This window comes from Hyalella azteca, unplaced genomic scaffold (assembly GCF_000764305.2).
Source record: "Hyalella azteca isolate HAZT.00-mixed unplaced genomic scaffold, Hazt_2.0.2 contig10333, whole genome shotgun sequence".
NCBI lineage: Eukaryota > Metazoa > Arthropoda > Malacostraca > Amphipoda > Hyalellidae > Hyalella > Hyalella azteca.
In genome coordinates, this window is record NW_025940377.1 from 249,909 (window position 1) to 311,860 (window position 61,952).

At 38.5% G+C, this 61,952-nt stretch overlaps 5 protein-coding genes across 6 annotated transcripts in view; 2 read left to right on the forward strand and 3 right to left on the reverse strand.

Annotated features, from left to right (window-relative positions):
• The window catches only part of LOC108677797 (putative gamma-glutamylcyclotransferase CG2811), a gene marked incomplete in the record, with an annotated part of 3,447 nt that extends 2,806 nt beyond the window's left edge, over positions 1-641 (reverse strand). The window contains 1 exon segment of the mRNA XM_018166076.2: positions 474-641.
• Positions 642-4,819: 4,178 nt separating this feature from the next.
• Positions 4,820-12,960, reverse strand: LOC108677796 (peptide methionine sulfoxide reductase MsrB). Of its 2 annotated transcripts, none has more exons than XM_018166075.2 (5): positions 12,191-12,960; positions 9,483-9,652; positions 7,638-7,714; positions 6,961-7,159; positions 4,820-5,809 (listed from the first exon to the last, which is right to left on the reverse strand). In XM_018166075.2, exons 1-5 carry the CDS (start codon positions 12,441-12,443, stop codon positions 5,708-5,710), a joined length of 801 nt encoding a protein of 266 aa, XP_018021564.1. In that variant the 5' UTR covers positions 12,444-12,960; the 3' UTR covers positions 4,820-5,707. The 2 variants fall into 2 exon arrangements, with proteins under 2 accessions (XP_018021564.1, XP_047738350.1); XM_047882394.1 differs by lacking the exon at positions 12,191-12,960 and adding an exon at positions 11,188-11,221.
• A 16,908-nt stretch (positions 12,961-29,868) lies between these two features.
• On the forward strand, positions 29,869-35,735 carry LOC108677798. Its single transcript, XM_018166077.2, has 4 exons — positions 29,869-30,116; positions 30,917-31,069; positions 31,963-32,038; positions 34,403-35,735. The coding sequence occupies exons 1-4, from the start codon at positions 29,931-29,933 to the stop codon at positions 34,612-34,614; spliced, it is 627 nt and encodes a 208-aa protein (XP_018021566.1). The 5' UTR covers positions 29,869-29,930; the 3' UTR covers positions 34,615-35,735.
• A 6,012-nt stretch (positions 35,736-41,747) lies between these two features.
• Positions 41,748-47,250, forward strand: LOC108677795. The gene is made up of 4 exons (XM_018166073.2): positions 41,748-41,906; positions 43,152-43,304; positions 44,820-44,847; positions 45,545-47,250. Exons 1-4 carry the CDS (start codon positions 41,748-41,750, stop codon positions 45,748-45,750), a joined length of 546 nt encoding a protein of 181 aa, XP_018021562.1. The 3' UTR covers positions 45,751-47,250.
• Positions 47,251-58,590: 11,340 nt separating this feature from the next.
• Positions 58,591-61,942, reverse strand: LOC108677799. The gene is made up of 4 exons (XM_047882396.1): positions 61,806-61,942; positions 60,867-61,019; positions 59,427-59,478; positions 58,591-58,802 (listed from the first exon to the last, which is right to left on the reverse strand). Exons 1-4 carry the CDS (start codon positions 61,938-61,940, stop codon positions 58,591-58,593), a joined length of 552 nt encoding a protein of 183 aa, XP_047738352.1. The 5' UTR covers positions 61,941-61,942.
• Between the last annotated feature and the right edge of the window lie 10 nt (positions 61,943-61,952).

Here is a 61,952-nt window from a genome sequence, read left to right on the forward strand (position 1 = left end):
AGTATTGTCAGCATTACCATGCGGTATTGCTGGCATTACCATCGATACTGTAGTATTTTCAGCATTACCATGCGGTATTGCTGGCATTAACATCGATACTGTAGTATTTTCAGCATTACCGTCGATACTGTGGTATTGTCAGCATTACCGTCGATACTGCAGTATTGTCAGCATTAACGTCGATACTGTGGTATTGTTGGCATTTACTGCAGTAGCGTGTTGTCGGTGTATGTACTATACTGTCATCTTATGTTAGTGTAGGGGCATACACGATAATGTCGTGTTGTGTTAGCGTCGGGGCATGCACGGTGATTATGTCAGAGAAATGAAGCATTTAATATATAACATAATTTTCCAATATACATAATTTTCCAATTTAAAAATAATTTTCCAAGACTCGTATACGAGAGATTTAGCATGACTGAAAGACTAACCGTGCAGGAATCCTGCAAGAGGCCGTGGGTGCAGCTCACCTTCACTCTCCACCAGACAACACAGGTTCATCGATTAGCGAACAAAAATAAATTTCTCGCCGCTGAATTACTTAAGAAGGAATCTTCAACTGCAGTAGGCGCCTATTTCAGTAGCTTCTTGCAGGCAAAACAAAATGCTTTACTGTTTCTAAGGCCTCTCTAGCTATCACTGAAACAGAAGGTAAAACGAGGGATTTGAAACTTGTCACTGGTTAGAACTTGAGAACAGATTTACGCAAGAATGAGAACTAAAACACAAGTTTAAATGCCAAAGTTTTAATATCGAGACAAGCAGTGGTGGGCACAGTCCACTAACCCGCCAATTAGCGAAGCTTACGTTTTCCTTAGCTGGTGTGCCACACTGATGGCCGACTACGTCAGCAACCTATGTATATGTCAAGCAATCACGTCTTGTGTAACCTATCACGTCTTTTGTTACACAAGATGTTATTGGTTGACGTACATATGTTGACGTAGTCAGCCATGAGTGTAGGACATCAGCTAAGGCAAACGTCAGCTTCGCTAATTAGCGGTTAGCGGACTGCGCCCACCACTGACCACACGTTACGAATACGATTCACGTGTCATGTGACCACGGGACCAAGGGAAGTCACAAAGCCCTTATTACAGACTGCAACAAATGATGATTACGATGTTGTTGTTATAACTGCGAGTTTGTGAGCAAATTGTGCACTTGGCGCGCCTCGTCTACGACCGCGCGGAGGTTATTGAATTTTAATGAGAAAATCTCGATTTCCTCGATTGCCTTCTCACCTTTACTTTCAGGAATGGTTTGAAAAAAAATTGTTGGCAAGTTCAATGCTTGTTGAATGGTAGGGGCAATGCAATATTAAACAACGCCAATATGTGGGACATGAATTACAATATTGCAGTCTGTAACCCGTAAGTTAACATTTATTTCAGTTGATAAACTAACAAATTCTATACCACTTGGCAAATTTGATCTACGATCTTCATTTTGAATTTTTTCTGCCTTCAATGGGAGAGAAGACGATTAAACGAATATTTAACAAAGAGGACCATTTAATTACGATTTCTAGAATATATCCTAGTACCCTGAACTGTATAAGAATCTAATATATTTGAAAACTATGTACGTACATAACCAGCAGTAATACAAATACACGAATAATCCATTGTGATGTGATGACCAAAAACTATCATAGATGACTAATATTTTAGTTGTAAGCATCTTGCCATATTTCTTTCCCTTATAAGATTTTTGCAAGAAGTACTGTACGCAGGTTTCCTCTTGACATTCATCGTTTTCATTGTTTCATCTTAAATATGCTTCGAAAATATCTATTAATAATCTAAGATAAGCAATCGTCTTGCTCCATCAGTTGCAACTAATTAGGTTTTATAGTATCATTATTCTACGAAGCCGTTGGTTCAAACGAAGCAGTTAGTTGATTGTGTCTGGTTCATAGAAGCTTAATAGCAAGCGAAAATTAGGTTTACAAGAGAAAGGACGAGAACGAATAAAAATGACCAAGCACTGGATTCATAGGCTCTATGAAACAGTTCCGTATAGGCGTCGACGAAACACCTGCAACGAAGGGCAGCCAATGTTTCGGAAGCCAGTAGACTGTTCCAGGTTCTGGCGGCGGCGAACGGGAACGCTCTGTTGCCGACGGTAGATAGACGTGTAGATGGAACGACGAGGTCCACTGTTGATGACGAACGCAATTATCCTCTAGAAAGCAGATCCGACACGCGCTGCAGACATTCCGTGAGATAAGGAGGCGTCAGAACGTGAACATCAAATCAGCGCCCTTCAACAGCGTGCGCTGCTTCATGCGCAGCCAGTGAAGATCGCGCAATGTCGGATTCACGTGGTCGAATTTTCAGTTATTGCACACGATTCGGGCAGCAGTATTCATTACGGATTGCAGTTTATCAAGTGCCATGGTCAAAAGTCCATTGAGTGTAGAATTACCATAGTCCAATAGGGTCAGAACGAGCGCCACTACGAGGGCAGCTCGTGGTGAAAACAAGCGGTGTTGACTTTGGCTACGTGATTGTTCACAGAAAGTTCATAGTCCTGCAAAATGTCGCGGTTTCGAACAGGAGACCCAGGCATGACAAACTCGTTGCGCACGCGAACAGGGTTGACCGGAAGCTGATGCCGGCGCCAAGCAGTCGCAAACCAACTAGAGTCGGTTTTTGATGCATTGAGCTGGAGCCGGTTGGAGCGCATTCAGTCTGAGACGGGGTCCATGCAGACAGACATCCGGTCATGAAACGCTGCAGCGTCAGCCAGTGTACAGTAGCCATAAATTTGGGTGTCGTCGGCGAGCATATGCGGATTCAAACTATGTGAATCAATTATATGTAATAAGTCGACAGTATATTGTATAACAGGAAGAGGATTGGACCGAGAACTGATCCCTGTTGTACGCTGCAAGTGACCAGCGATGGCGTAGGCCGTAGAAGATGAGTTCCCGCCCGAACTCATTGGAATTTATTGACTCGAACCAGCGCAGCACTGTGCCGCGCAGGCCGAATGATACGTCAAGTCGACGCAATAAAGTAGCGTGGTCGACCGTGTCAAACACGGCCGACAGGTCGAGTAAAGCCAGTGCTGCAATGTCGCCGCGGTCTACGGCTCGCAGAATATCTGAAAGCACCTTCAACCACAGCGGTATCCGTCGAGTGGAGATGACGGTATGCAAACTGGAGGCGAGACATGAGACCAGCCTGCTGAAGATGGCTGTTCAGTTGTCGGACTACAACGCGTTCCTGGAGCTTTGGAAAAGCGACAGGTTGGAGATGGGTCAATATGATTTGGGATCAGAAACGTAACGGGCCAGGTTTTTCCGATACAGGCGTAATTTAAGCTGATTCAAAGTTCAACGGTAATAAAGCTGATTTAAAAAAAAATAAAATTTAACTAAATTTAATTTTAAAAAAGTAAATTTAAGCTGATTTAAAGTTCAACGGCAATCCAGCTGCCCGCTGGAGCTAGGCAGCGGTTTAAAAGTTCGATCAGAAAAGGTAATAGGGTTACGACATAACCTTTAGGTAACGACGTCGGCAGCCGATCGCTGAGTAATTCTTGGAGCACGCAGTCGAACGGAGCCTTGGCCGAAGACGCTCTCGCACAGCAGAAATTCAATTTTCAAAAACCGCATGAAATTCCTCCACACTACGTCACCCGAATCATCTGTATGACCTCTTCCCATGAGTTTATCCAGGGAACGCAACAGCGCTTGAGGGTCACTGCATTCCGCGTCGACTCTCTGGCGCCAAAATGACTCTCCTTAACACGTTGACTCCGAAGTGGTACATATGCGTACCACGAAATGTATTTCTCCATGACGTAGTGGTGCATAATTCAGGTTGCCTAAAATCGGCTAAATCCGAGAATAAAAAAGGCCAAAAAAGGCCGATAACTCATTATATACTAGTTTATTAGTAGGTTCCGCTATGAAAATTCCATTTATTTTCTTTTTGCAGTATTTAAAATTTAATTAGGAAGTACCCCTATCATAAATTTTAGCCAGCCAACGCAATTGAGAAAAACTAAATCACGGAATTTGTCTGGAAAAAATAACTGTCTGGCAACCCTGTTTAAAAACAGTAAAAAAAATGAAATAATAGTACAAGATGAAGCAATCGGTGTCAAAGTGTTAAATCGAAGAAGGTCGACATAATTGCGCCACACATTTCGCCATGTAGAGGCTGCAGCAGCAGGATTGCCGCGTCTGTTCGCCCGGTAGACAGCCCGCTGGAGCTGTCTAACCCCCCGTTTCGAGACCCGACTTTAATCGTCGAACCATGGGTCGGAGACTCGTTGGGGTACCCGAACTGTGCGTGCACGAATAAGGTCATCAAGTGCACATGTCAGCTTAGCATTGTAGAGTTTTACTAGTCGCTGACTGATAGTGCCGACCGTGAGCAAGGCTGACTGCAGTTTTTCGCATAAGACATCTCCGTCAAGACAACGCCGCGGACGACAGGGTTATTGAATTTTAATCAGCAAATTTTGAGTAGTAAGAAAATACAGGGACGGTATTTCTGGCAACACGCCCGCTCCAGCCACCTTTAGATTCAAACCAAGATGACCGATCAGGCCAAGATGGCCGAGCTTACTCATTCCCATAACTTTATATCTCGAAAAGAGTGTAAAAGTCGCAGACTTGATGAACAATAATATTCAAAGTGTCTTTAAATTTTCTTTCATTATAACTCTTTAAATACAAATTTTATATATTTTTTGTTCCTGGTCACATTTATAAATAAATAGCTGGATAAACATGGAAAAATCCATATCGCAATCTCATTTACGAGAAGAGTAAAGTCTATCCTAATTTGTGAAGAAACTCATAGGGAAGAGCCGAGCCTATTCGCAGCCTCGCGGTTCTCAATCAGAGTCTTAAAGGCACAGCATTCAACGTCAGAAGATGGTCAAAATGTAGTCCTCTACGTCAGAAAATGTTGCTTATAAAGATTCGAGAAGTAGTTTTAAACACCAGGGCCGATCAAGCCCAGATGAACAAACTAACCAAGAAGAACTTCGAAATCGTTTTCTAATACGAGGTTATCTAATTTTTATACTACCGTAAGTTGTAAAGGAAGCACAGCAGCACACGTAAACCTGTAGTCACTGTCGGCGCAAGTGCCAATAAGCTTCACAAGTCACAAAATTCTCGGTCAGCATGAAGAGAGACGCAGCCTGCTGAGTATTGTGATTCTAATGCTAATCTTGTTCATTTGCTGTACTGCATGAACATGCTGCTTGGGTAACCCATTCTGTTGCTGCCGTTCGGAAAGTCATCATTTCATATTTTATATTGCCTCCGATAAGATGCAACTGTCCTTGACTGTACGAAGTAGTTCAAACTAGGTTTACGACGTAGTTCAAACTAGGTTTGCGATGTAATTCAAACTAGGTTTGCGACGTAGTTCAAACTACTTATGCAACGTAGTTCAAACTAGGTTTACGACGTACTTCAAACTAGGTTTGCGACGTAGTTCAAACTAGGTTTGCGATGTAGTTCAAACTAGGTTTGCGATGTAGTTTAAACTAGGTTTGCGATGTAGTTCAAACTAGGTTTGCGACGTAGTTCAAACTAGGTTTGCGATGTAGTTCAAACTAGGTTTGCGACGTAGTTCAAACTAGGTTTACGACGTGCTTCAAACTAGGTTTGCGACGTAGTTCAAACTACTTATGCGACGTAGTTCAAACTAGGTTCACGACGTAGTTCAAACTAGGTTTGTTTGTTGAACATCAAGGCGGCGGAGTTAATGCAGTAGCGCAAGCCGGTAGGAGGCGGACCATCCTCAAACACGTGGCCCAGGTGACTGCCACACTGAAATAGAAGTAGAAAGTTATTCTAATATATGGACACGATTTGATAAATTAGTATTTATTATTTATGTATAAATTAAAAATTAATGATTTATACACCAATGGAAAGAGAAAGATTCAACGTTTTACATATTTATAAATGTTTAATATGTCCCTTGTGCTGCACGTCAAACATCTAAACGGTAGCCAAACTCGTCCCACACGCGAGAAAGCATATCTTCTGTTACTGAGTGCACCGTAAAGTTGCTGGTAGAGGCGGGGCGTAAACACAGTTGCTGGTAGAGGCGGGACGTAAACACAGTTGCTGATAGAGGCGGGACGTAAACAGAGTTGCTGGTAGAGGCGGGACGTAAACAGAGTTGCTGGTAGAGGCGGGACGTATATACAGCTTCCTTGACGTAACCCCAGACGTCTCGCCTCTCTCAGCAACTCTGGTTGATCTGAAGAACCGTATCACTGCTACGGTGCACTCGGTAACAGAAATTATGCTCTCTGCTGTGTGGCGTGTGTGGCTACCGAGTAGCTGTTTGCCGTGCAGCACAAGGGGGGCATATTGAACATTTATAAATATGTAAAACGTTGAATATTTCTCTTTCCATTGGTTTATAAATTATTAATTTTGAATTTATACCTAAATAAATACGAATTCATTAAATCGGGTCCATCATCTAGAATAATCCTGTGATTCACACACAGTATTATCAAAACTAATCTTGTTCATGCTATAGAAAGACCTACTCATTCCCATATCTTCAGAGGTTGATAAATAATGCAAGACAAACTGACGTTACTATTCACCTGAATAAACTTAAAGTGCAAAATTTCATTAAATTTTCACCGTTACTCTTCACCTAAACTCGAATCAAGAGTTAATACTGTCAAATAACTGTCACGCAGAAGAATTGAAGAAAGTACAAGTCTAAAGAATTTTCTACTCAACAATAATGAGTTTACTATTCCAATTTCTCGTACAAGCCAGTATCTCAGATCAAAATGAAGTCAAGACAAGTTTAATTCATGAGACAACTCACTCAGTCATGAGTCCAATGTGTCACTTCGAAAATGAAGCACAGTACCGGAATTGGAGCTTTTCCTAATAGCTTTACCATGCATATACAAGAACTTGCTTGGGAAGTCAACAAATGAACTTACTTGACTGCATAGCACCTCCTTGCGCCGCATGCCGTGAGATGTGTCCTGCCGAGTTATGACATTGCCCTCATGCTCCTCTACTTGAGCCTGCATATGTTCAGCAGAACTTTGCACGGTATTAAGGCTGCTTTTTGCTTTAGTCTTGAAAGTGGAATGAAAAGATGGCCAGCCGCTCCCAGAGTCATATTTTGCTTCTGACCTGCAATGCACGGTTGGTATAAAGTTTTCTTCGTGAAGACACAGGTAAAGAAAATATTTATCCATGCTCTATACTTTACTACAATACCATATTACGATAAAATGAAACAATAGCAAAAAAGGGCAGATAAAATGTATAGATATATACATACATATTGTAATTACAATCTTATTCTGTTCTCATGCCAAGCATTTGACCAAGTCAGCTGCTTGCAAGAGATTATAAAGATATGTAGATTTATAAAGATGTATTATTATACAACAGTCAGATAGATGAAAATTTACAGTCTTTTGGTTACATAACTTGTGTACACTCAAGGCTACCTGAATATCATAACTTTTATCGGCTACCTTGCAGAAACAAAATAATTCAAGAATAGATTGAGAATCATTCTTGTAGCTTGCCACCATGAATCCAACTACATGCATGTAAACAAAAACAAAGAACAACAAATGAGCAGCAAACAATGTTGACTCACCCAAAGAGAGAAGCTCCACAGACGATGCAGGAATAAATGCCGGGCTCAAAATGGGCGTAATATTCACCAGTGAAAGCCTGAATAAATAAAATCAAGACTGCAATTAGTGGTAGAATAATTTGACAGACTGTCAGTGCTCCATAATGTAGTAGATATAAAGGGATGCAGCAACCTATGTTTCATTAGAAAGCATAGGTTTGAAAATCTTTACACAAGCAATTGTCAAATATCCATCAATATTCAAATTGATGTTTCATTGACATGTGATTCATCATATACATTATAAATTAGTTGTACCATTAATACAAATGTTATACAAATACACCAATAAGTACTGGATTTTATGAATATTTCTTTACAGTCCAGCAATTATGCGACCTTGCAGTAAATTATTAAAATGTATTCCAGATTTCTTAACAACTTGAAAATTAGACAACTGAAAATTTTTGAACATCACAGAAGTTCATACGGTAGATGCACTGTGGCCAAACATTCACTTTGCACAGCCCTCGTAAGGCTCTACTTCTGGTTAGTTCATTTATTATTTTTCTACTGTTCAGAACAGCCATGAACAGGGAAATGCCAATTAAGAAGAGCAAATGCAAAGTAGAGAATTTGCGTCCTTCTTAGATGGCCAGAATTGTAAAATTTAATTCACCATCATTAAACAGATAAATACGTATACGTAACAATAAAAATTTGATCATTATTATTGTATAGCTTCATTTATTATTACAAACCCAATTATTACCATTAAATACACTTTTGTAATAGTATACAGCAATGGGCAACAGAGTATGGCTCTTTATGAATTAATAGGTTTTCAATGTGCATCATCCCATATATCAATGCATTATTACCAAATCAATCATTATAATCACATAGACACATACACCAATTCACTAATAGCAATCTAATAACTATAACTACATATTAATTCGATCATTATCATTACATATGGTACAACAATTCATTAATACAAATTCAACCAATATCATTATAAAGATCAATTAATTAATACCTACTGTACCAATCCAATAATCATGACTACCAACATTAGCTCATTAAAAACAATCATTATCTCTATAGTCTATATACTGTATAGGTACATTACAGCATTATTAAGATCACTTGATTGCTTACATTGTTAATTCAGTAAGAATTCAAAAGCAAAGAAACTAGCCAAAAAATTAACCATTTCTTTATATGAGAAGACATTTTGGAGTCCTGCTCCATCATCAGTTTAGAACCCCACAACACAAGCACAAACAATTAGCAAACTAAAATTCACCTTCAATAAGAATTTTAGTTCACAAACTGCTTGTACTTTGCTTAAAAATTCATATTAACATTAAATCAAATCTTTGACATTACAGACATGAATTCATTAACACAAAACCATTCTTCATCATTGCAAACACCAATACAATAAAAAATTCAATGATTGTAATTACATGCATAAATGAAATAATACAAATTAAATCTGTATCATTAAATAATGGTACATTGAAGCAATAATAAAATAATACAAATTCAGCTTTTATCATTACAAGCATCAATGCATAAAGAAAAATTTGCTTGTAACCATTAAATGTATTTCTGCAATAATACAAGTTGAATCATTCATTATCTGTACATATATCAATCCATTAACGTGAATTGAATCATCACTATCATTGCATACAGTTGTCTATTGGCTTCAACTCTTTTTCTGAAATCCCAATAAACTAGGCAATAAACAGTAGTTTTACATCAATATATACACATTTATATATTTAATTACCCAATCAATACAAATTCTATATGTACTTAAATGACACTATGGACACAAAGTTGCCAACCTACCTTTTCAGTACCAGCTTCTTGGGTGACATGAAACTGCAGCGGTGACAGCCTTTTCCTCAGCAGTTCCAAAGATCCATCAGTGGCCGACTCTGCAGGGCTTGTCCATTTTGAATCATCTTTTCCTGCCCCACAATGACCCGAGTTACTGAACGCAGCATTGCATTGCCCAACTGCAACATGAAATTCCCAGGGAAAAATATTAATGAAAATAACAGCAGCAAAAAGCCACAAAATAATTTTATAACTTCATTAGAAGCCGCTCTTAAAATAAAGCAATAGGGAAACTCATTAGAGGTAGGTAAGGTACTTACTTGAATTTATTTTATTGGATTGTTCCTAGTGTTCAGTTTACTAAGCCTTTTGTTTTCCATATGTTTTACTCAACAAGTTGTAAAGTATACAACACTTAACAAGTGAACAAAGAGATTAAAGGTATGATGAAAAAAAAGATGAATGCCCATACAAGTTGAACAGCTTTGAGGGCAATAATAAGACAGGCAAGATAAGAGACAGTAAATGTATGATTTCTTAATTTGCGTTATGCTACATACCTAGATAGTAAGAATGTTTAACTTTGTATCACTATTTTTACTATTTTTAGTTTGGCAATATTTTACCTAGTTTTGCTGCTACAACACTTCTACGAAATGTGGGACGCCTGTCCCGATTCACACCGCCAGTCCCTTATTACCCCGTTTGATGGTATATTTCATAAGATCCTAGGAGCTAGGATCCAAATTTAAAAAAGGCATATTTATTTAAATATCAAAGTAAATATGTTTTTTATGGTTAGCCTTCAAATAATAATTTAGAACATTTCCATTGAAAATCATTGAGACTAATTTATCAACCTTCTACTCCCCCTTTCATCCTCCACATGCTCTTCAAATACCTTTTAGCTATCTCAAACACAGCTACAATTGCTCTCACTGACCAATTCACAATTGCGGCAATCAATCACATATTTGCTCTGATCCCACTCTTTTCAAATTAACTTCATCTTGTCATGCCGTTTTGGTCATACCGTCACAGAGGGTAATTAGGGAAGATTTTTCATTGATAACTTCTTACCATGAAACATTTCATAAACCAGAATGAAATCATTTTAAAGGTCTTTGCTAGGGCTATTGTATAGAATCTCTGAAAAAATTCCAAATGCTATTTGTAAGGTGCCAGAAGGAAAAATAAAACATCCCTAATTACCCATGGGAACAGGGTAATCCAGAACACCTAAAATAAAACTTAATTTTAATATGTTTGAAGCATGCTAAGTGCACTCATTCATTACTAACAGTACCCCAAAGTCATTCTCTTCATATGTAGATGATGGAGATAAAGAGCATAAATGATCTTTTCTGTGATTTGTACTCGTTCTACCTTTATTGTTGATATTGCCGCATCCATTTTTTCATTAATAGAAACTATTTTTTCTGTTCTATACCTAACACTTGCAAAACTGCCCAAAAAACTTCCATGCAATTGACAATGACCTTGTCCAGTGCAAGTTAATATCAGTCTCAGATCAAAGCTAAGCCACATAAATAGAGTAATTAACACCATCTGCAACATTAGCCCAAGCTTCATATCAGCAGCTGAATAGTATTTCCTTTCTAGGCTAATGGGACTGGGCTTGTAATTTCCACCATTTTAATTGGGTCAAGTGAATCAATTCACTATGAAAAATAAAGATTGTATAAAATCATACCTGAAACAGAAAGGAATATTTTATTGGCAACCATCATATTTTGAAGAAATGAATCATAGTTTAGGTTAATTACTTTTCATTCTATGTGGCCTGGTGCACAATTCTATCTATTAAATTCTATGCACAATTTAGTTATGATTTGTGATGCATAAATTTTATGTTAAATGAAACTTTTTTGCTGAGACAAATTCTATTTCTTGGTCATTAACCAAATTCTTTGTTTTCCGTGGCCGGAGCCTTTGCAAACCAAGGTTGTACTGCAAATGCGCTTATTTGAGTGTCCCAGATTACCACCAGGGGAGGGGAGGGGGGTTGGTGTCCCTTAATACCCTGTCTTGTGTAAATGGCTGCCATGTTGTTTTACCTTGAGGTACACAGATTCCCTTGATAAAGTTTTAAAGCCAACACCTGTCAGCAAGTTCTTTTTGGAGCAAAATTTTTAAACACAACAACAATTTCTTTAGTGTATTGACCTTAACAGAAGCAATTTTTCAAAATATCATTTTCTAACATTTCTTTAGGGATTTTTTACAGCTACTAAATCTATGATTTCTTACTTTTTTTTTATGCTACATAGATATGAAAAATGTTGAAGTTTATGCTGCTATTTTTAGTTTTGCAATAGTTTAATTAGTTTTGCTGCAATAACAGTTTTACGTCATGCTGGAGTACTGTCCCAATTTACTTTGCCCATCCCTTATTACCCCATTTGATGGAGCATCATACTTTGCAGCATCAGGAGCTCCAGGTACTTTCAAGTTGGGAAGAAGATATTTCCATAACTGTGAAAACGACTTGGCAGTTGCCAGTCGATACAATGGTCATAGTGGCAACATTGGAAATAAACTTGCCTTATGACAACAGTAATTTCCTGGATAGAAAAATGTAAAATAGTTTGCATTCTTAATGTAGTTAATTCAAACCAATCACAACTGACATGTTGTGATTAGTTTGAACCAATCAACCAAGTAAAGAAAATATAAATAAATATTATTGGACTTACCTGTTTCAGGAGAAGCCATTATCAAAGGGAATTTAATAGTCAACAATTTAACCATCAAAGACAGGGTTAAATTGGGGTAGGACATTTTTGAATTTACTCTATTTTTGCATAGATTTAAACAAAAATATGTTTGATATTGTATATTCATAACATTTACTTTACATGAAAATAATGAACTGAGGCTATATTTCCACATTTTGATCTCTATTTTTTCTTCAATTATTAAAGTATTAGATTTTAGAGATACATCCATGTAGCTCCAAGAATTCAGGGGGATTTAATTGCTGTACCAGTCCTAGCAGCTTGGTGCACACAAATTGTTAGTATTTAGTCCAGTTGCGGATGCTCTAATTCAAATCGTGGCAAGTTAGGCTAGGCTGAAGTTCTGAACTATGAGTAAATTTTAGGTGACAGCATTTAGAGGTCAGCCTGGTCAGGCAGAGTGGTGGTCTTGTAAGTGGGTAAAGGGGAGTAGATCAGTGGTGAAAGAATTTAAGAACTAATTGTGTAATGGATTTCATTTGGGTAAAGGAAAATGGAGCAGTAGTGTGGGGCAGGTAAGACAGTGCATAAGAAAATAAAGAAGGAAAGAAGGAAAGAATGAGAACTTGAGAAGGGAAGGCTAAAAGAATATATTGCCGTTCTGTTTGTTTCTTGAGGATTTGGATTTTGGACTATTTCAAAATCCATGCACCTCACAGCTCAGTCTAGGTGGCATTACAGGCATGACCATCATAACCTTAAAGTTTAAATGCCCTACACTAGTCTACAGGTTAGTAACCCTTACCTAAACCTAGATTAGAATTTACCAACTTATGAATGAAATTTTGCAGCTCCAAATTGACAAATTTTGATATAGAAATGGTTCAACAGGTACTGGTGCAGTCTAGAGCATTATTTTTTTTTTGTTGAGGCATAATAATATGGAGCCCACTACATTAACTCTACCACTACCAACTCCATTATGAGGGCAATCTGATACACTTCCAGTGCAAAGACTTGTGTGAGATTTCACTAGTTAGTATTTCTGAAGTTTGCAAGGTTTCTTATAATTTATATAAGAAAGTTTATTAGTACAATAATTTCTTGGTGAGCTCTAAAATTCTGTGTCCAATGCATTTTGTAGCAAGTATACCATCAGCAGTTCCTCTTGCAATTCAAACAGATCCTCACATTGGCTAAATAGAAAAACAATGGAAAAATTTATATCAAAGATGTGGTGGTGGCAGGTTGAAGGTGAAGAAGTCACACATTGACTGCTTGTAACACCTGGGCTCAGCGATAGTTATTTAGTTTGTCTTCAGGAATATTGTCTCTGCCAAGAAGCAGACACAGAGATAGGAGAGGGACTCCCTAGTCACATATACTGATATCACCTGTCTGACCAGTGTGGAATTCTAGAGGGATAATAAATTAACCAGTACACATAGCATATTGGAAAGCAGGACCTGAAAGCTTGGAAAGGCCAGGAACTTTACACTTTCAGTCCATTATTTACATATCCTATCCCTTTCCAGAATTCCAGCTGTGATTGGTTGATAGGATTGTGATTTTGGCCCCTTTCAGCTTTCCATCTGTAGTTGGATATTGGAATTGTAATGTTATCTGCTTTCTGTCTGTGATTGGTTGATAGGGATGCTTTCAAGCTGTGATTGGTTGTGCCCATAAGCCCCGCCCCCAAGTATGGTATATGTACTACAGTACAGTTAACTAAATACTTGACTGAAACTTGATCATTACAAACAAAAGGCCTGGAAAATTTAAAAAATCCATTGAATAAAAGACAAACAAAAAATGTCTATCAAACAAGTGACATCTAAATAATTCTTTTACAAATTTAATGTACTAGTATAAAATTAAAACATTTAGTCCACAGTCCACTTTTGATCCTTCTTTTCATTTCTAGTCACTTTAGTCATTGACCTGGAATAGCACTGTGGGAATGGGAAAGCTTTTTAGCTTGGGTGGAAAGCTTTTTAATAAGTGAACTTCCATTCTTAGAATTCCAGCCTGCCTGTCTCACTATTATAATTATAGTGTACACAAAAAAGAAGAAAGTATATAGATATAGTGTATAGTTATACACTATAGAAAGTATAGTGTAAAGATAAAAACAAACCCCAATGTGACCAAGACAAAGGTGGGTTAAAACCACTGTAGTAAGGCAAGAATAGCAGCAGTCAATGGAACAGGAGACACCCCAGATCAAATGGAAGCAAGATGATAGTCATTTTCATCCATAGCCACAACAGTAACCCAATCCAATCAACAAAAACAAAGACAGCATGGATGAAGCATTGAAGCACAACAATAGCATCCAAACAAGGTAGAGGAAACAAGGCAGAATGGACAAGGCAATGTCCCAGTTTGGCAACTGCATCAGCATGCTCATTACCAATGATGCCAATGTGATCCTTGAGACACTACACTACACTGACTACAGATGGTTGTCTTTCAATCATTCAACCCTATGAGTAGCTTGCATAAACCAAAGACCAGATCAGAACATGTTCTGGTGGCCGGTGGGAGATATCAAAAGTTGCAAAGCTACAAGAGTCAGCATCAATGAGCCTCAAGGCCAGCAAAATTGCAGTTAATCTAGCAGACAATACAGTACACTGTGACTGTGCGTGTGATGGGCATCAACCTCCATGCCACAGTGGCCATATGACCAAGGGCTGGTTCAATGCAGGGCCTAGATATGGACGGATTGGTGGCGGAGATCACATTTGCTGCAAGGCTCCAGCATGCTACATCCAAGTGGTGCAGAATTTTTGTGCCGCACACTAGACGATGCTATTGCTAGGCCATTTGATTGCCGGCTGTTTTTCCTAAGGGCTGATTGGTCTAATTCAATTGATTTGTTCTGTCTGGTGGCTTTCAGCTGCCTATATGATTGTCCAGAAGTGTTAAACAGTTGAAGGCTATGTTCTGGATATGGAAGGCATGAATCATGATGGATTGATGGTCCATTACATCCAGCATCATCCAGGGCAGTGGTGGTCTTCAGTCTTCACTCTTTGGCAGGTGACCTCTGTAATGCAATGTTCAGAGGTGGGTGGTAATTTGACCATGTCTGGGGGCGTAGAGACGACAGATGGCTTAATCGGTGGCTGATTGGTGGTCATTCGGAAATATGCTAGGTGTTCCTTTCAAGGCTGATTGGTACACAAATTTGGTGGTGCACGTGCAACGGTGCAGGACTAGGTACCCCATATATAATAATTGGTATTTGTCACTATTTGACACACTTCTATCTGTCCAATGGATCTGAAATTTTGCACACTTACATTAAGTCAGAGGCAATGCCTAAATCGATCAACATTTCACAGAATGAATAATTTTGAAAATTAAAAATGTATACCTATATTAAAAAATAGGAATTCTGTGCTACAAATCTTATAATCAATATTTAACGTACTTCTAGTGCAGACTAGTTCTACCTGTCAGACTGTCCAATCAACCTGAAATTGTGCGCACTTGCATTAAGTTGGAGAAAAAAGTGCATGAATATATTGACAGATTGAAAATTTAACTATTTTTCTAAATATTAAAAAAAATAGAAAGTAGTTTTTTGAATATTTAGAAAATAAAATTAGAAATTCATTGTGCATGTGTAACATTAGAGACACTGAATTCTTTGGGTGTTGTCTTTCATTTTTAAAAGTAATTTTTTTATTTTTAAACACATATTATTTGGGTCTAAAGGGTTAAGGGTACTGCACTAGTCACTACTCACTACCAGGTACCTACCTACTTTTTAATTTACTTAGAGCATAGTGACAAACCAGAGATTTTTTAGAATCAGTTCATTTTTAATTTCCTCATTTACTCAAGATTTAAGCCTAATTCTTTTGCATGATAATGCTGGACTGCTGGTATCCATGATACTTTGCTGGTCTACTTATAGGACTCAAAAATGAACTTGAGGGAGATTCTAAAAAACTCTCTGCTAACTGCTTTGCCACCATGTGACAGTGACGGTGAGTGAGTGAGTGAGGCTGAGTACCTACCTACCTACAATACAAGGCTACAATCTACTTGTTCAAGTTGTTGCAAAAACATGCCTTGTACAGTGTACACTCTAATGCTACATAATAATCATATTACTCTCAATTAAGTTGCTGTCTTTTGATGAAATGTCCCAAAGTGTACACTGATTGATTCAAATTCTTATTCACGAAAAGGTCCATGTCTGACTCAGCCTGACTGCAGTGCAATGAGTGCATCAGATATTGTCTGGTGTGGTCTGCGTTACTCCTAGTACATACTGCAGCTCCGGCCTCCGGCAACTTTCTTCTACCACCCGAGCAACTGCAGCAAGTAGGTACTTGCTGCAGTTGCTCGGGTTAGAATTCACCGTACAGGCGGTACCAACCCAGTAGAAATGCCATGCAGCCATGCCGTTGAGACTTGAGCGGTTGAGGCGTTGACAGACCTGGCACCTACAGGGGGAGCGCTGCCGTAGCCCAAAAATTTGACGCTTACATCAGCTCAAGAGCCAATGCCAACCCTCTACAGACTACATGCAATAGAAACCTAGTCAGTCACTCAGTCTGACACCTATGCAGCTGTTTTTTCTTGCCTCATCTCGCCACACCAGCTTGAAAGTGAAACAAGCAATGCCATAGCCCACAAGATGAGACTCCAATTTCCAAACCGATGGAAGCGCAGCCGTGCACCATCAATTTAAATTTTGTGCACCAATAAGCCCTAAATCAAACGCCTTGGAGCTTGGATCTCTCCGGATATCCACCAATCAGCCGTGCACCACTCAGCTTTGTCCTCTTCCGGCATTGACCACCACCTGCCGTGCACCACCAGGTTGCGGATCGAATCTGACTTCCGGGCATCGTTAAATTACGTAATGTTACGTTCACCGCATCTGAGGTTAGGTTTCAGATAGCATAGTTCTGTTCGAAAATTTATCGTCCTTCGACAAGCGACAGGCCACATCAGGCCTACACTTCAGAGCCGATGTCACAATGTTAAGTGTCCGTTCGACCGAGGGCTGGTTCGACCCACGGCCTAGATACGGACGGCTTGAAGTGTTGAAGGCTACGTTCCGAAGACAGGAATCATGAATTCATGATGGTCCATTACATCCAGGGCAGTTGTGGTCTTCGGCATCGGCAGGCGACCCCAAACTGATTACGCCCAATCCCCCTACAGGCAGTTGGACATCACCGCCTGTATTATGCCTCAGCCTGAAAAATGTTCTTGTCAGACGTCCTAAAGTTCTAAAGGGACCGGTTGCCGAGTCTGACTAACCCATGGTTCAACCATGTACTAACCGATTCTGATTCACAAACCGGACTCGGAATGGGGGTTATTTACGTTACCCATCTACATATATATCGTATTAAGGGGATCGACCTGGCTAAAATCGATCAATTTTGGCTTTTCCGGTTTTTTCTCATCTTAAAGCTGGAATTCTGCTCTTTCAAATGGTACCACTGCCATCTCTCTACGTGAATATTTACGTTCATGACGGCTCTTTAAACGGAGGCGGGTGGGAGAGTTCTTTAAGAAATTAGATACAAAGTAAATAAATGCTGAAATCTTTGAATATAGTTTCTACCTCAGTTGTGCTGCAGTTACTTGCTTAGTTTCATCCTAAAGCTGACATTCTGAGCTTTAAAATGATACTACTGCGATGTATGTAGGCCAAAATTGACGCACATGGCCGCCCTTTAAGGGGGGGCGGGGGGTGGGGTTCCTTAACATTATAGCCCTGCTAAAATTACGGCGCCATGACTACATAAATAGCAGTATCTGGCAACTGGCTTCAGTCACCCTCCTGACTTCGTACGGAGAGGTGCGATACAAGTTGCTGCTGGCTTCCTTGAGTGGACTAAGCTTCAGAAGCCAGCAGTTCGGAAGCCTTGCTACATTGAGTGCCTATTTCGAGGTGCGCGGGACTTTGTCGCGCTCTCCTCAACATTCACACTTATTGTCACGGAAAACCTATCTCCTCCTAGAGTTTTCAAGCTACAGCAATGAGACATATACCGTTCGATTCGTAAAGACCAGGCCTATCGACTCCATCATTCCTTTTTTTGAATTTCGGTCTGGTTCGTTTTTTATATGGGGAAGAAGGGGGCGGGGAGGGGTGAAAAATGTAAAAATGTGTAAAAATGGGAAAAAAAAAGGATGATATTTGTGGGAGGAGATAGATTTTCTGAAGTACTCTGAAGTACCCCTTTTTAGCCGTTTTCTATGAATTTCACGTTTTCTATCAATTTTTTCGAAAAATTCATAAGAGCAAAATGTTTTTATTTTCACATTTTACGTATTTATGTGAAGTTTCATGACAATCGGATAATAACTGTAGAAGTTTTCAAAATGCCAAGTCGATCCCCTTAAGCTCGTATCAGAGGATTATTTAAGGCCAATACAACTCGCATCATTCACTAAATTCAGATGGAAAGGTTTAGGTACGGCAAGACGAAACTGGTCGGGTAAGTAAACACACAATAAATTGATAAAGTGAATTTATTCGTTTAGCTCACGTGACCTGCTCGATGTGATGATCCTGGAGGAATTGGAAGGCCCGGCCAGCGGTGAAGGTCGACGTGATACACGTGGTTGTGTAGCGAGACGTCGTGGACGTGACGTCGTCTTGGAGACGTTGCACAGGCAGAGATGATAAAGCGATGCCGAGACACGAGAAGACGTTACCCGAAACACGTGGTGATGTGGGCATGTTGAGATGTTCACACGTGGAGATGTGGAGATAACACCGTAAATACGCTTTCGTGTTACTATATACCCGTGGAGAAAAGATTCACTAAATGCACGTGGGAAAAATTCACTAAATGCGCGTGGGGAAAATTCCCTGAATGCTGGAGAAAGACTCACTAAATGCACGTGGGGAAAATTCACTCAACGCACGTGGGGAAAATTCACTAAATACACGTGGGGAAAATTCACTAAATACACGTGGGGAAAATTCACTGAATGCTGGAGAGAGATTCACGAAATGCACGTTGGGAAAAGTCACTAAACGCACGTGAGAAAAATTCACTAAATGCACGTGAAGAAGCGCCGGCACACAGATGAAGATGGCTGGGCGCGCAGAGGAAGATGGCGTCGATGAAGGCACGTAATGTTACCGACATTGTCCTTACGCAGGCACGTAATTATGTTCCGAAGGCACGTTGAGATGTTACCGGAGGCACGTAGAGAAGTTACCGGAGGCACGTAGAGAAGTTACCGGAGGCACTTGGTCTTGAGCTTATGCGTTGCAGGGGCCGAATGTTAGCCGATGTGGGGACACTGCGAAATAGGGCAATGTCAAGGACTACTACACACAGGACATGCATAGCCTATGTCCAGCCTCTGCTAGCAGAGGCGATCGCCTACACTATGAAAATGCTGTTGTTTTAGTGGCATCAACAAATGATATGCCCATAATTGTTTCATACAATAGTATTACAATGTGTGTAGTAGTCCTTGGTCAGAACCATAGACTTTTTGCCAGTTTTGAAGTTCAAAATTTTGTACTAAGCAAAGTAGGTACCATTTTCCTGCCTTCATACACTGATAAAAAAAATATTTAAATGGAGTCAGTATACATTTACTCATAACATTCCGGCAAAAATTCTATTGCTCTGATAAATATAATGCCTTTGGATTCAACTGTTAAACCTGTCTCTTATACACATCTAGATGTGTATAAGAGACAGAATGTATACTGACTCCATTTAAATATTTTTTTTATCAGTGTATGAAGGCAGGAAAATGGTACCTACTTTGCTTAGTACAAAATTTTGAACTTCAAAACTGGCAAAAAGTCTATGGTTCTGACCAAGGACTACTACACACATTGTAATACTATTGTATGAAACAATTATGGGCATATCATTTGTTGATGCCACTAAAACACCAGCATTTTCATAGTGTAGGCGATCGCCTCTGCTAGCAGAGGCTGGACATAGGCTATGCATGTCCTGTGTGTAGTAGTCCTTGGGCAATGTTAATACACTATTTACAACACCATTTCACAAGTGAGCGATGTGTCACGTGAGCTTCTACGTTATAATGAGAATTTGAATACTTAAAACTTGCAATGTCTCTGACATGACTTTACTCTTACACTTAACACACAGTAAATCTATTCTGAGGGAAGAGTTTCTAGGTTTCTAGAACGTTGTCTGAGATGTTGTCTGCTCGATGTCAGGACCCAAATATTATTATTATTATTCGGTGGGTTGACGGAATGCTACGCTTTATACGACCGTGAACTGCTCTTGTTCAAAATTATTGGCCAAAGTGTTGCGCTGATGAGCTGCTCAACTGCTCAGCAGGTCTGAGGCCAGGCAAGTGACTGGCAGTGTCTCCACCCAATAGTGTGTACAGACTGAGGACCTGAACTCCGTGCAATTGTAACTGGCGACGCAGCTGCGATCGTGCTTCGTTGTACTTCTCATGCTGTAAGCTTGCTGTTCATTGTTCTTGCCGAGGCGAAGTACTTTACACTTGTCAGCATTGAAACGCAGCTGCCACGCATCAGCCCAGTCAACTAAACTATCAAGATCATTTTGCAGTTGCATTTTATTTGACGCATCCTTAACTGTATTATAAACTTTTGTGTCATCGGCATACATGGAGCACACGCTTGACACTACTTCTGGTAGATCGTTTATAAAAGCGACGAATAAAACGGGTCCAAGAACGCATCCTTGCGGTACGCCACTGCGCACAGTTACCCAGTCTGATACGGTTCCGTTAATGGTGACACGTTGTCTTCTGCCTACTAGGAAATTCCTGATCCATTGGAGTACATTTCCCTCTATTCCCAAAGAATTCACTTTACGTAACAGTCGCTCATGCGGAAAACTATCAAATGCCTTGGCAAAATCGAGGTACAGTGCATCCACTGGCACCCTTTCGTCCAGCAGGCGAGTCCAATTATTCAAGGTAGACAGGAGATTAATGGTGCATGATCTGCCAGCAATAAAGCCATGCTGACAGTCTGATAGAAGATGGTTAACAGTCAAGTGATCGAAAATCCTGTCCCTCATAACCGATTCCATCACCTTACACACAACACTTGTGAGACTTACAGGACGGTAGTTACCTGGGTTACTCCTGTCACCTTTTTTGAACAGGGGTGTCACTTGGGCTTCTTTCCAGTCGGCCAGCAAAGTCCCTTCGATTAAGGTTTTTCGAAAGAATACTGTTAAAGGGCCGGCCAGGACGGTTGCTAATTCGTTGAGCAATCTAGGGTGGAAACCTTAGCAATCTAGAACACTTTTTGGGAAACGCTATGATAAAAGACACTGTCCGGCGCGCCGTCAGAGAACTCAATTGCTATACGCATTGACATGAATGTGCTCTGATTTGGGTCCTCAACTACGTGGCTGGGATAAAGTTTTCTGATGGCAAGGATTTTGTTGGTGTTATGGCTAGAAGGAAGGGTAAGCTGGGCGTAGAGCTCCTCTGGGGGGCAGGCAAGAAAGGATTTGTCCTCCATGTCAGTTAAGTCAAAGACTACTTCACCAAGATGGAGAGATGGGGCTTTGGGAATGCGAATGACATACTGAATGTCATTGTACTTATACGAGAGATTTGCGTCTGAGAAGCGTTCGATGTCCGCCTGGGCCACTTCACCGGTAATTACTGTGCTTTTGGCATTCCGAAAGAGACTGTCTGGTTTAACCAGCTTTAGCGCTTCCCAGTTTGGGGCTATTTGTGAGTAGGCATTAAAGGGCAAGGCTTTTTTTGTCTTCTCGTAGAAGGAGGCAGGTCAAAGAGGATTTTTGTATAGGTTGCTCGCTGTTCGTTGGTCTGCTAGATGTCATAGAACTAGATTCAGCTGAAAGGGTGGGGTTAGCATGTAGTCGAGGTTTCTTTGTTATCACAGTACGGCCAAGGACGGGAGGGCGAAGGAAAGTCGTCGGTTCCCGAGAGGTCCGCCATTGTTGAGCTGTGGTCTTCGAAGCTTGTTGTGTGGCCGGATGAAGAGGCAGACATGGCTGTCTTCTTACGTTCTTAGCACTTGGAAACACTGAGTTTTACTATAAACCAGTCACAGGAGTTGATCAATAATCAAAATTGATGTTCAAAACGCGGGACTAAGCACTTTAGAGAGATTTAGGTTCGAACTTTGAGCGATAGTAAGGTAGCACCTCTCACAATGAACGTTCAAACAAGACTCGGAGTCAAATAGAACGCTACAGTTCTAGGAGGCTATGAAATTGAAAGGAGCATGGCGTGGCGGAAGTGAGATGTTGCCATCGACTGAACTGAGTTTTCACCGAACTTTTCTTGTGATGATATTATATTTATTTATTATGATAAACTTAATATGGTAAGTATTAATATTAATGTGGTGGACATAAAATTAATTCTAGGTAAGGTAGCGAGATATGATATACATAATATTAGTTTTATGTAGCGAGATCCGCTACATCGGCTATATTTCACATGCATCTTACGTACTTTTCTCCAGTCCAGTTGATTACAGTTCAGAGTACCAAGATTGGCGCAGAGAGGTGCGGGTTCGATCTAGCTCTGTGCGCCAGTTTCTGGTCAGAATCGGCGAGTAAGCCGGGCGGTTAAGCAAAGAAAATTTGAAGCAGTGAGTTGCGAGTTCAAGCCCGCAACAAGCTGTGAATGTTCTGCTATCTTAAGAATCGGTGACAGGCCTACGGCCTAATAAACGCTGAGTAAATAAAGAAATAACGAGTGCCAATGCAAGCTACAAGGTTATGTTATGGTATTATTAAGCTGCCGCAAGACGCTAAATAGTGTTTTTCCATCTATTGGTTTAGGCAAATATGTTACTCAAAGTGGATAATATTATAGAATAGAATAGAAGTGTCGGCACTGAAAAATTAGGCCCATGGCATGTAGCTGATTCTTGTTCTTTTCGTGACTTGATTCACAAGGGATCCGGTTATTGGAACCTGATCTTTCCTTACCTGACGATTGATTGAGATAGATGCTGGACTTATTGCCTGGTCCGTAAGGTGCTAGGCATTTCAAGACTGAACATATGCTCCTGCATAGGAGCATAGCTTCGTCTATTCTGTTCTTGAAGATGTTCATACTCGGAGCGTCAACGATGCTATCAGGGAGGCTGTTCCACATGTCGGTGACTGGAAGCGAGTGAGTCACTCAATATTGTGCGCGTCGGACTTCAGGTCGTTCGTCTCAACAATGCTTTCATATCATGGGTGGCATGAAAGCTGAAGACTAACAAAATTTTGAATTTATAAAAGTATATCGTGGTCCTCCTGTTGTGTGATATGCGATGTTTAGAGATTTTAGTGACCTTTCAAAAAATAGGGAAGCCAAGAGATGCACTGTTTAGGGAAGCCAAAAGATGCACAGTATTACAAAAATATCAGGCTACTAAGACAAAATAAGCACACAGATTTCTTTGAAATTGCCTTTCTATACAGAAATTGTAAAGAAATTTACTCAACGATTAGCTTAATTAATTTTCTTTGAATGTTCTCTTTGTCCTAATTTTCTTCTAGGTCTTGATTCTTTATCAAGATAATTCGCTTCATTTAACAGCCAAACTCATTCTGAAATCGGTAATTTTTTTAAAGAGAAAGGTCCGGGAGTGCAGTTCGAAAATCTATTTAAATGTAGCGTACACTGTTATGCAGCCTAAACATGAATGATTGATTCAATTAAATATCAAACTCAGTCTTAATCTCGTTGCAGCCGGAAACCTGCCTCGGGGCTGAACTGCATTCTTATTAGAACGGTCATCATATTAAATTTATTTCGATTTCTATTGATTGGTGCGCAAAATATATTTCTGCTATCCATTGCATTGTTTCTTAAATAAAGCATAAGTTAAGCACATCGAATGTTGAATTATTTCGCAGGCTGAACTACTGAATAAAAGAAAGCAGCCTTTGTTCAGAAGAACCAAGAATCGCTGACGCAGAGCATGCAATTAAGCCTTTGTTCTATGTTCTTTGTTCTCTCCTAACGTATATATATATGCCTAATGCTCCGCCGTTATAGCTACTGCATGGCTATGGAAAACCAATATAAAAAGTGATTAAAATATTTAGGTGCAATCAATGTCTAGTTGAAAATTTACTATGTGCAGAACAGACTAGATAAAGCTATGGAAAAATATATGTTCAGATTTGAAATGCCTAGCACCATATCGAACCCGGTGGAAGTCTAGTAGCTTCTTCAAACTATCGCCAGTCATGAAAAGATCCGGTCAAATGACACGAGTTTAGATCTTCTATGAACAAGGCTCGAAAAGGAAAAGAATCGGCGACAGGCCACATCAGGCCTACACTTCAACGCCAAGATCACTATATGTTATGTTTAGGTAAAAAATTAGTTTAGTTTGAAAATTTTTCAATGTAACATAATTTATACAACTAGAATCTAGATGGTTCATTGAAACTTCATACTTTAGTAAATTTAAATGTTAAAACTGGCTGCTAATATTATGAACGCACATTTGTTATTTGATGCGCTATTTAATTGAGCTAAATAAACTGAAGAATTTTCAAAGTTTTGAATGCCCCAGCAAACGACCTAGTTTCATTCTATAAATCTATTTATTTTGATTCATTACGAGAATTTTGATCCCATCTGTATTTCATATAACTCGGTTTAAATATCATACTCTCGATTACACAAATATAATTTACCCTCTATTGTATTTTAGGTCATCTGCTGAGTAATTATTATTCCTCGTAATTCTGCTTAGGAGTTCCAAGTCTTCAGAGGCAATATTTGTCTAACTAATTATAGATAAATTCGAGGAAACTATAAAAGCTTTTCCATGAATTGAAATAAGCCTGGAGGCTGCAACAATGGGAGTCATGGGGAAATAATCACTAGTGTTAATTGCGAATAATTTATAAACGTCGTAAGTTATTTCATGCTTTTTATCAATCATAAGAAGATCGAAAGATCACTTTATTGGAGACACTCATTAGTGCTAACATGAATATACCATTGGAGTTGAATTGCGTCTTATTTGGAAATTATTTGCAATTTGAAATCATAGTAATGATCAAGAATTCGCTGTAGAAAAATTAATGTACTTGTTGGTAAGTAAGGATTGAGATTTCATGGAAGCGAGCTCTAAAAATATATGTTTTGTGGTCAAACATACAAAAATATTACTGAATTGTCAGGGTTTTATGTATCTTAATATTGTTCAAAGTCCATCTTCGAGCTTAAATCTGAATACTGCAAGGAAGAAAGCACGATTTCAAACTTATATAGTAACTCTTCAATCAAATTAGAACCTTCTTCAACCAAGTAATTATTCGACTACATTTCTTTGTGTATTTATTCACTCATACTCAGTACGTTTATTCATTCACGCAGTTTAAAATTGGATGCTTATTGATGAAACTAAACAATTTACTTGTCTTTCAGAAGTTAGTGTGAACTTAAAATAAGCTCACACTTTTGATATTACTCCAAGAAAGTTAGAGTATTGAAGTTCTCCTGCTTTAGTGCAGTCATTGTGTTCCATTAGAAATAATTTACTATTTTGGGTGAGTCTGGAAAGTCTTGCTAGTTTCAATAATTGACTTTTTAGACTGAAAGCCTTGTCCGGTGCAGACGATATTTTATTGCTGCCAAACGCATTATTTCACTTAAAAGTGAGTGCATTTCTTTCCAAAAGCTCTCATCATTGATCGATCTATTAGAACGTTAACTTAGAGGGCATCATTAACTTGGAGTGTCGATTGCGGAACGTAGCTAAAATCTTCTGCTTAAATCTATTTAACCAAATCTGGATGATGGACGTTGACACTTGAAGGTCTCTTCTTTCTTTGTATGACCCTCGTGTGTCGGATTAAGAAATGAAGTTCAAATAAGACCGATCAACACGATGTTCAAACTGAAGTTTTTAATCATTTTTTGGGTAAATTTTAACGAATACCGAATGCGATTCCAGGTAGGCATTGCAAAATTGATATGAAATACCATGATACCGGTACATAGTTCATGCACCTCCTAATACTGGTGGCAATACTGTATATTAATATCATAATCCTGCAGGTACCATGGAACGGATAAGAAATGTTCCTTTCGACACTATAGTTACGTACCACATTTACACATAACTTATAATTTGTACCATGCAGGTGATGTAACATCGGAACCCGTTTGATCCATGGCCATACAGTTATTAGGTAAAATAATGAATTTTTGTTTGATTAATAAAATGGACTTCCAGACATTCACGTCAGAATTTATGCCTATAATGTCGCAGATATATTTTTCACATACTCCAATTTTTTTTATTTCACAATGAATCGCCGAACCAATAGCACCAATTTTAACGCAATTAACGATAATATAACGTATAATTGAGTTGTCTACTTCAAACATTGCATTATCTTCATGCTTAATTACAGGGGATTATTCAAGTTGAAATTATTAAGATAGTTTTAGAGGACCAATCGCAAATGTTATTGTCCAGTCATTGCGAATCATTTGTATATAATTAGTAACTTGCCTTCAGATATTAGTCAAATGGTTCTATTCACAACATGGACTCAGTAAAACAGCCTAGCTGCAATTCTGGCACATTAATATGTAAATCTCAGTATTTTGTGTGAGGAAAACGTTAATTGAAATCCGAAAGAAATCTAAACACGCCAGCACAATAACACGCTGGCACACGTGTGTACATGCCAGCACAATACCACGCTGGCACACGTGTGTACATGCCAGCACAATAACACGCTGGCACACGTGTGTACATGCCAGCACAATAACACGCTGGCACATGTGTGTACATGCCAGTACAATACCACGCTGGCACACAGGAACAGGTACTGTTCCTGTGTACACGTTGTACACAGGTAAATGTCAACTTAACCGCGCGAGAATCATCTCGTATAGGCAAGGGTGGCAAGGGCGCAGTCTATTGTAGTGCTGTTTATTGTTATTGTTAAATAAATTGTTGAAATCTATGGAAACACAATAACAAGTGTGAAAACAATAGCAACAGCAATCACAACGGTTAGTATAAAAATGGCCGTGAAAGCTTTCAGTACTGTATTTATTAAAATAACAGTTACAACATTCATAACTGAAAATCTTAAAACTAGTGACAGCATTTTCAAATGCTTTAAAACTAAAATACTGATGGTCTAAACAACGCTAATGGCAGAATTAATTACAATAGTTGATATAACACTGTTAAGAGATTTCACTATTATAAGTTTTTGCCCAATTGTGCAGCAAAAACCTCTTCACACATTATCGAGCAACATTATTGTATGCAAATAAAGCAGTAGAGAATCATCAAGAGTAAGGAGATTCGAGGTCCATTTCTCTTTGTTTGAATTCCCGAAATGATAATGGAATGGCAGCACTTTATCTTGAGGTAAGTGTCACGTCCATTTATCATCGATCAATAAATTGATGGCCTAACCATAAAAGCTCGGCTCAGAAACTCTGCAAGGGAGGTGTGGTGAGCATTCATAACGGCGGCCACTGCCACTGTGTTCACCACAGTTCAGCGGCCTCAGCCACTGTGTTCACCGCTACACCACTTTGTATCCAACAGAAAACAGCGGATACTGCCACTGTTCATCTTGGCACATCGGCCACTGGCGATTAATTAGAAATACAATGCCGTTGGCACCGTTTTTTTCAAATGAAAAACTGTGGCAAACATTTGTTTGTTAATGCAAAGCCAGGCAGCCATAAAATTGAAAAAGCTGTGGTCTATCCACTAGTAACCGACTGCGCTGGTGAATATAGACTATGGAAAGAAGTAACCTAAATGCACGCGTGAAAAAATAGCTCAATTGCTGCTTTGCACAGGTAAAAATTCACCAATAACCTTTTGGGACAAAACGACGCCAGTAACCGCTAAGTGAGTGCAAAAATTAATTAGACAAATAACTGCTGTGCGCGCGTAAAAACTTACCAGTAATATCGCCACTAATAGATTACTCCCCAGTAATCGATTACTCACCAGTAATCGCTGTTCGCACATATGAACAGGCCAGTAACTGCAGTGCGCGCAAAACAATTTCTCGGTTGACCTTGTACTGTATTTAAGGTGTATGTATGACTTGGGTGCAGTTAGCTAGGGTAAAATTGACCCCTCACGTGTAACATTGGCCCAAAGTTAGAAAAAGTTCATGTGCTGTAGAGCAATCTTGTGATGAGTTATCGGCTTAGTTCATGCATCACTGGATGGGTAGCACTACTAGCTTGATTGTTGACAATGTTTGCGTTTGATTCCATGTTTCTCCAGCACTCCATGCAGTGCTGCTCCGTGTTCATAGTGAGAAAGTCGTGAAGTTTGTTCACACCAAACTTTTACCAAACACAATTATTAAAAAACTGGTTGAATAAAAGAGTGTAAAATATATTATATACCAGTGTTTTTTCAAGGATTTTTTGTGTATTATGGCTGCTTTTTATGTTTCACAAAATAATGATATTGTTGAATTTTATGAAAACTTTCTCCTATGATTGGAGTGATTTTGGCCAAAACATTTAAAAAATCACGATAATATCAACAAAGTTTCGAAGAAGAAAAACAAAAAAATATGTAACTTTTCATCAGATGACGATAATGTTGAGATGATTTTAAAATCAGGTTTGCGAAACAAATCCCGATGAGAAATCAAAACGAAACTATTTGCGATTTGGAGGGAGTATTTAAAGAAGAAGCAGGCATTATACCTGTTCACTGGTAAAAATGATGAAGAAACACAAGACGAGTTCAAACGTGAACTCTTTGCGTTTGTATAAGTATATGCAAAAACAATGGGCTGAAATACCATGGAAAAACCGTAGGCTTATCTGAAGAAAAATTTTCAGTTAAATGCATGAAAAGGAGACTTGAACTTGGACGCTGGCCAGAGAAACAACTGTGCAAATGCTGCCCACACCCAATAAAATTACAATATATTATTCCTTGCAATACAATGTCTTTCACGGAAATTATATTTGTTCAACTTATTTGCATTTGTTGCCGTTTTATCTGTGTTTCTTTTTTTAAATAAAAATGACAAAAACATCACCGCCCAGAACTCGGTGAATAGGTAAATCAGAATCTCCGTTTCCTTTTCCGGCCCTAGGCATTAAATCATTAAATGTACCCTTCAGGCAACTTATAGACACAGTATACCTTGACATGAAGATAACAGCCAGTCACTGATTTTGATTTAGTGCAAAAACAGATCCAGAGTAGCTCTAAGCCGAGTGTAATAAATCTACGGAGCATAAGGCTGGTCGTTCCCCTATTTGTGTTAGTACGAATCCCTTGAACAAAAAAATATAACTACTCATTGCAGTTAGCGACAGAGAGCGCATTTTCTCGTCGACGAAAACGTGAAGTCACGGACGGACGGACAGACAGACAGACGGACATGACGAGCACAATAGGGTATTTTTTCCATAAATGGGAAAATGCGCTAAAAATGAATCTTGAACGATTGGGCTCCGAGTTTCCAACTTTTCAGAAACATTAACACATTTTTAGAATTTCGAAATAATTCTCATTCATCTCCAGCTCAAGTCCGAATTCCTATCCCCGAGACAAAATGTAAGATATAAAAAGAGATAAAAACTGAATTTTCACCATAAAACGAATTTTTACCTAAAAGCAAAGTTACTTTGATAATAGATTTTTTATTAAAAAATTACAACTTTTGCTTTCGTCTCGACTTCTTCCTCAGATTATAATTTGACTGAAGACCAAAGACTCGCTCCAAAAACTTTTTCTGTAAATTCTATTTATTGCAATAAACATTGCATGCATTCATCATCCATCATCATTGGAATGCTGAGGAGGCCGCGGCTGTTCATGATGCTGCTGTCCGTGCTGCACGGAACCGGCGTAGCATCAACGGGCTCATCCCGGTACCGCGTGCACCCCCAGGCAGGGTTCGGTATCGCTGATACCGCGGCGGTGGTGCACTATACATCGTCTGCTATACAGGTAAGGTTGCTAAGTTTGATTTTTTTCGTAATTAATATATTATTAAATTATAATAAAGCACGATTAGATAATGTTCAATCGTTTCTATCAAGTCTTGTTAAAATTTTATTTTTTATTCTCTCAAGCTATGATTTTATTCTCTCTCTTCATTATTTTATTTATTTATTATTATGATTTTATTCTCTCTAGCTCCTAGTCATGTCAATAGTTTTGTAATAGTGAACTGAAATACTTAGCTTTTTTCACTTTCGTATATTTTGGCACGAACAAGAATTTATCAATTTTGTTGTTGAATCAATTGCTCGATTATAATGAATGAATAACAACATTCTTTCTATATTTCGATAGTGCATCCGATGCGAGAAAGCAACACGTATTTTTAGACTTCCTTGTAAACTAAGGTTTTCCCCTAATGCCCATTAAGGTAATGTTGAGCTTTTCATTATTGCTGAACCAAGTTAAATTTTCACATAATTCCGAGGAAAAATTACCTGCCGAAATTTCTTTTTATTTCGTTTACGTGTCCACCTATATATTAATACATTGATTAACGCTTTTATTAGTTTCTGCAAGACGGCACATTATCTATCAATTCAGAACATTTCCATTAGCTTACTGTATCTCGTGCTGCAGATGACCACCAAATTTCTTTTTATTAATTGATGCATAGTATCTCATTTATGCCAATGCAAATTAACACTTAACTAACCAACACAAAACAGTCCATGATAAACTAATATCTCATTATTTCTCGCTTTCAGGAATTTCTGACTGCACTAAAACGAGTTAATTTCTTGCAGTGTGCTCAGCTGTGCTCGATTTCTGGCTCATCTGTCTTCTCCGTCACTGAAGAAAACACAGGAAAAGTTGGATGCAGAATTGCATCGTCTGGCTTCCGAGCTGAGAACCTCACCGCCGGCGCCGCTGCTGCAGGAGAAACAACCTACGTCGACGTGAGTCATAAACAGCTTACACAAGCCGGGGAATAACGTCATTTTAATGCTTTTTAGTGTTAATTTTTTGTTATTCAAATTATTTTTGATTTTCATAATACTTTTGGTCTATGAATTAATGTATCTTTTATATCAGCAATATTTATTTGTTATTAATTTAAGAATCATCATAATTGCATCGCAAAACTTTTCTCAGTTATTCAACGAAAGTTATGGATAACTCATGAGAAAATATTCCCAAATTTCAATTACATTTTTTTTATTATATCGAAACGTACGACTTTTTGCAGAACAGGCCACGAAACTCGGGTCGATAACTTAATACATTACCATAAAATAATTTTCCGTTTGTTACGGAAGGCAATGAGTTGAACAGTTATAAACAACACTTTAAGAAATATTCTGGAGATATTCAGTACGCAGTCGAGCCTCACAGTAACTTACGCCCACTGCGTTGAATAATATAATAATATAAAAAACTACAGACACTATCTGGTGGTCTGTGTGAACAGTCCATCACTCGCCACCATATACTCGTATACCTGCTTGAAATTAGTATTGTCATACCTATTCGCATAATATGCTACCTTGAACCTACCATACCTTTCATACTACCGTTCAACGTATAACTTAAATTTGTCAGAAATTACAATCAATTTATAAGTTAAACAATTGGTTTTACTAAGAATACTAATTCGATTTTCAATACCTAATATAATGCGAGAAACTAGTAACCACTAAATGTGAATTCCAAGGCTGATTTGGGTAAATTTTATTTCCATTGTAAGTTTTAATCAAGTGCTAAAATAATTGTATTTCGTAGCCAATAATTCCATTCTCAAATGAGCCATGGATTTTGCTGCGTTTAATTAGTTTAATATTTACCTATACAGGAACTCAGTCCTGCTCCTATACAGGAACTCACCACTGCTTCTGTGCAGGCGCTCATCTCTGCTGCACCAACTCAAGGTGGGCAATAAAGATAGACCATAAAAAATTTGAAATTCATATACATGAAAAATTAATACCTGATGAGTCCCGATCCTTTGCAACGTCCCGTAGCATAATATGTTGTTCTAAAATGCATATTTTTGGCATATATTTAACCGTGACAACTTGCATATTATTTTAAGGCCGCCCGCAGAAAGTATATGAAAATTGTACAAAGTCATATCACTTTAAGTTCGCATCTATTTACCACGAATAATTGAAGTTTCACTTGTGAATACTTTTGCTTTTGAGACGAAAACATATCCCTTTTTTCACAAATTGAAGTCGACAAATTCGTGTCCTTAAATATATTGAAATTCCTTCCTTATAAGCTCAGCTTCAAAAATTGTAATTTTTAACACGTATCTTTAAGGGTTTCAGGTCCACTTTTAGAAAAAATCTGGCATTCTTCTTTCCCGGTTGTGTTCTATTATCGTTTTCTGTTATCATTGCTTGTAACGCAGTTACCGAAATTTCTATTTTGTCAAGGCGTGTTTTAAAATACAGTTTTTTACTTACGCCGCCGCAGCGCTGCGGCCGCCGTTTAGCACGTGTGCCTTGTGGGGGGCGCAGCCTTAGGCCACAAATTTTACTCTTAAATAAGCCCTGGCGCCAACGTCCAGCTTCACCATGCATTAACTTTACTCAGCCTCAGAGCTAGAAGCTGCAGACTACGCTTGAACTCCGTAATCCAGACATGGGAAACACTGCCGAAAGATAATAGAGCCGCAGGTCTTCAACCAATGCTTAATTAAGAATGCTCGCTCATACGCGGGCAGTTCCTCATTCGGTTGTACCTACTTCAGCCTAACCTCTTCTGGTTTGGCCTAGCCTAGCCTATTCACGATGTCCTGGCTCACAACCTTCTTGCAGCCAAGGACTGGCTCTACCGGCACAGGGTGGAGAAATGTTGCAGCCTGCGTAGGTTAGGCCTGAAGAGGTTAGGTCGGAAGATGTTTGGCCAGATGCAATATGGGCTTGTTTACTTGTAGCAAGCTTATTTTGTGTCTGTGGATATCCGGCACTATGGCTTTGAGCACTTGACTTCATAGGCTTTTATGCCCTCTAGCGTTCTTGCCTACTGAAAGAAATATGAACTGAGTGTGAAGTTTGGCTAAGCTGGCCTCCAGCACGCGCCCCCTACACCATGTAGCTACATCTGTTGGGAAGCGTAAGACGCCATTATTTGACCGTACGATCGAGTCTACATCTGTTAACGTGATTTTAAAATGCCTCCACGGACAAAAAACACGGACATGCCTTTAAAATGCCTATTGAGAATCCACGGACTGCGAAGTACGTGAGTTTCTCTGTGCTCAAGACATTACATCAGTTCACATTCATGGCCAATTTAGTGAAGTGTATGGCGAAAACATTGAGAGTATTTGGTGCAGAAATGGGTCAGGGTCTTCAAAGATAGATGCACAAATATTCATAATGGGAAGCGAAGTGAAAACCTTCAGTCATTTCCTATTATTTGATTAAAAAAACCTACTGTAAAGTGGAAGAAAACAGACGATTCACGATTTCGTACTCAGATGAAAAGTTTCCAGCTGTCTCAAGAAATTGTCTCATCAGGCAGCAAGCTTATTTGACTACGGCTTTCAAAAGCTAAATCCAAGACACGATAACTGTCTCGAGATTAATGAGAATCATGGGTAATACTTTAGATTAAGTGCATCCAAAAGAAAGGGAGTTCTTTTTAATTATATGTTTTTTGTATAAAGAATCTGAAATCCGTTTTTGGCGGTCGGCATCGGAAAACCGATTTTTTCCCCGAGGCTCTAATTCGTCTAAAAAAAATCGGGCAAAAATCGGCAAAATCGGTGAAAAAAACCTAACCTAACCTAACCTAACCGTGGTTGCAATGTCGTGGTTGCCTGCAATGTCGTGGTTGCAAGAGTATATGGGTCACCGAGGCTAAGTTAAAAACGCTATAAATCCACGGTCAAGATTTAACTTGCATTTTATCATAGAAAATATATAAAAATCGGCATATATAAAAATCGGGTTTCCGATGCCGACCGCCAAAAACGGATTTCAGATTCTTTATCTACACCCCAAAAAACATATAATTAAACAAAAAAAGCACCCTTTTTTTGGATGCACTTAATCTAAAGTAATACCGAATCATGAAGTAAAGTATGTAATTTCAAGTGGATAAATTGATTTTGGGATTTTTTTTTTTGATTTTTTTTATGTCAATACGGTACTTGTTGCAAAAACATGCCTTGCACACTCTAATGCTACATAATAATCGTATTACTCTCAATTAAGATGCTGTCTATTGGTGAAATGTCTTAGAACCTACACTGATTGATTCGAATTTTTATTTACGAGTAGGACCATGTCTGACTGCATCGGACATAGTCTGCGCTACTGCAGCTCCGGCGACTTTCTTCTACCACCCTAGCGACTGCACAAAGTACCTGTGGTGTACAGGCGGTACCAACCCGGTAGAAATGCCATGCGGAGCTGGTACCTACTGGCGATTGGACATCACCGCCTGTGTTACGCCTCAGCCTGCAAAATGTTCTTGTCAGACGTCCATCTGAAGGGCCCCATACACATACGAGTTTGGTTGCCGAGTCCGACTAGCCGATAGTGATTCATGCAAAAAATTTTGAGCAATGCGCCTTTTCATCTCCTACTGTCTCTTCCATTTCTCTTTCTTCTTTCTGGCCCCTCTGCGCCACCTCTTGTTCTTTTCCACTCTTTCCTAGTGGCATCGCAACAACCGGACTCGGTTATATTTCACCACACACCTAATGTATTTTTCTCGTACAGACCAGTTGTAATGATGCTGTTTAGGCAAAAATGTTACTCAAACTGGATAATATTGTGCGCGTAGGACTTAAGGTCGTTTGTCTCAACCACGTGTCCATATCATGGGTGGCATGAAAGCTGATGAATAACAAAATTTTGAATTTAATAAAATGTATCGTGGTCCTCCTGCTGTGTAATATGTGATGTTTAGAGATTTTAGTGATCTTTCACAAATAGGCATGCGCAACGATGCACTGTTTGCACAGAATTGAAAAAAATATCAGGATACGAAGAAACAATTCTAGATCCACAACACTCTTTGACATGACCTTTCTACAATGAAATTAAAAAAAACTTGACTCAATGATTGGTTTAATCGATTTCCTATTGAATGTTCTCTTTGTCCTCACTTTTTATATGTCTTGATTTAATATCAATTTAATTTGCCTCATTTCACAACCAGAGTCAAACTCATTCTGCAACCAGTTATTTTTCACTAGCAATTTTTGGCACAGCCGTTCGACAATCCATTCAAGTGTAGTGTACACTGTTATCGTGTCTAAATATGAGTGATTTATTCAATTAAAGAACATAATCAGTCTTAATCTCGTTGCAGCCCATAGCCTGCCTCGGGGCTGAACTGCATTCTTATCAGAAAAGTAATCATATAAAATTTATGTCTATTCATTGGAGCGCAAAATACATTTTCTTCATTTCATTGTATTATTCCTTAAATAGAGCAAAATATCAACACACCGAATGATTAATCATGTTCCTTTTCGGCAAATTTGACTACTGACTAAAATAGAGCAGCCTTTGTTCTCTCATTACATAGGCCTAATGCTACGCCGTTTGCTACTGCATGGCTTTTGAAAACCAATTTAAAAAGTGATCAATATATTTCGTTACAACCGATGTCTAGTTGAAAGTTTAATGTGTTTAGTTAAAAAATTAGTTAGTTTACTTTAGGATACTTTTTCAATATAGCATGACTTTAAAACGAATCTTCATATTTTACGGAATGCAAATTTAACATTTTTCTTATATTACAAATGTGTGTTTCCCTTATGATGAGCTATTTATTGGAGGTTTGCAAAGCCTTTATGGCCCCAGCACAGCATTCGATTCGTCACCATTGAGTTCAAGAACGTGCACATTGCGTGAATGTTATTTATGCTGCTTCTATTCGTTGTTAAAATATACTTGTTGCGTCGATTAAGTATAAGTTTCCTTCTATAGATACATTTATTTGAATTCGTAACGAGAATTTGACCTACTGCCTATTTCGTCTATGCTCCGCTTAAAAATTTTACTTAAGATACACGATTAAATTTAATGACTAGGGTATTTTATTGCCAACGGTTGAGTATTTATTGTTTTTCGCTATATTGTCTTGAATTTCTAAAGCTTCACTGGCAGTTTTTCTCTAAGTAAATATTTACAAAGATGCGGGCAATCCAGAAAAATTTTCTGCATTAATGTATGTGAGTCTGAAAACTGAAATATCGGGTCTCATGGGGAAATATTCTCCAAAAGAAGTTTCAAATAATTTTGTTCCGTCGTAAATTATTTCATGAGCTTCTATTAACTATGAGATAGAAAATCTCTTAATCGACGATAGTCATTAGCGCTAACACATTTATACGATTGGAGTTAAATGTCCCCTTATCCAGAAACTATTATGTAATTTGAAATTATATAGGGTTGAGAATAGTTACACTTATAAACCTAAAAGACAAAGTTTAGTTCAAGTTTATCCCAAAGTTTTATTTCAAAGCTCAACAAAAAGTTTTGTAGTCGAACAAAGAAGAATCCATGAATCATCACGTTAACAAATTTTCACGTGATTCGTAATATTTTGCAAATTCCATCTTCGAACTCAGATCTGAATACTGCAATGGAAAATGAAAATTTTCAACCTTGTTTACTACTTTTAATGATATTAGGACCTACTTCAACCACAAAATGAGGTGACCAAGGTGTTTTATTTGAGTATTCATTGATGTATATTCATCACATATTCACGCAGCTTGAACTTCGATGCCACTAGATGAAGCTAAACATTTACTGGCTTCTTCAGATTAAATGTTAACGTATATGACATTACTCGATGAAAGTTCATGCATTGCACTTCTAATGCGGGAGTGCAGTCATTTTGTAGCTGGAAAAATGATATACTATTTTTGGTGAAGTCATAAAGGTCCTTTCAGTTCCAATAACTGGCTAATATTATTGGGCTGAAAGCCTTGTCCATTGCAGCCGATATTTTATTGCTGTCAAACGCATTATTTCACGGAATAGTGAGTGCATTTCTTTCGAAAGGCTTTCATTATACAATGATTGATTAGAACACTGGACCTACAAGGCATCGAGAAATCGGTGTCGATTGTGAGACTTAGCTAAAATTTTTTGCTTTATTCTAAATAACCAAAATTAGGAAGAGTGACATTTTCTCTGGAACGTCCCTTCACACCACGCAATTTCGATCAATTTGACCGTGTTTTGCATGACCCTGTCGTGTCGGCCTGAGAAATAAACTTCCAATCTTATACAATTAACTCAACACTAAAATATCAATCTTATATCACATTTAGGGTCATTGGTGGCAAATACCAAGATACCAGGTTTGCATTTCCAAACGGGTAAATTTACCATGATAACGGTCCAGAGTGTATCTCGTGATACTGGTAGGAATTCTGTTTATTATGTTTATTAATATCATAGTCAGGTACCATAGAACGGATAAAAATGTGTATTTTAAAACTGTTGCTGCATATGCATATAAGTTATAATCTATATCATGCAGGTACTGCAACAGCGGTACCAGTTTTACACATGCCCGTGTAGTGATAGTGTAAAATAAGTAATCATTATCTGATTACGAAATTTCCTGACAAATATTTATGTCCGTAACTGATCATAGAAATGAATCAGGAATATTTTTCTCATATTTCGAATTTATTTTTTTATTTAATTTCATCAAATCATATAATAGGCTCTAAATTTAACTCAATGTTAATTATTTAAATTATGAATTTCAAATTAGGTTACATTAGTTTTATGCATTGCATTACCTTCATGCTCACTTAGTGGTGATTATTTAAGTTGAAATACATAAGATTTTTAAACTACGTACGAATCACAACGGTCTTACCCAGCCATTATGAATCATTTGTACAGATTTATTAGCTTACCTATTGATATCAGTCAACGATTTCTATTTAGAACATGAAATCAATAAGAAAGCCTGCAGTTCTGGCCGCACTAATGTATCAATTTCAGTAATGTATCAACTTTGTGTGAGAAAACACGAACAGTTCCATGGGCGGTAAATTGAAATCCAATACAATATCCAATAACGTGTTAGCACACGAGTGTAAACGCCAGCACAATAACACGCTGGCACACGTGTGTACATGCCAGCACAATAACACGCTGGCACACGTGTATACATGCCAGCACAATAACACGCTGGCAAACACGCTGGCACACGTGTGTACATGCCAGCACAATAACACGCTGGCACATGTGTGTACATGCCAGCACAATAACACGTGGTGTACATGCCAGCACTATACCACGTTGTACATACAGGCCCAACTGGTAAATGCTCATTAATGTAACAGCGTGAGAACCTTCGCATGTAGACATGAGTGACACATGAAGAGGCAATGGTAGGTGTTGCGCCGATTGTTATGGTTAAACAAAAGGTTCATGTCAAATGAATGTTAATACAAAACAAGTGCAAAAACTGCACCAGCAGTAATCACTTCTGTTGATATGAAAACAACAGTGAAAGCATTCATTTCCTTATACATAAAAACCGCAGTGACACCATACACAAGCGATAGTTTAAGAAATACTAATGACAATATTCACTACTGTTGGTGTTATAACGCTACTGACAGCATTCACTATTGTAAGTTAGTGACCAATTTTGTGGCAAAAAAAATCAACTCTTAACACATCATCTAGAACGATTATTGCAGTTTAATCTAGAGCCCCCAAAAAAATCAAGAGTAAACAGACTCGATGACCATTTCTCTTTGTTCGAGCTCCCGAAATGATTAATGAATGGCAAAACTTTATGTTAAGGCAAGAGCTACGTTCATTTATCAGCAATCGATGAATGGAGGGACTCACAATAAGGGCTCGGGCTCAGACGCTCTACAGCCGCTGACAGAGGTGTGGTGAACGAACATCTCAGCGGCCACTGCCACTGTGTTCAACATTAGTTCATGCATCACTGGGTAGGTAGCACCACTGGCTTGATTGTTGATATTTGGTTTAGTTACACATTTCTCAATCACTCCAGTTCTGCTTCCTGTCGCAGTGAGAAAGCCGTAAAAATTTTCACTCTGAACTTTTACTTCCAAACACTAATTATTGAAGAACTAGTAAAATTTAAGAGTTTAATAATATATTATATTTCAGAGTCTGCAGTGTTTTTTGTGCATTAATGCTGGTACAGTGCTTATTAATAAAGTTATACTATTTTCAAAATTCCATAAGAACGTTGTCTCAGAATTTTGGTAACTTTGGCTCAAGCATTTTACCAAATCATGATAATAGCAAAAAAGATTCGAAATAGAAAAACAAAAAAGATGGAACTCTTCGTCAGATAAAGATGATGTTAAGATGTTGTTAGAGTCTGATTTGCAGATTGAAACTATTTCTGATCTGGAAGAAATATAACAGGAAGAAGCGAGCATACTGTTCACCGACCTAAACATTTAATTAATGCATGGCTGTGTTATGACCCTAACAAAATTTTGATGATGGCAAAAATCGGCCAGAGTGGTGCCTAGAACTCGGTGAAAACTCGGTGAACAGAAGTTCTATGTCTTTTTTCGTCTTTGGCATTAAATACAGCCTTTATCTAACTTGCAGGCTCGGAAGTAGTACAGAAAGAGGGCAATGAGCACAGTCTGCATATACCGTACAGGTTAAATCAGAGCTTAACGGCCATTTACCCGCAATGAAAAAACATGATCATTTACTATCGAATAAAACCTGGCCATGTACTCCGATTGACCGAACGTTCCTAATATTTTTTACCGCCACCGTCCGTAAAGTTTGGAAACTGTTCGCTACTAAGAACCCGGGACCTGATCTAGTGTCACGATAGTAGATACTTCTTTGGAATATATATTTTTTGAAATGCTATCCAGAACCGAGTTGCTCATCTTTATTGATCACCACAAAGTGAAAGGATACTTTATACGTTTCAATACATAGTTATGGAAACACAGTATGGGGCATACCGCAAGCAATGTAATCACTGTGAATATTCTTCCTGTCGATGAAAAGTAATTCGAATTGAATTAATAATTTCGAATTAGTTCCAATGGTTTGTCTTGGTTATATGTGATAGTTTTGGGAAAATTAAATTTAACTTCAGTTTTTATGTCTTAAACGGGTGTAAACAATCATCAGCACTTTTTTTTTATTCAGCAGGATTTTGATTTTTCTCGGGAGCAATATCATCAAAAATGAACTAATTTTTCATCCGAGGATCTATGTCGCTTGAGTCAGGTTACTGAAGCAGTATTCTCAGAGTATTTTTTTGCAAATTTTTGTTTCCGTCTATTAGGTAAGTTTTTTAGAAATGTGTCAATACTGCCATTGCTGTAGCATTGCTGTAGCTAATCATATGAGCTTCGTTTATCACAATCGCAGTGAGGTTCAGTTATTTCTGACCTTCATTCAACGAATTAATTTGTTGTGCTCGTCCATTATGCGCTTATTTGCTCTGTAAATTCTTGGGTACGCGATCAATAAAAAAGGATCACATTCTGAATACCCTCATTCGACGGGAGCATAGCGCTAAATGTATTGCAAATCAGGTAACGGTCGAGGACAAATTTGTTACAGAAGACTCTAGATATTAGCGATAAATTTGCCTTTGCTAGAGCGGTCCTGGAACTGGAGCGAGTTTTTTTGAGGAGGCTATTTTTTGAGAGCGCCATTGCAGGTGATTATCATTCAATAAAAAATTTATTCAAGATGAGCTCTGCCATTGCGGTAAGCAAGATAAAATGGTAAGCTGAGTAAAATAATAAATGATTAGAGTGCTAAGAATGGAGCAAATTTAAATTGGATTATACACAGGACATCGAATGGATTGAAATGCTGAGCAGACAGAAGATTCATGTGCATAAATCGGCTCAATTAAGTCAGATTAACCCATTTACCCAAACGATTTTGCTCGCTCAACAATAAGTCCTGCGTTATTAGGAACGATTATTTTCCAAACTTTACTGACGGATGCGGTTTAAAAATGTTGATGGTGCTCGGTCAGTTGGAGTAAATGCTCAGGTTTTGATCTGGGCAAATGAACAAGTTTTTAGTCGGTGGTAAATGTTTGTTAACCTGATTTAACCCGTATATGCAGACTGTGCCCATGGCCCCTTTTTCTATACTATTCTCGGAACGACTCGGATTTCAATCGGATGAAAGAGCAGACATAGAATAACTATAGGCCGAGTGATGCGACTTCTGAGCAAAAGTCTGGACGCTACCCGATTTTGTCAGGGAAGGGAGAAGTGATTGTTTAACAACACACACCTTATAAAAAAAGGGTGCCTCTGGCTTGGATTTTGGCCAGCGTTTCCAAATCCTCAGAAACACAAACACGCTTTTCGAATTTCAAAATAGTTCATAGACATATCTAGCTCAAGTGGGAATACAGATTTCGGGGACTAAATGTGTGGTGTAGAAGGCTATAAAAACTGAATGTTCACCGAAAAATGTAATTAAGACCGCGAAACAAAAGCTAGTTAAAAGATTTTTTCGCAAAATTGAAACATTTACTATTATCACGACTTCTTCCTCAGACTATAACTTTAATAGAGACGAAAAATGTGAAAAAACGTATTCGGTAAAATCTATTCATTTGAAGAAACATTGCATCATCTCTGAAATGCTGAGGAGGCCGCGGCTGTTCATGCTGCTGCTGTCCGTGCTGCACGGAACCGGCGTAGCATCAACGGGCTCATCCTGGTACCACGTGCACCCCCAGGCAGGGTTCGGTATCGCTGATACCGCGGCAGTGGTGCACTATACATCGTCTGCCATACAGGTAAGGTTGTTAAGTTAAATTTTATTACATAGTTTAATATGAATCTTTTTAACACGTTCAGTACGATATGACACACCATGGTTGCCAGATGATTTTTTTTCCGATTAAGTTCCTCGATTTCGTTTTTTTTTCAATTGCGTTGAACGGCAATAAATTCTGATGGCTGCACATCTTTATTGTATTTTAGAATGTAAAAAAATAGGAAAATTGAATTTTGCCGGGCAATCAACAAATATACCAGTAATATTAAATTGTGGAATTTTTTGTGGCCTTTTTTTGTCGCGGATTTGGCCGTTCGTGTAAAAATATAACTCAATACTAACTGCAGTGAGTGACAGAGAGCGCATTTTCTCGTCGAAGAAAACATGAAGTCACGAACGGACAGACAGTACAGACGGACAGACAGACGGACGGACGGACATGACGAGCACAATATCGCCTTTGTAGGTAAAAGAGAACTTGCTCTAAAAAGGACGATTGGATGATCATAACTAAATCGCTCCAATAAAGTTAGTTTAGCAATAATATTTTTATTCTCTCAAGCTTTGATTCGCCTGGTGCTGTTCATTTGTCGGTATTAGTGAATTAATACAGTATATGTATGTAGATTTTTCTTTCGTCTATTTTGGCACCTATAAAAATGTATAGCTTTTCATGTTGAATCAATAATTGTTCGATTTTGCTGTATAAATGATGGCATTTATTCTAAGTTTCGATGGTTTATCCGAGTCGAGAAAAAAACCCGGATTTTATTTCTTCACTGAAAATTAAAGTTTCACCCAAATGCTCTTCATAGTAATGTGAAGCATCTTTAATATTGATTTCCCAAGTTAGATTTTCATCTAACTCTTAGGAAAAATTACTTACCGTAATTTCCAAAAGTTTCGTTGCCATAATTCATTCCGCAATATCCACAAAATTCACATTATACAAGTAGTATTCCGCCAAACATTGATTGCCGCTAATAATTTTTGCAACGTGGCACATTGTCTTTCAATTTAACACATCAGTACGAGTATCCCGTACTGATTAGGGCACAATTTCAATTGATACATAGTATTAAAATTTAAGTCGATGCAAATCAATTTATCGTTGTCAATACAAAACAGTCCATTTAAATTATTACGTTGTATCTCGTTATAATTAGATACAGAATTACCCATTATTAATGAATACAACTGACAAATCTTTATTTCTCTTTTCAAATAATAACTTACTGCACTGAAATGAGAAAATTTCTTGCAGTGTGCTCAGCTGTGCTCGATTTCTGGCTCATCTGTCTTCTCCGTCACTGAAGAAAACACAGGAAAAGTGAGATGCAGAATTGCATCGTCTGGCTTCCGAGCTGAGAACCTCACCGCCGGCGCCGCTGCTGCAGGAGAAACAACCTACGTCGACGTGAGTCATAAACAGCATACAGAAGCCGGGGAATAACATCGTTTGCGGGCGTGTTTGTGAATGATTTCAGAATCGCAGAAAAATGTTTAAACTGGATATTACTCCTAAAATTTAAACAATAAACTAACTTTTTAAAACTGTCTGTGCGTTAAAGTTAGTCTGTGGGATAAGTGCCACTCATTACCCACACTATAAGCACGATTGAAAATTAAATAGACTTGATCTGAGGTTTGATTGCAGAGTAAATGTTTAACAAGGAGGTCATAAATGACCGGAATAATATTGTGAATAATACCGTTGGCAACTTATTGACCTGTCGAAAAGTAAATCTAATATATAATGGTTTTTTAAGGTGTGATTGAGGAAATGATAATTCAGTACAGCGGTATTACGAAACTTACAAAGAAACCTACTTTAAATACCTAACGCTATACTAGCATACCTGCTGTGAGAATCGGCCTGGAGATGTTGGTGAATGACAAAATGTATACAAGGCTTAAACTTCCTACACGATGTTGCCAAGGTAGAAGGGAAGTTATAATTTTATTAGTGCAGGGGTGGCAGGTGGCAATTTTATTGGTGGCAGGGTGGCCCAGTGGTTAAAGTTCAGAGTACCAAGATTGACGCACTGGGGAGGCGCGGGTTCGATCCCAGCTCTGTGCGCCAGTTTCTGGTCAGAATCGGCAAGGAGGCCGGGCGGTTAAGCACAGCAGAATTATTGTAGCAGTGCGTTGCGAGTTCGAGACCTCAAAATGCTGTGAATGTTCTGCGATGTTAAGAATCGGCTACAGGCCTACGGCCTAATAAACGCTGAAACGGCTATATTTCTATTAGAACATGAAACTCGTAAATATTGTGCCACTACAAGCGCTACAAGGCAGTTATTATTGAAGGTGGAGGGATGAAGGATATTTCTGCAAACGTACTGGAGTCCATAAATGATTTGCCAAAAAAATTGATTGATATTTTTTAAGTGTCGCAGGCTCATAAATTTTAAACAAGCGTGTCTTGAAGATCATTTTTGTAGTGATGTGTATAAATTAATTGTTCTATTAATTTATTTAATTATCCAGTATTTATTCACCTAAGGGCCATCAATTTATTGTTCTTGTAATTTTATTTTCTTTTTATATTTTACTGTAGAACAAACCTTGCCATCATCTGCCTACTTCAAATTGTTACACCTGTTTGCATTATGCACCTTAAACCAACTTTATACTTCATATAAAATATCAGCGCCTAACTGAACAGTTTCAGAAATTCTAATATCAACATTTGACAATTCTAAACATTTGATACAAATTTTGGAGTTTGAATACCAGATTTAGTGCGAGAAAATAAAAGTTTCAAAATAAAGATTACGAGGCACACTTAGGTAAATATCAAATTATTTTTCATTCTGCGAGATGTAAATATGTGTTAAAAGAATTATGTTCTTTGCCATTAATTCAGACATAAGCAGACCAGTAGATTGTACAACATTCATTTCAATTTTTTTACCCCGCTACTGTACAGGAACTTACCACAGCCGCACCCACTCCAGGTGAGTAATAACTTAAAACCCAGTAGAAATTTACAGACGCTGCAGCGTCTGATTTGGATTGCTTGAAGCTTGGGCGACTCTAAATTTTGTTGGGGAAGATTGGCCAGAAAAATAAACTTCCGCTTAGCACTCATGTACTTGAAAATGAATTCCTGATGAGTTAGGGTGCGATATAACGCTCATGAGCAGACTAATTTTTTCTAGTGTGCATATTTTTAGCAAGCATTTCATCAAGACTTGAAACTTACTTAAGTCAATGGCTACACGCTACATGAGACTATATAAAAATTGTGCAAAGTCATATCGTTCTATGTTCATATCCATTAAACACGCACATTAAGACTCCCTCGGTGAATATTTTTGCTTTTGTGTCAAAAACAAAGCTATTTTATTCCCCCAATATTGAAGTTAGCCAATTCGAGTCCAAAGAAATTTGAAGTTACTTCCAAATGAGTTACGCTACAAAAATTATGATATGTAAGAGTCTCGATTCCGTTTTTATGAAAAAATCATGGCGTCTTTTTGCCTAGTTGTGTTTTATCATCGTTTTACATTATCATTGCTTACCTTACATTAAACAAAATTAATATTTTGTCGTGATACGTTCCACTCTTTGGATTACCATAAATTGAAATAATATATGATGAAAATATGTATTACAATATTCAGTGTTAGAATAAGTTTTCTTCGCCAAAAGGACCATGTCTGACGGCATTGGATATCAACTGCACCACTGTGGGGACTCACTTCTACCATCCAAGCGACTGCACCAAGTACCTGATCTGTCAAGGCGGTACCCACCCGGTAGAAATGCCATGCGGAACTGGCACCTACTGGAATATGGTTAGCCTCAATTGTGTTGCGTCTCAGCCTGTAAAATGTTCTTGCCAGACGTCCGTCTGAAGGGTCCATACACTTGTGAGTAAAACCCCATACATATGCGAGTAAAGGGCCATAGACACTTGCGAGTAAAGGGCCCCATACACTTGCGTGTATACGGCCTACAAAATTTTTTTGCCCGACGTCCATCTAAAAGGTTACATAGGCTTTTTGTGTTTAATTCGACCCATTCATCGCACACGCAAATTCAAATAGACGAAAACATTAAATTTTATTTATATTTTTGATGGATCAAAACAAAAGAAACGTTATGAACCTAACTATGAAAAGTTTGCCATTGGATAATTGATATTATTTCAAAATGTGACAATGCCATAGCAGAAAAATTTAGGTGAACTGCAATTATAAGAACCAAATGCGCTAATTTATCGACCCATTTCTACCACTTCAATTAAATAGCGGCAACACTACATATAAGACACCCTAAGAATATAAGGACAACGATATATTCAAGTTAAAAAAGACCAACATACTAAAACAAGAACTAAAGTACTTATAGATCTTTAATGTCGTTATTGTTCAATTTTCTATTGATTTTCAGCATTTTCATCGACAAATCATCAATACTACTGTTGCCATCCTTCTCTTTCAGCCTCCACACGCTCTCCAAAAATCTATTTGGATCCTATAGCAAACCAAGTCTGTTCCCTCTGCCAGATACGCAGTCTCTGCTATCTCCTCTCTGCCTGTTCTCTCATTCGCCAACTCAATGTCTAGAGATACCCGCAAATAACATGTAAACAGAGTTTGTTTTAGGGCACTATTCAAGGCCATGCTGAAGCACCACCATCTACGGCTATAATTCGCCTTCCACCAACGACAAGGAGAAATAAAGTGAACTTCCCGAGGCTCAAACCTGCACGGCTAGTTCCTCTCCCTCATTAGGTCTTTGCATTTTACTTCAATCCACACATCGTACATAAAACCCTAATCTTTTATCCTCTCTTTCTCAATGTATTTCTCCCTCACACAGAACAACTCTGAACTCATACAAAACAGTATATACGAATATATAGACCTCCACCTGTGATGCCATCATACATGCTTCACACTATGGCATCGCTTGACTACCAACAGTAGATAACACAGGCAGTAATGCCGATTAGTTGGAGTGGACACAGAACCAATTTTATATCAATAATGCTTCATTGATGCTGCACGATATAGTGCCACAAGAATTTTTTTTGTATCGTAGCAAAGACGAACGTTCTATACGTAGGAAAGAGGAACTGCCGTTTGAATGAATAAGAATATAATGTTATATCATCCACCTCGCATTTAAATTATCCTTTCACGTGATCTTGAATATTTAATGGCACTCATTTTAGCTAACAATGTCTCACTGCTCACACATCTAAAAATATTATCGTGGAAAACATGTTTTCAATAAAGAAATGAAAAACAAAACCAAGACGTGTCTTTTTCTTAGGTGCTCGTCTGTCGATAAAATGTAATTGCAATTCTTGTAAGTGCAAGTACTTGCAGCAGGTCATCTTCGCCTATTGAAATACAACCACTGCCATGTTAAGTCATTCAAAATTTCAGTCTTGCACTTTACATGATTAAATCTTTATTCAGCTTAAGACCTTATAATGGGTTTAGGACTTCCCAGTCCATGGTCAAGCTGATGCTCCTCCTTCGTCGTTCACCGTCTCCAAGTCGTCGATAGGCAGGTCCCCTCCGCCCTCGGGTCCCAGATAAAACGTATCTGCTCTCTGCTCTCCCAGATATGTGCTCTCCTTCGGGCCAGCTGATGCAAGATGCTGTTTCTGTTGTTGTGCAAGATGCTGTTGCTGTGGGTAGTGTCCTATTACTGGACAATCCGGGATCTTCTTTAGAAACTTATCCAGTTGTCTCTTGAAAGTCGCAAGGTTAAACTCCCCTCCTCTCAGCGCCTTTGTAAGACGTTAATTAGCCTTGGTCCTACCCCGGACAGTGATCCTTTACAAAGGGTCTGTACTCTGACAGTGGCACTGTTATTGAATGGCGGGATCCTGAACACTCTCCCCCTCCTTTCGTTGTAATACGTCACAATTTTGGAGTTCTCACTTTCAAAGTTGGGAGCCAGTCAGGTTATTATCTTCCAAGTGTATAGTATGATATACCTCTCTCATGTCCTCTCCAGTGAGTACAGTCCCAGGTGTTTCAGCCTTCCCTGTAATTCAGCACCAGCTCCCTCATGCCGCTGATACAGTACGTGATGGTTCGCTGCACTGCCTCCAGTTTCCGCACCGCACCCGCCGTGGGCGGCGCCCAAAGCGGGCAGCAGTATTCAAGAAAGGGGTCTTTGAAGAGTGTAATCATTGGTGCTGCTTCTCTTTTTCGAAATGTCCGCCAGATCTACCCCATCCTTTGGCTGCCTCGCGCAACTATTTGCTCGATTTGGTCATCGAACGTGGCTTCAGTACTCATCAACACTCATCAGAGCGACTACGAGCGAAAATAGCTGGCATCTGCTGATAGCGTCTACGAGCGTTCTACAACAAGTCTGCGGTGTCGTGGTTGGTGCCAGCAATGTGGCAGCGACTGTCGATGGAAGTCAGCAAAGGATTCACAATGAATCAAACACCACTAGAGCAACAATTCAACAACAGCTACAGCGGCGGTAACCGATGTGCACGTGAAAACGTCAAAAAAGAGACGGCAAAAACAACAGCAACTGTCAAGGCATCTAAAGGCTGAGTAATCTATTATGAATTCATAATAGATTTATTGATAATACCGATTGCAAATTCACAGGTAATAGTGCTTTTGATCCGCGAATATTATGCGAGTCACAGGAGGTTTCAGACCATTCCCGCATATTTAATGCAGTAAATGGCCATCTAATTGGTAATTTTGCTATAGTTATTGCCAACGAAACTAGCATGTCTTCTCGTGTAGAACGTAATCATGTTGACCTTATTATAAAGATGTTGAGCGCTAAAAGTAAGAGATTGATTTTCTTACTTATAACGAAATTATGTGTACCGCGGTGCAATGGGCAGCAACGCTTGTAGCTCGGAGGGCGTTCCCAAGCTCACCAGGATAAATGTTTCCTGACGATGTAATTGAATTATATACTGATGAAGACCTGCAGACTTCTATAAGCAAAAAAAGGCCATTGACTCATTGTAACATGAGTCGAAAACTAAATCCTGTGAGGGTAGATTCAGAAGTTAATGTGAGGATATTCGTTCCCAACTCTAACGCCGTTCTCATAAATGAACTTCCTACTAATGAATGAACAGCTGTAATTACAAGAGATTATATACGAATTCTGTAATATTAAAATATTGTAATATCCAATTTTGGGTTTATATGTTCGCTCTTTCATATATATTGCCAGCAGTCATCAATTAAATTGATTGACAGATACGGTAACAGCGAGATGTACGTGTACGAATTTTTCCAGCTTATTGCGCATGTTAATGATTAATGATGTGAAGATTTTTTTAGAGACAAGCAATGATGTATGAGTTTTTGAAGTTAGCATGGCTTAAAAAGCTGGTTAGAGTTACCGAACAGGAAGATTTTAAATGAATTAACGTCTAGGCAAGTTTCTGAATTTGGCGACGAGACCGCATAAAGTAGAAGTAACTTAAATTAACTTTAGCGATGTTATCTTCTTAACTAAGGGTTCATTTAATTGCGCTCGTTATTGTTCATAACCATGACTTCTAATGAACGATGCAAATGTTCGTTTTGTTGATGCGTCACAATCGACTTGTTAATTTTCGTGATTGCGGTATAATCTTTACGCTGTTTTTTTTATAAATTAATCTCATTCAGTATATATATCTGCGGAAGTCGAATACAGCGTTTGAAGAATCCTCGAGCCCCAGAGAAGATATCTTTAGCTGATCTACGTGGTTTGGATGGCTTGCAAAATCTAAGCAAAGCCATGGATTCTTAAGTAGAGCATAATTCCACAGTTTTTCAGTTGACCGCAATAGCATTTTATCGAACTGATTATGGTGGATGTACTTTACCTTGTCCTTGTACCTTTACCTTTAAAACTCTTTGAGGTAACTTAAACGAATCGTTACGTTTTACAATGTGCTGTGAACTTAAACGAGTTACAAGACTCTGATAAAACCCGAACCCATGGCATAGATAAATAATGCTGAATAAATGAATGTTCCATCGTAGCATAACGATTAGCGAAGAGGGAGGTAGAATTTTAATAATAATTCGGACCAATATAAACCCGTATTATTTTAATTGCATTATTATATCTTGGTAACACTAAATGCTATCCGCAAATGTTTTTGCAAATATCATGTTCAACTGTGCAATGCTGATTTACAAATGTCTTTTGAAATTTTGAATAAAATATTTCATGTTTCTACTTTATATTTTTCCACCACTTTATCAATAAAGAAAATCTATGTTATCTAGTACTCAATTACATTAACTGTAAAAGTAATGAATTGATAAATTGAGATATCCAAGCGATTTAAAACGGTAGATTTAATCTTTAAAATTAGATTAAACTGTAACAATTACTTATTGTAACAGTCATGAGTAGATATAGCCGCCAAAGACTTCTAGATCACGTGCATATAAAAGAGTTCAACGTCCGAAAAATGCTGACGCTCGATTCATGGAAGCCAGTAATATTTTTTTCTCTCTGAGTGGACGAGAAATATTTTAGCAACCTTCATTCTCCCCAATGATGCCAATATCTTGTATTGAGTACATAATTTTCTCATGAGGATTTAATGTACCTATTTACAGTTTCGTTGCTATTATTATTGCGTTGCAATAATTTCACTATCATTGAGTGACACTATCACTAACGCTTGATCATGTCGTGCGAAATGTTCTTATAAGGGTTATTTCATATTGCTTAGAATTAATTAGCGACTCGTTCGTGTAATTAGCGACTTGTTCGTGATCTAGGAGTGTTGATGAATACTCAGGTAAATTTTGGTGATCACGTAACGGCAATAACCGCAAGAGGTAGGCGACAGATGGGGTGGATCTGGCGGACGTTCAAAACAGGAGAAGCGGAACCGATGATCACACTCTTTAGAGCCTTTGTAATACAAATTCTCGAATACTGCTGCCAGCTCTTGACCCCGTTCACACTTGGCGCAGTGCGGCAACTGGAAGATGTCCAGCAAACCTTCACTTCCAGGATCTGAGGGATAAAAAAGTTGAACTACTGGGAGAGGTTGAGGCGCCTGGGTCTGTACTCACTGCAGAGGAGACGGGAGAGGTATATCATTCTGTACACATGGAAAATGTTACCCGGAATGGTGCCAAACTTCGAGAGCGAGACCTTCAGGATTGAGACATAGCACAACGAGAGAAGGGGGAGACTGTGCAAGAACCCCCACTACGTAACATATCCGCAGTCAGATTTCAATCCCTGCGGGGAGGATCACTTTCCGTGGCAGAGCCAATGCTGTTCAACGCCCTACCAAGGGATCTAAGAGAAGGGGAGTTCACCCTGGAGACCTTCAAGAGACAACTGGACGTTTTCCTGGGCACAATCCCAGATCGACCTCCCCTGCAACACTACCAGCGGCGAGAAGCAAGCAACAGCATCGTGCTTCAGGTGGCCCAAATGAGGGCGGATGTACGATTATCAGAGGCGGCGATCCATCGTGGCCTGGGACTGCTACGTCCGAAACAAATAACAAGATACCAAGTCTAATGATCTCTTAATACACTTAGAGAATTCGACCGCATTTCACCAGAAATCTTTTTGTTTTAGGCTCATTAAATTCAATGATGATGCAAGCCATGTTTGCTGAGCTTGCTCAATGTCCGTTCGAAAATCGCGTCGTAAGCAAAATGACTTTGCGCTCAGCGATGGCATTTAATGAGATCCCTAATGAGACAAGCGATCTAATTAAAATACATAACAATGATTCGGTCCATGCAGTTCATTCTTGATGAGACTTGTCTATGCAAGATATATCGTGACATTATCAGACAGTGGTGATTTTTGTCACTGAGATCATTCAAGTGTGACGAACCGAAGTTAAAAATGGACAGCTTTACCGTTAAAATATTTAATTGCTCATGTACATATGTATCTACATTTTGCCATTTATTCGAACGACGTTTGAATATACTCTGATGAGATGTTGTTTATTCAAATATTATATTGTATTTCAATTAAGTGCTGCGAATGATAAATGAATTGATAGAATTACTGTGTATCCCTCAAATGTAATGATTCACAAGTCTAAAATTGACATGTTGACGTCATTTGAACGCAGAATGTTTTTTTAAACGGTCTTGTTTTTACTGTATTAAACCGTAAATGATTTTATAGCGAATTTTGCAACGTTTACACGATAAACGATGATTCATGCTTTGCCCTTAGAATTTGGGTTGCATTTCAATTTAAATATGATGATTAACTCGCTATTAACTCATAAATCAATAGGCATCCGTATTAGATTAGCAATTGCTTATTGATCATTCAAGTTAAAGTGTTTGTTATTTTGCTGGCATCTTGCATTAGCAATGTAATAAAATTAATGAAACCGACCGATGCTAAATTTTTATGTTGCGTTCATATAATTATAATTTTATGATTTTGAAAAACATGCAGAATTTTGTATATATATAAGAAATTTTCTCTGCGATTTATTGAAAGCTCACCAATAATAAATGTGTTATAAATGTTTGACATGCAAAGTTAATGTATTTCATTAGAGTGATTCGGTATTAGCTAATGATTCAATCCTAGAATGTGGATCTAATTACAACACTTCTCTTTAACTTCACTTCTTGTTTATCTGTTTGTTTGTCTTAAATTTCTTTCTATATTTAAAAAATTGAAAAAATAATTTTGTCAGCTACAAATCTCATAACTGGTGTTTGACACACTTTTACCTGTCCAATTGATCTGAAATTTTGCACACTTGTGTGAATTCGGAGACTCAGAGCAAGGGCAATGGTGGGAGTGGGGTTTTGGCTTATGACATTGTGAGGGCTGGGGGAATGGAGAGGGGGGTGGCATTGCCGGAAGCTTTATTTTACTCACCCGCATTCTTTCAGAACGCCGTGTTTGTATTCATATGAAATTCTGGTCTGATCAAGTCTCACGTGGTAGTAAATTGGAAGCTCTGTGCACTGCAGATGGATAAACAAACGACATTTGTTGCATTGCACAGCTAATGCTGCTCTGCAAGACATACGGCAGATTGCACACGAACTTCCTTAAGTGGGCGCAATCACAACACATTTTGTCATAATACCGTGTTTTTTCTAATTCGTTGGTCTAGTTGCACTAATTCGGTTATTCGAGTATCAATATTTCAATGGATAGTCAGCTCGAAAAGCGTCACTATTTATAAACTAGTCTTGCCCTAGCTACACTATCGCTTCCCGTTAGGGATCCTCGGGTAAAAAATTTTGGACGCGGCAGCAGGCACGACCTGGCGACTGGATACAAGTAATAAAATTTAGCTCAGGCATGGACTCGTATGCACACTTCCCGCACCATTGACTCACTCAAGAGTCACTGATGCAGTTACTGTATTTTTTAAATAACTAATTACATGTGCCATTCACGCTTTGCTATCACTTATTCACTTCTTTACTGAAAAAACTATTTCTATTTTAAATTTGAATGTGTGATTGTTGAGTTGAGTGATTGTTGAGGTTTAATCTATCAAGTCCGAGACCGAAAGTTTTGCCATAAATTACAAAATTTGTAATTATTAGACTGGCCTGAATACTTCTAACTTGCTTCCACACTTCTAGTGTCTTAACGAGTTAACTGATCTACCATCATCATTTCATTGGATTTACAACAAGTGAGCTCAGACTTTGAGAATAGCACAACCAGCTCAATACTCAAAAACCGACGTACATTCAGGCCCGCGGCAATAAATTTCACGTGGAGCGACTCACGGCCTAAAGGCACCACGTCCAGGAAGGAGCTGCCTTCTTATGAGCAATTGAGCATGCATGCCTAATAAGCTTCGGCTAAAGAGTTGAGCAGCCCATAGATGATCAACATTTTATCATAATATTATTGAGCTTCAAGGGGCACATATAAAGGTGCGAAACTGAGTGCACGATTTTATCATACCGAGAATATATTGCATGAGCTGAATGATATTTCATCGTTTGGGTGCAAATTTACGCAATACTTGTCTCAGACGGTCGATCTAAATATTCGTTTCAACAACGCGTTCCTTTCTTGCGGACACACGACAGAGGAAATCATTATTGAAAATGATCGTGGATATCAAATTCGAGATGCAAAGTGTAAAGGTAATGAATAGGTACGTAATATTCTTATAGATAGTATTGCAAAAAATAATAGTATCTGGAGCAACCGGAAGTATGAAAAAATGAATGGATAAGAAAAATAATATGCAACCATTGCAATTAGTATGCAACGCATTTGCTCTCACAGTCTCACTAAACATTTTCACTTCATAAAAGTCTAGCTTGGGTTGTTTGCACGCCAGTGGATGTGATTTCACAATATATTATACACAGTCTTTCAATATGACTGCTGGACACTGAATATTTTTACGAAAACCAAAATATTTCTGCCTAATATAGTAATATAGAACATCTAGGGCTTCTTTAACGGCGCCATCAGCTTCATGCAGTGCGCCACGAGTATTGCTTACGGTGTTTCAGCGTAGTCTATGGCTTCTAGTTCTGAGGCTGAGTTTTTTTGGGGGTTAATGGGCAGGGTGGCCCTATGTTACAGTTCAGAGTACCTGGATTGGAGCAGAGAGGTGCAGATTCGATCCCAGCTCTGTGCGCGTTTCTGGTCAGAAGCGGCAAGGAGGCCGGGCGGTTAAGCAATGCAAAATTAGAGCAGCGAGTTGTGAGTTCGAGACCGCAACAAGCTGTGAATGTTCTGCGATGTTAAGAATCGGCGACTGGCAGTATTTATTATAATTATTATTATTATTATTATTATTATCATTAATATTGACAACTTGCATGCTGAGGCTGGGTGTTGGCTCCAGGGCATTTTTCAGAGTTCAACATGTCATTAATGGCCCGGGCCACCCATTAGGTGCCAGGCGCGTATAATATTTATATCGGGTTGATAGTGTCACTTGGTACTGCTCCCACCTACCTACATTAATGGGCTGAATTATCGTGGCGGAGGGAGATGAAATATCTGGAGAAATATTGCTTAGGCTTACCTGAAGAAATTTGTTTTCTCATTGAAACTCGGAAAAAAATTGTATGGCCAACTTAAGCAGAATGTCTCAAATGATTGAATTCCGTCAAATGGCGTATGGATGGCACACAAAAATTGTAGGTATAATATTCATTGCTCCATTAAAGTTGTTCCAACGATGTAATAATAATTTCACAGAATTTCAGGCATTACATTCACGTTCAGATAGACAAGCTGAGTTTACAAATCAAACTTGGCACCGCCAAGCGAAGTACAAGAATTGGTCAGGATTCGAATAATTTCATGACGGTTAGATTGTAGACAAAATAGATTTAATTTATTGCTACATATAAAATTTATAAGCTGCTAGGTATTAGGTTCTCGGATTTTTTTGGCTTTTTTAGTTTTTATTCACCTTAGATGTGACCTCCAGAAGTTAGTGCGTTTTACTGGGTCGCCTGCCGAAGACCACCACTGCCCTGGATGTAATGGACCATCATGATTCCTGCCTTCCGGGACGTAACCTTCAGCACTTCAAGCCGTCCGTATCGGGTCGCCTGCCGAAGACCACCACTGCCCTGGATGTAATGGACCATCATGATTCCTGCCTTCCGAAACGTAGCCTTCAACACTTCAAGCCGTCCGTATCTAGGCCATGGGTCGAACCAGCCCTCGCTCGAACAGCCACTTGTCGAAGGACGATAAATTTTGGAACAGAACTATGCTATCTGAAACCTAACCTCAGATGCGGTGAACGTAAAATTACGTAATTTAACGATGCCCGGAAGTCAGATTTGATCCGCGGCCTGGTGGTGCACGGCAGGTTCTATGCGAGGCCGGAGGAAGGCAAAGCCGAGTGGTTCACGGCTGTTTGGTGGATGTCCGGAGAGATCCAAGGAGTTCGATTCAGGGCTTATTGGTGCTCAAAATTGGTGGTGCATGGCTGCGCTCCCCGTTTTACTTATCACTGTATCCTTTCTACATCTCGCCGTGGAGGAAGGCATAAAGTTCTGTTTCAATTTCTGGATTTGGATCATGAACTTGCGAATAAATCGGAAAGGGAATTAAGATGTTGGAACGCACGGTTAAGTTTGTTAGGTTTATTAGGGTTTTTGTTTATGTTAGGTAGAGTTATTCAATTTTCCGTATTTTTTCATTAAATTTTTTGTTACTTAAATCTGTGTGTTTTTTTATGATCCCTGTTAAATAAAGTGGTAGATTTGCATAATGATTACGGCCTTTCGTGACGGGAAAATCCTATGATCAATATTTAATCGACACACATTGGTGCCGTTGCAGCGGGAGAACTACGCTCCATACACAAAGTTACTGGGTCTCTGAAAGCGGGCCCTGAAGTACGAGGATGAATCAAAAATGGATCAGTGAATCTTCAAGGCCATAAAGTTTACTTAAGCTTCATGGGGAACGCGCATTCACGACATAGAACTATCACTAAATGCATATAGGCTCACGAATATAGACTTTATATGGACATTAAATACAAATATTTACAGCCATTAAAAAGTGTGATAGGTAGGGCAACGGTAGGCTGCCTATTAGCAATCCGCTGATTCCCGCGATAACTACCTACGCATACTTTTTCTCTTCAGCCTCTGTTAGAGAGGTGCGGCGACTGAAGAAAACTAATAGTGCGGCCATGGCTGGCCCGCTACACCGTGACCAGGATCAAAAACGCTCATAATTGTCACCGAACAAGAATCCCCCGATAATGAGCTGTGGTAGAAAGCTCTGATATTAGTTGAACTTTTCAATGCTGCAAAAAATAAACAAAAGATATGGCCTGCAAAACTAAAAAAATTGACGGGCCGCTGAATGTCAATTGCAATAAAATTTTTAGCAGAACAAAATAAGTGGGATCGGGGAGGTAAAAAGTTGGAATTTTGATACAAACAAGAAAAATAATTTATTACGTGAGAATTTCTCGCAATTTTTTATTTATTATGAAATTAAAAGATTCAATCATGTAAAATGCAAGACTGAAATATTGAATGATTTCTCATGGCAGTTGTTGCTTGTTGGTATTCCTAAAGGCGAAGATGACCTGCTACAAGTACTGGCACTTAGAAATGCAATTACATTTTATCAACAGACGTGCACTCAATATAAAAAACATGTCTTGGTTTGTTTTCCATTTCTTTATTGGAAACATGTTTTTCCACTATAATATTTTTAGATATATGAGCAGTGGGGCGTTGTTAGTTAAATGGGTGCCATTGAATATTCAATGTTACGTGGAAGGATAATTAGAATGGTAAATAGATAATATAACATTATATTCTTATTCATTCAAACTGAAGTTCCTCTTTCCTACAGAAAAACGTTCGTCTTGATTACGATATAAATAAAATTCTTTTGACACTACAATGTACATCGTGCAGCATCAATGAAGCATTATTGAAATAAACTTGGTTCTGTGTCCACTCCAAATAATCGGCATTGCTGCCAGTGCTATCTACTGTTGGAAGTCATAGCGATGCCATAGTGTGAAGCATGTATGATGGCAGCACAGGTGGGGCCTATATATTCGTATATACTGTTTTGTATGAGTTCAGTGGTACTGTGTGTGAGGGAGAAAGACATGTGTGAGAAAGAGAGGATAAAAGATGAGAGTTCCATGTATGATGTGGGGTTTGAAGGAAACTGCAAATAACCTAATGAGGGAGAAGAGGCGCATGGGAGAGAAAGATGGGCAATGATGGAGATGATTCTGAATGAGGGAGGTGAAGGTAATGATGTGGAGCTTTGCTGTAATGATGAGCCACTGTATCTCAGTGGCTCCTCGAGATGAGAGGAGCTAGCCGTGAGTTTGGGCCTCGGGATGTTCACTTTATTTCTCCGTGTCGTTAGAGGACGGCGTGTGATTGCCGTCGAGAGTGGTGGTGGCCTTGAATAGTGCCCTAACACAAACTCGCGTTACGTGTTATTTATGAGGATCTCATGATCTTGAGGTGGCAAATGCGAGAACAGTTAAAGAGGAGATAGCAGTGACTGCGTATCCGTCAGAACGAGCAGACTTGGTTCGTTTTAGGATCCAAATAGATATTTGGAGAACGTGTGGAGACTGAAAGAGGAAAAGGATGGCTAGAGTAGTCTTGATGATTGATGAGGAAAATACTGAAAATACGTAAAAATTTGAACAATAACCAAAATAAAGTTCTATACCTTATTTCCTCTTTTATTATGTTTGTCTTTTTTTAACATGAACATATTTTTGTCCTCATATTCTTGGGGTGTCTCATATAAAGTGTCGCCGCCGTTTGATGCGATAGGAAAATGGTCAACTAATTAGCACATTGGTTTCTTATAATTACAGTTAATATAAATTTTTCTGCAACAGCTTTTGTCAGATTTTGAAATATCAATTTTTCATAGGTAATCTTTTCATAGTTAGGTTTATAATATAACTTTTGTTTTGGTCCATCAAAAATATAAATAAAATTTAATGTTTTCGCCTGCTCAAATGTGGGTGTACAAGGGAGGGGTCGAATTAAGCACAAAAATCCTATGTAACCCTTTTAGATGGACGTCTGGCAAGAACATTTCGCAGGCCGTTTACTCGCAAGTGTATTAGGACTTTTAATCGCAGGTGTATGAGGCCCTTCACTCGCACGTGCATGGGGCCCTTTACCCGTAGGTGTATGAGGCCCTTTACCCGCAAGTGTAAGGGGCACTTTACTCGCAAGTGTATGGGGCCCTTTACTCGCAAGTGTATGGGCCCTTTAGATGGACGTCTGACAAGAACATTTCACAGGCTGCGACACACCACAAGTTTGAAAATCCATATCCCAGTAGTTGTCAGGTGCGCATGACATTTCTACGGGGTTGGTCCCACCGAGACACTCCAGGTACTTGGTGCAGTCGCTCGGGTGGTAGAAGTAAGTCGCCGGAGCTGCAGTAGCGCAGACGATATCCGATACAGTCAAACATGGTCCTTTTTGTGAAGAAAACTTTAATCAAAAACGGAATATTGTAATACATATTTTCATCACGTATTATTTTAATTGATAGCAATCCGAAAATTATTACGCTGTGGAATATATGGCGACAAAATATAAATTCTGTTCAAAGTATGGTAAGAAATGATAATCGAAAACGATGATAGATCTCAACTGGGCAAAAGGAAGGCCATGATTTATTTATAAAAACAGAATCGAATATCTTACATATCATAATTTGTCTAGCGTAACTCATTTGGGAGTAACTTCAAATTTCTTAGGACTCGAATTGGCCATCTTAAATATTGGGGGAATAAATAGCTATGTTTTTGACGCAAAAGCAAAAATATTCACCGAGGGGATCCTAATGTGCGCGTTCAAAGGATAAGAACTTAGAACGATATGACTGTACAATTTTCCTATAGTCTCGTGTAGCGTGTAGCCATTGACTTGATTTTCAAATCTCGATGAAATGTTTGCTGGAAATATGCACAAAAGAAAAGATTATTCTGCTCATGAGCGTTATAAAGCAACCGAACTTACCAGGAATTCATTTTTCAAGTACATGAATATTAAGCGGAAGTGTATTTTTCTGGACAATCTTATAAGCTATTGCTCACCTGGAGTGGGTGCGGCAGTGGTAAGTTCCTGTACAGTAGCAGAGGCGAGCTCCTGTGCCGATAAAAATTAATTGAACTGATGTAGCACAATCTACGACTCTGCTAATATTTGAATTACTGGCAAAAAACCTAATATTTTAGCACATATTTACATCTCGCAGAATGATAAATAATTTGATATCTGCCTAAGGGTGCCTTGCGATCTACATTTTGATACTGTTAATTTCTCGCAATAAATCTGGTATTAAAACCCCAAAATTAGTATCAATTCCTAGAAATTGACAACAAATTTTGATATTAAAAATTGATTTGAATTTCAGACAATGTTCATGATAGCAATGTTTCCTACCGTGAAATATGAATAAACACTGTCGTGGAAATGTTTGAAGTTCTTGACTTAATTCATTGTAAAAATTCTTACCTTTCGGCTGTATTAAAATCAAACGATGTACCTTTAACCTGAAAAATTTTCACTTGATTTATCCATTACCAACATTGAGCAGTTCTATTTATACCTCTATGAAAAATTTTGTGAACCAATTTTGAAGATAGCCAAATTAACAGTTCTATAAGTAATTAATTTTAAAACTGATATAAAATATAAAAAGAAAATAAAAATACAAGAACTATAAATTGATTACACATAGGTGAATAAATGATGGATAACTAAATAAATTAATAGAACAATTAATTTCTACGATTCACGGCACAAACGTACATCAATTCGCTCTTGCTTAGAATTTGTGAGCTTGCAGCATCTCAAAATTATCAATAAATACTTATTTGGCAAATCATTTATGGACTCCAGTACGTTTGCAAAAATTTCCTTCATCCCTTCACCTCCTGTAATAAATGCCTTGGGCTTATGGTGTTACAATATTTGCAAGTTTCATTATCTAATAAAATTATAACTTTCCTTCAACCTTGGCAACATCGTGTAGGAAGGTTAAGTGTTGTATACATTTTGTCATTCACCAACATCTCCAGGCCGAGTCTAACAGCAGGTTCGTGTGTTAACGTTAAGTATTTAGAACAGGTTTCTTTATAATTTTCTAAATACTGTTGTATTGAATTATAATTTTTTCATTCACATCTTAACTATCGATTATTCATTAGATTTACTTTGCGACAGGTTCATAAGGTGTCAATGGTATTATTTACATTATTATTCCAGTAATTCACGACCTCCTTGTTATACATGTTCTCTAATAAAACCTTAGATCCGGTTTCGTTAATTTTCAATCTTGCTTATCGTGCGGGTAATGCCTGGCACTTACCCCACAGACTAATTTTAACGCGCAGATATTTTTAAAAAGTTAGTTTATTTCTAAAGTTTTAGGAGTAATCTTGGGAGTAATTTTTCTGCAATTCAGAAATAGTTCACAAACAAGACCGAAAATGACGTTATTGCCCGGCTTCTGCAAGCTGTTTATGACTCACGTCGACGTAGGTTGTTTCTCCTGCAGCAGCGGCGCCGGCGGTGAGGTTCTCAGCTCGGAAGCCAGACGATGCAATTCTGCATCCCACTTTTCCTGTGTTTTCTTCAGTGACGGAGAAGACAGATGAGCCAGAAATCGAGCACAGCTGAGCACACTGCAAGAAATTAACTTATTTCGGTACAGTCAGGAACTCTTGAAGGTGAAAATAATTAATCAAAATTAAATAATAATTAGTTTATAGTTGGCAACGCCGTAGTAATTAATAACGAGATACTACATAATTATTCACAGTGGACGGTTCTGTATTGATTAATGATGTGATAATTGAATACTACGTATCAATTAATAATGAGATACTCTGATTTAATCATTACAAGATTATCTGTACTGTTAGAAATATTCTGAATCAACCGATTCATTCACTACCTTGGATAAATTAACATCGTTAATTAATGTTTGAATATTTGACGGGGTAAGTACAATATCCTAGTTTTCTCGAGGTTGGGCCATGAAAAAGATAGCAACGAAACAAATCGAAATGATGGAAATTAATTTTTCCTAAAAATTACGTAAAAATCTAACGTAGGTTTTCAATGTTGGAGATGCTCAATATTACTATAATGGTCATTAATGTGCAGCAACAAACCTGCGCTTCTTTCTCAAGCAGAAAATCAATCACTATATGCAATAGAGCTATCAATTTTACTGTGAAATCAAGCGAACGTTGGAATCGATTAATTTGTGTTTGTGTTGAAATAAACTATAGTGAAAAACTAAGGATTTTAATGCACTATCAGTGACTAATAATTACGACCCAGGGCATGGCATGTGAGAACACATCTATAATTAAACAATTGAAACGCTTTCTTGCAACTAAATCGTCCTTATTAAAATCGATACATATTATTCTACGTAATGAAATTTAACTTAATAACCTTACCTGTATGGCAGACGATGTATAGTGCACCACCGCCGCGGTATCAGCGATACCGAACCCTGCCTGGGGGTGCACGCGGTACCGGGATGAGCCCGTTGATGCTACGCCGGTTCCGTGCAGCACGGACAGCAGCATCATCAGCACCCTCGG

Coding starts and splice junctions, on each gene's coding strand:
- LOC108677796 (XM_018166075.2), bottom strand. CDS start 12,443: ATGGATGTATCTCTAAAATCTAATACTTTAATAATTGAAGAAAAAATA. Junction 9,653..12,190: donor AATGGCTTCTCCTGAAACAG/GTAAGTCCAATA, acceptor TTCATGTTGCAG/TTGGGCAATGCAATGCTGCG. Junction 7,715..9,482: donor AAGAAGCTGGTACTGAAAAG/GTAGGTTGGCAA, acceptor TTATTTATTCAG/GCTTTCACTGGTGAATATTA.
- LOC108677799 (XM_047882396.1), bottom strand. CDS start 61,940: ATGATGCTGCTGTCCGTGCTGCACGGAACCGGCGTAGCATCAACGGGC. Junction 61,020..61,805: donor ATACATCGTCTGCCATACAG/GTAAGGTTATTA, acceptor AATTTCTTGCAG/TGTGCTCAGCTGTGCTCGAT. Junction 58,803..59,426: donor CACTGCCGCACCCACTCCAG/GTGAGCAATAGC, acceptor CTTCACAAAAAG/GACCATGTTTGACTGTATCG.
- LOC108677795 (XM_018166073.2), top strand. CDS start 41,748: ATGCTGAGGAGGCCGCGGCTGTTCATGCTGCTGCTGTCCGTGCTGCAC. Junction 43,305..44,819: donor GAGAAACAACCTACGTCGAC/GTGAGTCATAAA, acceptor GCTACTGTACAG/GAACTTACCACAGCCGCACC. Junction 44,848..45,544: donor CACAGCCGCACCCACTCCAG/GTGAGTAATAAC, acceptor CTTCGCCAAAAG/GACCATGTCTGACGGCATTG.
- LOC108677798 (XM_018166077.2), top strand. CDS start 29,931: ATGCATTCATCATCCATCATCATTGGAATGCTGAGGAGGCCGCGGCTG. Junction 31,070..31,962: donor GAGAAACAACCTACGTCGAC/GTGAGTCATAAA, acceptor TTACCTATACAG/GAACTCAGTCCTGCTCCTAT. Junction 32,039..34,402: donor CTCTGCTGCACCAACTCAAG/GTGGGCAATAAA, acceptor ATTTACGAGTAG/GACCATGTCTGACTGCATCG.